This window comes from Equus asinus, chromosome 7 (assembly GCF_041296235.1).
Source record: "Equus asinus isolate D_3611 breed Donkey chromosome 7, EquAss-T2T_v2, whole genome shotgun sequence".
Lineage (NCBI taxonomy): Eukaryota > Metazoa > Chordata > Mammalia > Perissodactyla > Equidae > Equus > Equus asinus.
Genome location: NC_091796.1, coordinates 1,716,159 through 1,788,247, shown reverse-complemented (window position 1 = coordinate 1,788,247; position 72,089 = coordinate 1,716,159).

The following is a 72,089-nucleotide window of genomic DNA, read 5'->3' as shown; positions in this document are numbered from 1 at the left end:
AGGAAACAGCCACACGGCAGGTGTATTCTTCAGTTAATAAGCTTAAAGAAAATCATCAACTTCGTGTAAGCTACAGATTGTGTCTTCATTTTCTCCATAGCTTCAATTAGTGAACTAATTTAGGTGGGATAGTTGTGTGATTCTTGAATGAGTTAGGACATTGCTGCTCAGCGGATGGAGCAAAATATGGATCTGTGTCACACTGGGAAAAGACCTGTAGGACTTTGAGGAAGCTGGCCCCAGCACCCCTCTTTGTGTGTGTGACAGCTCTCGAAGCAACGCAACAGCTTCAGCAGTGTCTTCAAAGAGGTGACAGGGATCTCCTGCTCCCTGGCAGACCGCCACTTCTCTCGTGCTGGTCCCCCATCCCATCACTGCGATGGCTTGCCTCTGCTTCCCCCAGCCCTGGGGTCTCTCTCCCCCCAGCTCAGCCCCTCTCCTCACCACTCCCTACAGCCACACACATTCCTCCAGGTCTGCAATCAAACATGTCTGCATGTAATAATAGGGAGGAAGCCCCAGCCCGTCTGGCTCCCAGGGGTCAGAGGGATGTCACATGGGCCCTTATGTGGATGCCCTTTACTGGGCCTTGGACACTGGCCATTTAAACATGACCCATTTGAAATCATTCTCCAGTTACGTATCCCGTGTCAGGGTTCCTTGGCAGAGAAATTGCACACGATTTTCCAGGATGTGGTGTGGCAATTGCAGACACCGCTACACAGCGGCCCATGACAAGGAAGGAAGGGGGCATCCAGGAGACCCCGCACTAAGGCGGGATAAGTGTAACAATCTGGGACCCTTTCGCTTGCTCTCCTGTCCCAGGAGAGGGCAGGGCAGCCAACCAGGGGGGCGCTTCCGGGGGTCCCACGAGTGGGGCAGAGAGTCCTCGCAGTCCCCGGGAGCTGCAGCAGCAGAGAAAACACCTTAACTCAGCTCGGGAGAGGGGGGACCACCTTGAGAGTGCAGCTGGAATTGGAAGCTGTCTGCCTCAGCCGTTAGAAATATGCGGAGAAATTACTCGCGTTCCCTGTAGAGGCATCCAGCACCAGTCCCGGCCCAGCCTTTCAGCACGGTGATAATATGCTCCTCTCGGTTTTAATAGCCCCATGCTGGATTCAGGAGGTATTATGGATTGTACAGCAAGCATATTGTCATTAAATTAAATTTTCAGAACATTCCCCAGCTCATCACAAATACCACAGAGAGTAATCATAATCGGTTCTCAACACATGTGTAATTGCCTTCAGCTGGCGTTTTTTACAGTTGACATTGCTCAGCAGTGATAAGGTGATTGGCGATTTGAATACACAGCTTGTTCCATAGCTGCCGTAATTGAAATATGGTATGTGTGAATGGAAGATTACATTAAGACCTGGGATAATCACCTGACACGAGAGTAATTGAGTCGACAATCTGGCACCGGGTCTCTCAGGGAGGCTGAATGAAAGGAAGCCATTAGTAGATTACACCACTGCTGGCTGCTCCGCGCTGCGGTGCCAGGCTGGCATTCCAGAACCGCGGGCGCCGTGCCGGCGCTGTCGAGGGCACCATAAATGACAAGGAAGGGAAGGCGAAACAAAACAGTGCAAAAGAAAAGTGGAACTCGTCTCCTCCTCGGGGAGAGCAAGGCAGGTTCTAGAACAAATACACCGAGTCGTTTACAGAAGTCTTTATTCTGCATTCTCTCGCTGGTCTTGGATCTACTGAGCGAGCCTGGGATATAGAGAGGGTTAGAACGGGGGCTCTCTCGCTCTGTCTCACTCTGTCTCTGTGTGTCTGTCCTTCTCTCTCTGTCTCTCCCATCTGTCTCTGTCTCCTGGCCTCTGTCTCTCTGCATCCCTCTCTCTGTGTCTCCCTGTCTCTCTCCCTCTCTCCTCCTCCACGTCTGCCTCTTTCCTTCTGTCCTAGGGACACTGCTCACCGTCTGCCTCCCTTGGGAAGCCACACAGCTGCTGCTCAGCTTTACTTGGTACAGAGGTCACCTCAGGGAGACTAACTGGAAGAATCCAAAAAGCATTCTTGCTCTGGATTCCCCGGGAACCACCTCTCCCCGCCCACATACACACATCCCCAACATACAGGCAAACAAACACACACACACACAGTGACTCCTAGAAGGCGGGAGGCAAATGTCACTGCTCTCCAGGCCTGGGAGGCAAAACACCATGTTCTTGATGGACCCCCACTGGCCATGCTGTGCTCGACACCAACGCCTTCTGGTGGAAGCATCCTGCCCGCCGGATCCCCCAGTCCCGCTCGGCGTGCCGGAGTGTGGAACACCAGCCGGCGTGGTCCCCCTCCCAGCCGTCAAAGCACCCATCACTCATCCCGCATCCTGAACTTACTGAATTACCCAAAGACGTCTGAAAAGATAGAGCTTATTTATTGCTACATATTAAATTTAGATAAGAATGTTCATTTAAATATTATTGACAAACCATGGGCATGCAGAAACTCTAAGGAACTGTTTTATTTTTCGATTGAAAACAAAACCTGGACATTTGTTGTACAAAATCTTCTCCTAACCCTACATATAACTTTCTGAAATTGGAAATACCATTTTCTTTAAAAAGCTGAGTTTCACCACTTAAAAGTGCACTAAAACATAGGAATTGAAGAATGAGATTGGGTCAACTTCTCCCTGCCCTGTGGGACAAGGGAGCCAAAGACACGAAACAAGGGGCAGAGCCGGAAAAGGCGTCCCAACCCTCGGTGTTGTGCACATGGCGGCTCCCAAAGCGTTACTGTCTGGGAGGAAGACAAATCAGGCAGGAAAGAGCCTTGCTCTGACACGGGAAGTGGCTTGCTTTCCTGGGAAGGCTCCTGGAGAGACTGTGGGATGAATTCCTTTTCTAAACAAGGACCCCAGCATAGAGCACGGAGGGTAACGGACGCATGAGGATGATGGAGGCAGCCATCCCAGGGCCTCCGGAGGAATCCTGATCTATGGCTTGAGAAGGGCCAGGCTGTCTCCTCAAGGAGCAGGGCTGGGCACTCCCTGTCCCCTCTGCCCCACAGGGCTTCTCGTCCACACACAGAGTATAACTCTGAGAATATGAAGGTGTTGGCCATGCACTTATATTAATGTTTATGTAGTTTTTTATATCTCCCTTTGTCTCCTCTCACAGCTCTTGTTCTGCTCACCTGTGCCTGGTACATAAATTGTTTTGTGGAATTAATAAAAGGATGATAAGAGAGAAGTGGAAACATTGATCCTACAGAAATTCATAGAAAAATAAATTCGTATTTCCTTCCAGAACAGACATACTCTAAATCTTATGAATTCTAAATTGGTGGTAAAGGAAAATCAGTTTAAAGATTATCTATTGATTGCAGAGAACAATAGAAGCTAGTGTCTACTGAGCTCTAATGATGTGCTAGACACTGTTCCAAATACACCACTGAGACCAGCTGGTGAGTCTTGACCCCCCAGGAGGTGGGCATCGTGACAGCCCCCACGAACCGCTGAGTAAATTCAGCAGCAGAGCGCTCTGTAACCTCCCCAGAGCGTTCTGTGTGGGAACAGAGAGGCTTGATGGGAACCCAAAGACTGCACCTCTACAGGCCAGCTGTGTGCACCAGCAGTGGGCCCTTCCAGGACGGGGAAGAGAACCACATTTGTTAACCCCTACCATGGATTTTACCTTCACGGTTTCATTTACTCCTCACCAGAAACATGCAAGTCACATATTTTCATAAAACTTGTGTGGAAACTGAGACCAGAAAAGGACATTACCCAGCCCGGGGGGCAGAGCTGGTAGATGGTGCAGCTGGGAGTCTAAGCCAGGGTCCACCAGTTCTAGTTCCCACAACTGCGTGGGTGTCGGGACGAGGGCGAGGAGTGCCCTCTTAGTGACAGAGGGCAGCTTCAGAACGAGCCCTAGCCCCACGCCAGCCCTAAGCCCTTCCTAGGTGGAAGTTATGGCGCACTACTCTCTGAATAAGTTTCTTTCTGGAGGAAAGTGCGTTTAAACGCTGACTGCATACGTTCTATGGGACTGAATGCTAGTGGGTTCAAAACTCTACACTCACATAGGTTTTCATGATTTTGAAGACTTTTGTCTACCAAACCAACCAATTTATTAATTAAAATTCATACAGTTTCTCCCTCCTAGTAACCAAACCCATATAATTGCTAATGCTGTCTTCATATCAGCGAGAGATAAAGATTGCCATTGTTTTGAGTTTCATTTATTTGTTATCATTACATTTGAACACTACATACAACATTGTTTGTTATCATTACAATTGACAACCAAGATCTTAATATCTGAGGGGGCTCTCCAAGTCTACAGAAGCGAAGTTCCATGCCTTTTTTGAAAAATGTAAAGTATGACTTGCCTGCTTATCTGCATCGTCCTGAGGGACCCTCACAGGACGCAGGCCTCTGTCGGACCGCTGGGGCTCCGCGCCACGGCGTTTAGATCTGACCCATCACCGCATTGGTTCTGACTGGGGAAGCCCTGGCCAGTCAGAAGGATACCAGCAAGTCCATCTTCATGGAGCAGCACAGTTTCCTCAGGGAGCTGCAAAGATGCACAGACTAGGGCCCAGACGGAAGGAACTCCCGTCTAGAAAGATGACGCATGCACACACCTCCAAGAAGCACAGCATGTGAAAACGCCAGAGGTGACCTTGATACTGACACCTCAAATATTCATTCATTGTTTGCAGGATGTCAGTCTATCCAGAATCCATTTTTCCGGGCAGTGGGGCCAACGCCCCTCCAACGACAGAGTTCGCCAAGCTCAGCCCTGACTCCATCACTCCGGGGCTGGGTTCCTTGCTGTGTCAGGAGTTTCTCCATATCTCAGTTTCTTCTGCTGCAAAATGGGCATCTCCATAGCAACAGTCTTGCTGGGCTGCCAGGAGCACTGCATGAGGTACTGTATCTGAGGAGGGAAGCACAGAATCCAGCCTTGAGGACCTGCAGTGACATCCACTGTCACTGTGATTGTCAAATCATCCCCAGAACTAAGACAGTGCCATTTCTTTATGGGCTCAGAGAAGCCCGTTCCCCTCCCTTAGCTTTTCCAAAGACAAAGGCCAGTGTCTTTGCGGTGTCCCACCGTTACTTTGAGTTCACCCGCAGGTTAGCGGCTAACCAACGCCAGCCAAAGGTCCACAGGGGTCTGCTCCTTGGTGCATACCCCTCGGGCGGGCTCGGCAGTCAGGCCAGCGCTCTCCAAAGCCAGCTGCAGTTTGAGGTTTCTTTGCCTTCTTGGGTTAATGTCCTTCTTTCTGGCAGACCATGAACCCCACCTGGATTCAGGTCTGGATTCTTGTCACTGCTCCCTACTCACTCACCGCGTGATACACAATAAGTCCCGGAACCTCTAAGGCTGTTTCTTCAACTAAAGATTGGAGACGATCACACCTGCCTCATCTTCTTCCCACATTTGTGGTGATGATTTTAAAATATATATATTTAAATCTATATATACCAAAATATGTATGTATGTGGTTATATGAAAACCGTTTACTCTGGCATGACTACAAGACACTACTACTTGCATGATCACTTGTCACTACCAGACTTCGTGTGTGTGGTTATATGTTTGCCTTAGACCAGGAAACTGTGGAAAAGCACTAACCAGCACAAAATCATACTCAATAAAAGGAGCTACTTGTGTTGACAAACAGATGAAGGCCGAATCTGAGAGCTTCTTCGGCCCCACTGGACCCCCGCCTCAGATCAGTGTGAGCACCGTCCTGAGATGCTCTTGACCTTGGAGGAAGTGTGGAGAGCCCCCATCGACCCAAGCCAGCGGTATTGATGGGAAAAATCCCAGGGGAACTTAAAAAGCTATTTCTCCTCCTTGAATCAGAAGTCAACAGGGTTTTTCAGTAGCCTCTGTCAAGCTGAGGGGGGTAATATATCTGACTGTCCAAGCAGATTGAGAAACTCATTAACTCAGCCCTCACACCAACGATAAGTGTGGAAGACTCAGAATATGGACATCCCTGAACCAGAACTGAGGGCGCAAGAGAAACTAGTGGTGACCCCTGGATGTTTATTGTCCAATGCATGGAATACGACCCAAAACGAATCCTGCACCTACGCGGAAACATAAAAATAAGAGCTTAGGTTACACTTCTTTTCACAGAATTTTCTCCTCGATATATTACTCTCTTAAATGCATTCTTCAAAACTTGAAAGGCCCTAGTGCTTTTTTCTGAGAAGCTGACAGTCACAACTTTAGTTTGTTTGACCATAAAGTAGCAAAGTTTTACAACACACAAAAAATACAGTAGTACTGTATGACACTGTCAATATCATTTATGGCACAATTTTACACAAAGGAAGAAGTGTCATAAAAGAGAAACAACTCCTATCAACTGCCCTAAAATGACTTATGTCATAAATAAGTCAGATTTCTGAAAGGGAACCAATAAAGTCCTAGCAAATACAATTTTTCCCACTAAATAATCACCCTGACCTTTTCCTGTAACATCAACCCCTTAAAAAAAAAAAAAAGGAAACGCTGGTCTTGAAGAAACAGTAAAATGAGTCCGTTCTTGAAGGTGAATCGCTGTCTCTTTCTCAAAATGGACGGGAAAAGTTGGCGTAGACATGGACTGTGGTCGTGTTGTTAGAGACTTAGCGTGATGAAGACACCTTAGCTGACTGGTGATTTTTCATTCTTTTCCTAATTAGGTGGCCACCAGAATATTGAGGCAGCCACATTTTTATCTACTCTCCACCAGTGGATTTCCGGCCGTCACACCCTCACACTGCCAGGCTCCCATATTTACTTGCCCTCATTCACATACACAGACACATGTGCAGGCACTCACACACGCACACAGACACACGCACACACATGCATATGGCACACATGTAGCATCGGACCTCCGCTTTATGCTCAGCTATTGGGTGTCTGAGCAACCACTAAGCTGTGTTCTTCCTGAAACACTTGAGGTGTGTTAGCCAAATGGAATTTCATATTCATTCGGGCTCTGACTGCTCTCTGTGGTGTGTCTAGAACTCTGATGGCAAGTGTGGTGTCCACATGGATTCAGACATTAAAATGTGTGAAAAGTCATGCTTGCAGCTTCACCCTCAGATTTCCTAAATCAATATTTTAACCACTGCCAGCCAGGCAACATGTCTTTTCTGTAGTTACTACTGGAGGGTGAAATGCGGGTTTCCTATATTGAGATTGTGGTCATATATATTATATATGTATAATGTGAAGTATTTGAAATAATTGAAAACTCAATGACTATTAGAAAAACTGACAAGAACTTCCAGATTTAGTGACTAATGTATATTCCTTACAAGAGGAAAATCAAATCCCTCATTTCTTAATAAAGTACATGAATTCATAGAGTCAGCTTGTATTTAGAACTGGTCCAGGCAAGAATACTTCTTAAATATTTACAGTAAGCCACTAAACAAATAAAAATATAATGTATAACTAGGTTATATTGGAAAGATAATAATGAAAAAAGAAATAACAGGTAAGAAATTTTAATTTTAAAAATCTTGTGGACTATATTAATATCAGATGACAGACACTGATGTTAAAAAATGTCACTATTTAATGATAATGGAACACGTCACTAAGAAGATAGTATAATTCTAAAGTTTCAACTACCTGATAATAGCTGCAAATACATAAAGAAAACAGAATTCGAAGAAAACATTAAAAGATCTATAATCATGGTGGTATAATTTAACATTTTTTGTTGATAGCTGATAGGTGTCATAGACAGAAACAATGGTATGTATAGAGAAGGCAATACATTTATCAAACTGCGTACAACCTAGAGCGGTGCACTCAACAAGTGGAAAAATACACATTCTTCTTAGGCATACACAAAATATTTATAAACTTGATCATGTGCCAGACCAAAACGTAAACCTCCCTAACGACCACAGAACTAGGAGAATACACACCACATCCTATCAAACAGTCTAATAAACCAAAGATAACAAAACGTAGTGTCGTTTATCTGGAAATTTAAAAATGCTCTTCTAAATAATCTGTAAGTGAAAAAATCATGACGGGAATTAGAAAGCATTTAGAACGGAACGATAGTGGACAGACTATCAAAACTCTACCTACATAGCGCTTGCAGGGAGATCCAGAGCCCTGGGAGTTTGCACCCGCCAACTGAAGCCAAATGCCCAACGCACGTCATGAAAACACCATCACAAGAAAAAGAGTTCAAGCCAAAAAGCAGAAGGTAAGAAATAATACAGCAAAGAGTGGAAGTTAGTGGAGCAGAACAGAAATGAGGAGGGTCAAGAATGGTGAGCTCAGTTCTTTGGATCGTTAAACGGCCACTCCTCTGATACCATTAATCCAGGAAGAAAAGAAAGCACAGAAGCTCGCCAGGTATGAAGAGGGGACACACGCCTGACAGCAGGGATCCAATCCATTCCACAGGAACAAAATAAATGTCGTTTTGCCAATAAGTCTGAAAGTCTAGATGAAATAGACAGTATGCAAGAAAAATATGGCTTACCGTGCAGAGTTGAACCCAATTAGAAACTCTGACTAGATTTAAAATAATTAAAAAAATGGAATTTCTGATGAAAAAATTAGCACCAAAACAACGATGAAACCCAAAAACAAAACAAAAACACAACACACAAACAAACAAAAATCAGCCAGCAGCTCAGACAGTTTCACAGAAAATTTCCACCAAACATTCAAGATACAGATTATGCAGATCTATGTAATCCCTTTTAAAGAATGGAAAAAAGGGATGCTCCTGACTCGTTTAACCTGTTAATATAAGCTTTGTACTAAACTCAGACAGAAGCAGCATGCGAAAGGAGAACTATGCACCAATCTCAGGTATGGAGCGTAGACACCAACATCCGAATTAAAATACTAGCAAATCCAGCTTTGTGTTAAAAGTTACACTGGGACCAAGTTAGGTCCACTGCAGACATGCAAGAATGGCTTAATATTAAAGAATCTATTAATATAATTCACTGTTGTAACAGATTAAAGGAGAAAAAAATTTTTAATTGTCTATTGAGGTATAGGAAAAAAACATTCAATAAAATTTAACCTTTTATTAAATTAATTAATCATTAAGAAAATAAGACAACTTAGCAAAGTAAAAGACAATTTCTTAGTCTGATAAATGTCAACTACCTAATTCCTACAGCAAAGGATACGCTTAACTGTAAAACATTTCAAGCATTCCACTGAAAAGCAGGCACCAAATGAGCTCGTCCATTATTACCACCTCAATTCAACATGTGTTAGAGACAGAAATCTGTTGACTGAAGTAAGTAAAGCAAATAAAAGATTTATGGATTGGAAAGACTAAAAAATATATTATTTTTGAGGTGATAAGACATGTGGGGGTCAAGAGACGCTACAAATAAATCATTAGAAATAATAAGGCTGTTCAGCAACTGCTCTATACACCAACTATACAAAGTTAAAGAGAATAGCTTAAAAAACCTAATTTACAATAATATCCTAAACTATAAAGTAACTAGAATAAATCAAAGACAGGCTACGAAACAATTTTTTTAGTAAAATGTTATTCTGAACAAATGAAGACACAGATGATGTTTATTCACAGTACCACGTAACACGTACACACGAAAAGATGATCAACAGCGTCTACCACGGACCTGTCACGGCCCACGTGTTGCTCCAGTAACAGGGTTGCAGCTTCTAGCTCTCTGTCCTACAGACAGTCTCTCAGGTGTGCAACAGACATCTTGCAAAATTGTTCACCACAGCATTATTTGCGAGTAATCTTAGACAAAGAATAGAACGTAAATTTCTATCAAGAACAGAATGGAAAAATTCTGGTAGAAAAGTAATGAGTTCTTGATCTACATGTATCAATCTGGATAAATATTAAAAATTAAATGTAGAGTGAAAAGAGCAAGTTTGCAGAAAATGAGCGGACTTATCTACATTTATGAAAAAGCTTACAAACACACAAAACCTTATTACATCATTTATGGATATATGAATATGTAGTACAAATTATTTTTTTAAAGATTGGCACCTGAGCTAACAGCTGTTGTCAATCTTTTTTTTTCCCCCTGCTTTATCTCCCCAAATCCCTCCTGGTACATAGTTGTATATCTTAGTTGCAGGTCCTTGTAGCTGTGGCATGTGGGATGCTGCCTCAATGTGGCCTGATGAGCGGTGCCATGCGTCCGCACAGCAGAGCGCACGAACTTAACTGCCCGGCCACAGGGCCAGCCCCTGTAGTACAAAATTTAAATTGTGCTTGGGGTTAAGATTTCAATTTCAGGAAAGATTACCCTGAAAGGAAGGGAATAAAATTGGGAGAGGGAACACAGGGGGCGACAAACTTATCTGCTCTATTATTTTTAAATTAAAAAGAAAGGAGGAAAGAAATCATTCAAGAAAACATAGCAAAATATTAAGATTTGATAAAACTGGAGTTGGTTACATGTGTCATATTATTTACTATTCTCTTCTGCAAACTTGAACAGTTCTTAATAAGTGGAAGGAAGGGAGAAGGGAGGAAGGAAGGAAGGAAGGGGAGAAGGAGGGAAAGAAAGGAGGAGGGAAGGAAGGAGAGAAGAGGAGACTGGAGAGATATAGTCAAGAACTGGATGGCAGAGTAAACCTCATTTCACTGTTAACAAAGATTATTTCATATTTGCAGTTAACCCATTGGTGAAAGCCTCTATATGTTCCTAATTTGATTTGCATTTTCCTTTTTCTTAATTGTGTTCTTATTCCCCTCTTCTTCAGCTAAGCTGTTCTCACAGCAGGGATGGATCTGCAGCCTGAGTCTCTCCTATTCCAGTGGCAGCAGCCTGGGGGCCCTTTCCCTAGGACAGCCATCATGTGCGAAAGAGAAAGAAACGTACCCCTCACCGAGGCAGGTGCACCTCTGACCTGTGACAGTTGCTAGCCCAAATGCAGGTTACACGGCAGGCTCCGAACACACTCGTATTGCTTATCTCAACCAAGAGGTGTTTGCCAACCGACAAATCCTTGCAATAAATGACTGGGGGATAGTTCGCGGTTTTTCTATAACAATCAAGATCCTGAAAGAACATAAGAGAAACCTCTTCTCCCCCGATTCAGGGTACATATGGAGGCAGCTGAATGGGACGCTCAGTTTTCCTGCAGCCTGAGCACATATGAGTCAAATTAAAGGGCTTCATAAAATGCTGAGATCACAGAGGTTTCAAAAAGCCCCTTCTTTTTTCTTAAGCATAAAATTGACTTAAAGCAAACATGAAGAAAAAAATGCAATCATATAATAAAACAGTGCTTAAAATGACTCCTTTCTTGAAACATTTCTATACTTGCTTGCATGTGTGCCTCTGGTGTTATAAGTGCATGCAAACATTTAGTGCATTCACACTGAGTTCTAAACTCAAGGATATTCTTGTTACTTGACAAGTGATTTGCCTTAACTGTCAGCTTAAGTAGAGCTATTAATTTACACTAAATATTTAAAATGTATGCCATGGGGAGGGTTCAGAGAAACTGGATTGCTCATACATTGCAGGTGGGAATATAAAAGGATACACATATTCTGGAAAATAGTTTAGGACATTCCTGCGAAACCAAACATGCAACTACCATGACCCATTGCACTCTTAGGCATTTACCCCAGAAAAACAGAAACTTTGTTCACACAAATCCCAGTAAGCTGATGTTCATAGCAGCTCTGTTGGTAAGATCCAAAAGCTGGAACCAGCCCAGAATGGTAAACAAACTGTGGTCCATCCATACAGTGGAAAACTACTCAGCAATTAAAAGGAACCGACTGTCGATAGAACCACCGCCTGGATGGATCTCAAGGGAATTGTGTCGAGTGAAAAAAGCCACTCTCAAAAGTTGCCTATTACTGATTCCATTTATTCAACATTTTTGAAATAACAGAGCTATAGCAACAGAGAGCAGATTAGTGGTTAGCAGAGGTTGGGGATGGGAGAGGGAGGGTCGGTGTGGCTGTAAAGGGCAGCATGGGGCTGCCTTGTGGTGATGGACAGTTCTGAATCCTGATTGTGGCAGTGGTTACAGGAATCTGCACATACAATAAAAGGGCATGGAACTACACACACACACACAAATTAAAGCTTGTCAAAAGGGTGAAATCTGAGCAAGCCCTGTGGACTAGGCCAGTGTCAGCTCCCTGTTTTTGATGATGTTCCATCAAGGTAGCCTCAAGGCTGTACCATCGAGGAAGCCGGGTGAAGGGTGCATAGGACTCCGCCTTACAATTTTTTTTTTAAAACTTTCCATGAATCTACAGTTACTTCAAAGTAAAAAGTTAGAAAAACATAGGCCAAGATATTCACATACCTTCAAACTCTCCTCTTGTGAAATCAATCAATCTGCTCTTTCATGCACTAGAAGTTATACACCATGAAGTGGAAGAGGAGATTGGAAGGCGATACATGGGCACAAATCGCAGTCTCTCTTTGTCCTCGAAAAGGATATACCCTCTTAGAATGCCATTAACTCAGTTACAACATAGAATGTGACGGATGCCATGGGAGAACATCCAGCCTGGGAAAATCAAGGCCTCTCTGAGGCAAGGATATTGAAACTCGGTGTTCATTTATTCAACAGTATTCATTGTGCTTACTGTGTGTGGGGCGCTGGTCAGCCAGCGGGTCAGGGCTGAGGGTGGAGGCGCAGGCCCTGCCTGCGAGGGCGACGGGCACAGACAAGGAAATGGACAATTTAAGGGCTACTTCCTTGCAGATGGGCTGGTGCTGCACAGAGAGCAAAACCCGGTGGTGTTGAGAACATCGCAGCAGTGGTTGGGTGCTGGGCGGTCAGAAAGCACTGTCTGAGAAATTGAGGCTTGACCTTCACCCTGAAGCGGGGATCAGCTGGGAAAAGTTCACAGGGAAGACAGTTCAGGCCGAGGAAAAGGCAAATGCGAGCACAGAGAAAATGCGCCAAGTACAGGAAGGAGAGGAGAGAATGGGGTGGTCCAAGCCTGTGGAGCAGAGGCCAGCTCAGGGGAAATGCATCACGGTGGCCCGGAAACAAAGGGTGGGGGCCCAGGAGCAACAGCGAGGAGTGCAGGGTGGGTTCTAACTGCAGTCGGCAAGCGTGGAGGTTTCAGCTCTTAAGGAAGTTTCATGGGCAGAGATGAGCGGGAAAGAGCAGACAGAATGCACAGGCAGGGCCTGGAGCTGGCTGTCCCTGGTCCCAGAGGTCAGAGCGCGGACAGTGAGCAGAAACGCAGAGAAGGGGCATTTGTAAGGCAGGTGGGGCTCAAAAATCAGGTTCCAACAGTCCACACGCTTAACATAAAAGGATGCAAAAACGGGTTAAACTTTAGGTTGCATTCATTGAGCATTTTTTTCAGAATCTTTGAAAATTTTCATTCTGGAGGAAGCTGCTCAACTACCCCACTCTTCAGCTGGAGAAACTAGGGCATGAAGACTCTGTGCCATTCCAAGTCAGGCAATCTGGAACGAGGGCGAGACTTCCAGGGGAGCACAGAGTGGCACTGGCCCAGTCCTGGGATCGCAGGCACTGCTCTGTCTTCATATTCACTAACCATCTGGGCCTCAGTGCAACGTGTGACATGGACACTACTTCTCTCCTCATTTCTACAGATGAGGAAACTTAGACCCCAAGAAGTCTCTGCAGGTAGTGGAGTTGGGGTTCCAGTCCAGGAAGATCCAGGCGCTCAGCTGCAAGACTTCTCACACGGCAACAGTTATTTCCTTCCCTTTTCATGGAAATAAATACCCAGGATATATTTTGAGGAGCAAATTCTGTGAGTTGAGAGGGCCAAAATAATGGATTTATTTGATCAGCTTAACAAGTAGCCCAACTGAGTTAAAAATCAAACATTTTTTGGCACTGTGCAATCTAATAAAGAGAAAGGACTAAAGTGTTAGCTGGTTGTGATAGTGATGTCAACATCGCCTGGAACACACACAGAAAAGTGCTCACACAGAATTTATCCTCAGCACCATCTGGAAGGCCTCAGTGAGATTTATTTCTGAGTTATAAAAAGATACAAGGAGCATAATGGATCTTTGCCAAACTCAAAAAGATGAGCTTTGCTTTCATAGTCACTCTCCCGCTGGTGTCTTCCTCTGTCAGGACACATTCTTTATTCTGGTGGGACCTTCAAGCAGCATTCACCACACAGCCCTGGAAACAGCTGCTGGGGAAAGGCTCTTCCTGTTCACGAACAAGAACATTTCCTTTGAAAACTGCATCAACCAAGAGCCAACCCCCAACGTGGGTGCCCTCTACTCACCCGCAGCCACCCTCAAAGGGCAGCTGCTCCTCCTGGTTCCGTAAATACCACAATCTACAGATGTAGCTTCTCTGTCGAAAAGCCACATGATAATACTTACGTGTAACTCTGATTTTTATGGATCTGTCCACTTTCCGTTTCACTGTCATTTACATCTTACTGGGTGACTTTTAATCTGGAGGCAGCCAAAAAGTCAGAAATATCCTCTCATTCTGGAGACAACTGCAGCGACCGTGTGTAAGGTGGGTAAAACAGATGTATGACGCGCCAATGAAAATGGACAGATGCAAAGACTCTCTCTTCAATCATGTGTTAGGACTAGCAATCAAGTAAACATATAATAATAATAATACTTTATCAGCCAGGGAAACAAACCCTTCTATAGCTGTTTGAAAGACATGGATAATACATGAAGTTGTTTGCCATGGCAATAGAACGTCTGTAAGAGTAAAAGAGAGAAGAAGGAGATACTGGGGGCACCGGCCCGGTGGCTCAGCAGTTAAGTGCGCACGTTCTGCCTTGGGGGCCCAGGGTTCTCTGGTTCAGATCCCAGGTGCGGACATGGCACCACTTGTCAAGACATGCTGTGGTAGGTGTCCCACATATAAAGTGGAGGAAGATGGGCATGGATGTTAGCTCAGGGCCAGTCTTCCTCAGCAAAAAGAGGAGGATGGGTGGAAAATGTTAGCTCAGGGCTAATCTTCATCAAAAAAAAAAAAAGAAGAAGGAGATACTGGGAAAGCACAGAGAACGCTGATGCTTGGGAGCCCAAGGCTGGCGCTCCACATGGGGCTCCATGAGCATCTTCTGCTGGAGACACTGCCACATTCAGCTCTGTCCCCAGAAGAGCAGCAACTTCCATCCACTGGGCCGAGGAATAGTTGCCACCACTGGTACCCTCACTGTGGACTCTGGATTCCTGCTACCCCTGGGGGCCATGGCCACCACCAGCACCTGCCCACAGGTGGCAATGGTCAGGAAGCCCCTCTCCTCCTCCTGCCTTTTGATCTCCCGCAGTGCCTCCTATTGGCAGATCCTAACAAGAAGCCAACTGGCAAGAAGCAGGTGATGGCATTTGCTGACTGGGACACAGCAGTGGAGAGAATGCCCAAGGAGGGGATGGGTGGAGACACAACAGGAAATAGACTTACATTTGTCGAGCCCTCACTGTGTGCCCGCCACTGCTCTAAGTGCTGCACTCTAATGCACGCAGTCCTGGAGCAGCCCCGGGTGCTGCTGCCACTGTTATTGCCACTCTAAAGACGAGGACGTTCAGTCATCCACCAGCTTGCCCAACACCTTCCGTAGCTAGTGAGTGACCGTAGCAGAATTACAAGCTCTTGGAGCTGAAATCCATCACCAGCCACCTGAACTTAGAGGTTTGTCTCTATTTTTTCAATTAAAACATAATTATTCATCTGGCACCTAGATCTTGGCTTCTAATTGGTTACAATGAAAGGACCCAGGGCTCCTTGGAGAAATAACTGATTTTAGAGCTGGGGTAAGATGAGCCTGGAGTATCTTATAGTGCCACAAAGTGGAGAAATGCTTAAAAAACAATAATAAAACAAAACATTGCTGTAGGCTGGGGTGTATGTCAAAGGGACCTTGGAGCCAAGCGAAAGAGCTGGAACAATGTGAGCAACAAACAAATGAAGTATTGAATTATAGCCTAAAGTGCATAATAAGTATCCACGAGTCCATGCTGATATAAACAAATGATGGAATAAGTAAATGAACAGGGAGAACAGACAAATCTCCCAAGCAGAAGAATTCCAAATGATTTATGCAGATACTCTGCCCTCCAGGAGGCGGAGAATAATTTCCTTACTCCTTGAAAGTGGGCTGCACGTGACTTCCTTCCAATGAGTACAGTATGAAGGGGGGGAAGGATCAGAGTGACTTTACTGTGATGACACCTGACAAACATATGTCAGTCAGGTGATCAAGGTCAATGTCAGCAGTGAAGAGTCACACTGACAGTGCGCACCCTGGATGTGACGGGATGAGAAGGGCACCCCCAGACCCAGAACCCCAGTCTCATCACGAGAAAACCGTGAGACAAATCCCAACAGGAGGACACTACAAACTCGCTGGCCAGCCCTCCTCAAAACCTAGGAAGGTCTGAGTAACTGTCACAGCCAAGAGAAGACGGATGACACATGACGACTAAATGCCATGTGGGATTCTGCATGGGACCCTCGGACAGAAAAACAAGGTTTCAGGTAAAAAATAAGGAACTGTAACAAAAGTATGGACTGTAGATAATAAAAATGTGTTAACATTGGTTCACTAATCATAGCAGATGCGCCTCACTGATGCACAATGTTAATAACAGAGGAACTCTCTGTACTATCCTTGCAATTTTTCTGTAAATCTAAAAATATTCTGAAATAAAATGTTTATTTTTGGAAACTTAATTACCAAAATTCACCCTAAAGCAATTGATGCTCCACGGTGACTGGAATTTTTAATTAGTAATGGATACAGAGGTAAATTTACCACTTATTATTTAATCTAAAGAATACCTGCCTATGTGCTAAGAGATGGAGCACACAAACCTACCCACATCACTTAGACAAACCGTTAGGCTGTCTCCTGCGCGGGCCACCCATGTCCTGTGGGGGCTGCATTTCCTCCGTGAGACCGCCTTTGATGTGCCTGTTTGGCTCAGTGGTAGGACTGGGAAGGTGGCCCCCTGAGGAGCCCTTGAAGGTCCCTGCTCCCTTCCAAATAAGAGAGAGCACATCCTTGACTCAGCCCTGCCCCCACCCAGCCACGTCAGCATCCTCAAGTCCTCTCCATCATTATGGGATCATCTGATGAAAGGGCACAAGGAGGAAGAGTTTCAGGATGACAAACAGTCATCACTCTCTCAATAACACAGTCTCCGTCGAAATACTGCACAGACCGTTCAACGTGCCAGTGCTGACCGAGGGCCCTCTCTGCCACTCTGGTGGGAACTACGAGGTGCATGCAATGCAGTTTATGAAGCAGGATGGGCATCGATGTGTCAGCAACATGTCCTTTGGGTCCAATTGTTTTGAGTGAGTAAGATTGAGGCACATGAAGTTACTGCCAAAGCTTTTGAAACGTGGAAATTTACATTTAAAAAAAAAGTTTTAAGAAGGAGGGTGAGAGGGAAACAGAACAATGTAGCTGTTCTTTGCATGAGCCAATCGTCTGAAATGTGAAAATCAGGGAACATCTGAGCTGGATACTGTTTCTTATTAATGATCTTTTATTTTTATGATAACAAACAGTCTGTCAGATCTTCCTTCCTTTTTGAATTGATGGACTGTTTCAGTGTAACGTGGACATAACTGACCTCCTCCATCTTTTTCCTTGTGCTGAGCCGCAATATACGACCGATCCATATATTGTACGGTGACGGCCCAGTTACCCCATGTCACATCGAGTGAATTATTCATTATTACAGAACTGATGAAATGCAGAGCTCAGGTGGACTGCCCTCAACTTGAGAGGTTTTGTCAGGTGTTGGTTTTCAGCTGAGTATCTTGCTCTGAAGTTCCGATCAGCTCACCAAACACTGTGCCGTTTGCCCATCCTGGAATCGGATGTCATTACTCTGCCCCATGTGAGCTCTAATCCTTACCAGTAAATAAGATGAACTTACCTTCCCGAACATGAGCTTCATCATGTCCCCTTAAATAAGAAGAGACTAAAGGTCCCAAAATGCCCCAAAGTTATTCTCCAAAGACAATGTTGCCAATGACTTATCCTAGATCAATCACCATTGAAGGTCGCCTGTCCTATTCGGCAATATTTGCTCAGTAACTAATAAAGATCGGCCTGCAGTTATTTATATTAGGTTATCATCTCTCCAGGGTGAAGCTTAATCCATTTTGCAATGTTTTTCCCAACAAGACAACATGAGTTTCTCCGTCTGAAAATGAATTAAGTGCGCGGTTTCTAAATATGGGATCTGACATTGTTCTTGTTACAAAAAGCAATTTATTCCCCAAAAGGCTTACACTTCAAAGGTTATATAAAAAGGTTCAAATATCAATGCTATCCATTTTTCAATTACTGGGCTTCCTAACACCACTGGCTTTTGGACAGATAAGCAGTGGTATCAGTTTTCTCATTCAACATCTTATAGGTTTCCAATTCCACAGCACAGAGAAAGCAAATTTATTGTAATACATTTAGCTGCTTTGGAAACAGGAGTATCCAGTCTGTTTCCTCCAAGACTATAGAAGGTATCAAATAGCATCTTAAAGGGATATTTATGAAGTGCCTGATACTAATGACTGCAATTGTAGATATAGCTTCAAGCGTCCACCTATAAACAGTCTCATATAAAGAGGGTAAGGTGACTGGGGGAAACTATTTTCAACGTATGAAAATTAAGGATCCATGAAAACAATCCAAACATCTGAGAGACAATCTACAAGCACTTGTGTTTTCCTGAGAGGGAATAAAAAACCCTCTCGTCCTCTGTTGTGCCAGCAGATAAAAGGATATACTGTCATTCATATTTTCTTTCTGACAATTAAAAAGAAATCTTTGGATGATATGAGAAGGATTATATGTTAAAAAGAAATAACACCCTGATACTCAGAAAAAAGATATTATTTTGCTGCCAGCTGTAACGTGTCATAGAAGATTGTTCATGATTGTATACTAAATACAGAATGTTCTAATTTATATATTTGTGTTGCTGCTTCTCAGCAACAAAACAAAGCTCTTAAAACTAAAAGCAGCCACTTTCTCCCACTAGGAGAAGGGAAGTAGTACTTACATTATGGAGCCGTGGAAGCCAGAGTATTGCAAAGACTGCTGGAGAGTGAACAGACAGCATGGGAAGGCAAGCACACAGGGTCTGGTCTGCAGAGCAGCAGGTCTTCATTGGGGTCAGAGGTCCAGGGCCTGGGCGCTGGCCACGGCGAGTACCAGGTCTGAACTCACGGGAGAGGAAAGCTTCTCATCCAGCCCTGCAGGGAGCCCTGTGCCACCCGCCCAGTCACAGTGGACCTAGCAGGGTGCCTGACCCCGAGGGTGGACAGTATTTCATTTCACCAACCGCCCACGGGCAGGAGAGGCCCATCCTTCAGGAAGTTCCTATGTTAGTCACAGAGATCCAGGGATCAGTAGTAGCTACAGAAAGTGAACAAGCACAGACAGAGGAGAGACAAAGCAGGCATGAGGCAGCAGGAGCCAAAGCAGCTACGAGAGAGCCATGCTGAGGGACAGGCAGCAGTCATGGGGCAGCCGGCCACGCCACGAGGCAGAGAAGATGGAGCCATCCAGGCCTTCCCAGAGTGGCACTGGAGGGAAAGGCTCTGCAAGCAGATAGGTTTAACTAACACTCCTGGGCTTGGAAACAGAATCGGGGGCCCAGTGCAAAATGAAATGGGGTCTGTTGTTCCAAACTGCAAGAGTTTGAAGATGGTGACAGCAGACCATTAAACTAAGTGCACGCACCTGAACTTGCACTGCCTGCTCAGTCCCCCCACAAGAAAGTGAATCTAATTCTCTACCGCAACACAGCCCTTCAAAGGCTTGAAGGCACTTCTCATTCCCACTCTCTCTCCACACTCACTCTCCCTAAATCTTCTCTTCTCAAAACTGAGCATCTTTTTATTTTCCAGAACTATTCCTCACATGCCATTCACGCTTTCCAAACACATGCTCATCCCCATTTACCTCTTTTTTTGCCCTCTTCTTTCCCTGGAAAAGGATGTAATACTCATTTTCTGTAACTTCCGTTGCTAAGTCAACTACGTCAACCGGTGACCCCCGTCCAGGCACTCAGCTCATGGCTCTGCAGAGAAAAACGTTTGGGGAGACGTTGCTTAGTGGAATGCTTTAGCCGTTGACTTCAGAGCTAATTGCCACTTTCCTGCCTGTTAATGGTTGAATTGTGTCCCCCAAAAAGATACATTGAAGTCCTAACCCTCAAAACCTCAGAATGTGACTGTATTTGGAAATTGGGTCATTGCAGATGTAAATAGTTAAAATGAGGTCATAATGGAGTAGGGTGGTCCCCTAGTCCAACATGACTGGCGTCTGTATAAGAAGACAGAAACACACAGAGAGAAAGCCAACTGACGATAGAGGCAAAGGCTGGAGTCATGCAGCTGCAAACCAAGGGTCTCCAGAAACCACCGGAAGTTAGGAGGAGGCGAGAAAGAATTCCCTGTGGCTTTCAGAAGAAGCAGGGCCCTGCCAACACCTTGATTTTGGACTTCCGGCCTCCGGGCTGTGAGAGAATACCTTTCTGTTGTGCCAAGACTCCAGTTTGTGGTGCTTTGTTGTGGCACCGCAGAAATCTCACACACCACCCATCATTTCAACGGAGGTCGTTTACTACTGAGCTTATGTTCATCACCATTCATCATCCACTTATTCAGAAAACAGCAACTGAGTATGACTAAATGTTGAGATGTTGGGTGAGCCAGGACACATGAGAAGCAGGTTCTGCTTTCCTGCCCTAGAGGGATTAGCTCTCAGGGAAGCTGAAGTACACCCACAAATAAATGATTTCAGTGTAACAAGGATTCCTGAGTCAAGTTGATCCAACGAGGTGAAGACCTCATGCAGTGTCGACTGGACACAGTGCTCACACTGATGAGTGATCAGTTCTGAACACTGCCGCACAATTTTCATAATCTACTGCCAATTAAACTGTCAAAGACTACTGACTATACCTTCTTATTCAGTAACCTCCCTGCTATTGACTTCAATAAATCTCTCAGGAAACAAGCATTTATAAACATACTAAGTGCATGTTATTAACCGATTCTTTTCAAGCCCACGACATATTTATCAGTTTCTACATGCAATTGAATTTGAGGCATGATGAAGCAAGAATTACAAAATTACTGAAGAAAACATAAGGCTTCACTCCCAAAATTTGGAATAGTCGGGAATAACACTTCACTTACGTACTGATTCCACCTGAGCCGAAGCTGTGCTGGCTCCTGGAAGTCCACCTGTCATTAGTCTGTGTGCATTAAACCAGCCAACAGGTCTTGTATGTGGAGGCAAGCTCAAAATCTGACCTTTATTTCTCATATTTTGTTCAGGAAAGCATGCTATCCAATATCCACGGAGCACAGAGAGAACCCTCATGTGTTTCATGCATCCCTTCCTGACCTTTCAGCTTGGATGACCTCTCAGTCCTGATGGAAAATTTCATTAATGGGCATTTTTCTCCTGTGCTACATCGAGTCTCCAAAAACAACTCGCTTTTTATTGGGTATTTCCTGGGAACTCCAAAGAAATTAATGATGGAAAAAATGCAATAAACTTCAACTAACATTTTGAGGAAATAAAGGCAAATTTCTATTAGGGTAGTACTCAGACAGCAGTACCTATTTTCTGAGCTATACTCCATCTAGATGATGACATTTCTGGTGACAAAGATGACTAATATCTATACAATATTTAGTAAAGTCATACATTATTTAAGTGTTTTCATATATTAATTTATGAGTCTCACCCCTCTCTTACAGTCTAGAGACATTCTCATTTTATCCATGAGAAAACTAAAGCAATGGAAAGACTGGTTTTCAATATTTAATTAGTTAAACTGCAGTATCAGAGGGAATTATAAATAATTTCCTACACACCCTTTGTGTTATTTGAGAAACTGCTGAAGAACACGTACCACACGGATGAATTGCATGGACGTGTGTTGTGGGGGCAGCGTGCCCTTGGAGCTGGCTCATGGGGGACGGGCCTGGGCTGAAATCAACAGCTCATTCCATTACAGCAGAATCTTGCACATCCCTCACCTGAAGTCCCAGACATCGACCGTGGACTTGCACACAACCTCACCTACTTCTTCCTTAATAACAAGCAGCATGTAAATGTGGACACCTTTCACAGTGCTGCTGAGGGCCAAACTCCAGTGACTTGCAAGGAAGGTTTCCACAATCCCTCTTCACAGTCTTTTTCATGAGGTCAAGGCCTCTAGCCCATCCAGAGGTAATGTGAATTACTGTTTCAAAGCAATAAAAACAAAAAAAATATATAAACAGCTCTGTGACAGTCTGTGCTTTTTACTTAAAAGACAAAGAGTATGAAATAGTTTATGTGTATCAGCAAGTTTTACTTAAATCTGATAAATACATTGATCAATTTCTAAATGTGCATTTGCATGTTTTCAGGCTGCAAAAACAACGTTGCTTTGGGCCCATGTATCCTGAGAGAGAGTAAAGGAACAGACGGAATCCTCGCTCAGAAAGTCATCAACAAAGCCTTTTGAGCTTTAGTCCTGCCCACACTTAGATCTCAAACGGAAACCTCAAGTCTCAACCAGTATTTGCAACTTTATTTTAATTAATATCTGATATCACCGTCTCTCTATGAAAAAATTACAGTGTAACTCGCGTGATTTTTAAAAAACATTTGAAAAGAATATATTCTAATTGCCATTCTAGGTGTGGTGTAAAATTACATTATCGATGGTCATTATAATTTTAAATATTTTTTAAAATATTTGCACTTTGTTCTCTTTCTCAGTTAACATCCGTATAGCAGACAGAGACAAGAAGAGCATTTCATATAACGTTTGCCATAAACATCTTTGTTCTACGAATGTGTTTAGGAACACTAACATTCTAGTCTAAATTAGGTTTTTTCTCCCTTGCTCTGCTGGTAATTAGCTGCAGTCTGAGTTAACTATTAATAGTTTAGAAGTAAACCTGAATTTTAGGAACAACAACACATTATCAGACAGTAAAAACCTGATTCTTCTGTTTATTTTAAAGACTTATCAATGAATGGAAATGTCCCACTGTGTCAGACTATAGAACGACTGCGGTTTCCCAGCTGATGTTGCTTTATGCTGCACAGCGCTGTGTACCTGCGCTGCTGACTAACAGTGTTAATTTCTCCTAACCATACGGGGCACAGGAAAAGAACTTCCATGATGTCCCTGAGCCATCCGGCAGCAGTCTACATTCACATAAGTTGTTTTAACATTCCTCCCATTTAACTGCAGTACCGCTGCCTGAACATGGGAACTTACCGTGAAGCAAAAACAATTTATGCAGCAAGAAGAACCCTGGCCTCATTGTTATGTTAACAAGTCAGCCAGGATGTATTGTTGTTCTCATAGCACGCACTCTGAGGAATAGAGGAAATAGAATTAACGGAGCCTCGCACCTATAGCACTCGCACGGCGCCTGGCACCCGGGGCTCATCAAATCTCCTCCCTCCCACCCCATGCCCCCTCTTTGCCTATTGAGCATTTGCCAAGCATCGTACACCTTCCCACGTTTGATCTTCATGAAAACTCAGGCAATGATTAACCCCACTTCCCAGGCGTGGAAACTTGAACTCAGAGAGGTTAAGTGACTTTTCAGGGTCGCAGGATCGGTACCTGGTGCGATCAGGGGTGAATCCAGGTGGTTAGACCCAAACCCAGTGATTTTCACTCTACTGAACGGCACGTGCAGCCGCCCTCCTCTCCCCATTGTGTTACCTTCCTTTTCGCCTTCATTTAATCTTCCTTAATATAACGCAGAAATACATAAAATAGAGAAATAAAAAATAAGATTTCTGAGAGCTTAACCTTGGCAAGCAAGGCTGTGTAAAGGGTCAGACCCCAGAACCGAAAAGGTCTTGAGGTGTGTCCTTTCCATTTGTTCTGCAGGTGAGGGGGCACCCTGTGTCAGCCCTACCAGGCATCTCCACTCTGTGTCTGGCTCTGCTCTGTGCATGTTCCGTTAGCCTAATGCTGCCACCTGTCACCAAATGACACACCTGGTCTTTGCACTTAATCGGTAAAACAGAGCGAGCAGAACCTGCCCGGAAATTCTCAGAGAGGGATATGAAGAGCAAGTGGCAAGAGCTGTGAAAGAGACAATTGAAATACAGGACACAAGTGGCATCAGCATTGCTATTTTGAGACTTCTTGTGGACCTGCTTCTCGCGTGACACCTGCCTCCCTCCCAGGGGTGGGATCTCCAGGCTCAGGACAGCCAAGATGGTGGGAACCCACCCAGCCAGCCCTGCTCCTTGCTCTGTCTCATTGTCCTGCTTTTATCGAAACACAGTTATCACAGAGACCTCCACTCTGAGACAGCTGTGACAGCCTAAAACAAAAGTCTGCAGAAGATATCACGTTATTTTTTTTTTATTTAAAACAAATCTTTACTCTACTGAAATACCCTCCTGTAATATGACCATATAGAACAGTTTCTACAGCATACTTTATTAAAGTCATCTTACTAGTTATGACATTCAAAAATGACCCCTGGAACCTTAAGCACCCTAGTTTTTCCATAAAAGCCTCTTTTCCCTTAGCGCTGCCTTGTGGCCCCCTAAACTCAGACTAGAGGTGCGACCAGGTGACTTTTCCTAAGCTGCAGTGAAAGTGTGATGCCGGCAGGACGCCCCAACAACCAAACGAGGAGGGCACCATGCACTCTACAGGCTACTGGAGACACGTCCCTCAAAACAAGGTGGCTTGCCCTGCAGAGACGAGATGGCTGTTAGATCAGGGTTACACCGATGTCAAACGCAACCTTACCCTGACCGTCCGTTCACACTGACTCTGCAGAACCAACTAGCTTGCCTCAATCCAGCACATCTTAGAGATGCTCAATGTCTAAGCCGAGCTTGGATGAAAAGTTTATTACACTGCGCATTGCTGGAAAGGATTAACCCTTAATTACATGTATGTACTGTAGGAACAAAACACATCTTATAGAAAGACACGCAGACAAGGACTGGGTACGATTGCGTGGCTCTCCACCTGCAGCCAGTTCACAGCACAATGTGCCCCCCAGGGCCCCGTGAGCTCACATCTCAGCGGTCCTGTGGCTGAGGTGGCCCTCTGTGCCCCGTTAGGGGTGAAGGGCTGTGTGGACCCCAGAGCCTGGGAAGGGGGCACACGCTGGGGGGAAGGCTTCTCTGTCGATTCTTCTTTTACTCCCTGTGTGGAGGGGTTATTCACCACAATGCATGTGCTCATTTTATGAGTGAAATTCAATGAATTTTAGTAAATTTACAGAGGCATGCCATCACCCTCTCAACCTAATTTGAGGACATCCTCATCACCTCAAAAAGAGACTTTGTATGCATTTGCAGTCTCTCCCAGCCCTGCCCCCAGCCCCCTGGCACTGGGCCGCCCTTAAAAGTACAATGTCCCAACCACGCCGCAGACCCCTGAGTAGGGATGTGTGGGGCTGGGTCCTGACACGTGTGTTCTAACACTTCGTTAAGGAATTGGAGAGAGACCCAGGTGGGAGAACCACCCTGTTGGGGAGGAAGCTCTGAGTGGGCTCCAAGAGAGAGGAGCCAAGGAGAGGGAGGGGGTAAATAATTCATGGGTCATAGTTTAAGGAATCAGAAATACTTCAAATTACCCTGGGATCAGGATCCATGAGTCCAGGTCATATAACCAATTCATTTTTGCATTTGTCACAGTGATTTGCATAAAAATGATGCTTTTTAATGTAGAATAAACTTGGCTTTATAAAGATGTCAAATCTACAAAGATTCTTGCTGGAATCTATTTAGAAAACTCTTTGTTTTTCACATAAAGTTCCAAAGTTTATTAATTTAAATCTAAATTACAATGAAACACACCATAAACACTGTACCTCCCCAAACCAACACATTTCCTATTCTTATAAAAGCCAAATGAGTTCATCATAATTAATGCTATAGAACAAACCCTGCATAATAATAATTAACCACATATTGTTAAGTGCTATCAAAAATGCATGGCATTTAATTAGCTTGAAACAGCATTCTCTGTATATTACAAAACGAGCTAATGTTATTCTGGGGATGATCGTTCTTCAGCAGGAAGTACATTTGCTAACTGTCTTTTAATGTATTTATTAGTACTTCAATAATATTGAAGTAGTGCACTAGCAATTTAGTTTAAATATTCCATTTCAATTAAACATTTGACCTCTTTGATCTCTCTGGAATTCTCAAATTAGGCATTGGTTTGTAATTATGCCATTTGTGGGTACAGTATAATATAATAACTCTAGAGTTCTACTGTTTCAGTACCTAATGGAGATGTTGTGTGTAATGAAAGATTTCTAACGTATCGGCACCAATTCCCTCGAGAGTGGGGACCAGTCACAATGTCATTCAAGGTCATGAGAGAAGAATTTGGCAGTAGCCGATCCACAAGGCAAGAACTCAAACTCAGCAAACTTGTGTTCTTCTCCCAAGCCAGTCACCGACTTGCAATGTTTCCTTAGACAGGCTTTTCTCTCCTCTGAGTATTTTCTTTTCTATGAAATGGGATAATATTGATTGATTCATTTACCTCCCAAAGCTCCTATGAGACTATACTAGTCTAAAATTTATGTGTAAATGACTTTCTGCTAATTGGTGATAAGAGTAACTTTAGTAAAATGTAGGGTTATGACATAATCTTTTATGGGAAGAATTATCATGATCCTCATTTTTATTCTAAAAAGAAAATGAAACTTCGTATAGATTGCCGTGTTGGATTTGCATTTATATTGGTCTTTAAAAGTCATCATGGCAACTCCTACCTATAAATAAATAACATAGCTGTGTATTTAAGTACAATGCTTTGAATAAATAAGCACACAAGAAAGTCTGTTGAATGTCTGTTGAATAAAAATGGTAGTTCTTGATCATATGTTTTATTATCTTTTTCTAAAATATTATATTAGTTTTCCATTAATCATAATCTAAATCAGGTATGGGTGAGAATCCGGGTATAATCCAACTTGGGGCAAAATTCCTCCCCAACTGTGGGCCTGTGAAACTAGAAAACAAGTTATCTGCTCTCAAAATACAACGATACGATGGACATTGTAATGATTATATAGACGTTTTGGTTCAAAAGCGAGAAAATGAAGGGGAAAAAATGGAGTCACTGCTCCTAAGCAATTTCAAAGTGGGGAAACTCATCAGCTCTCAGGGTCTGGGATCAGTCCTCTATGGTTCATGGCTCTGCATTCTGAATCATTTTTTCTTTCCTCATGAAACATAGCACTTATTTTCTGCTTCATAGTTTTATGAGTCTGTTTCTTACCTGCTGAATTTTGGGGATCTGAGAGCCTACTTTCATTTTGTACTCTCTCTGTTCCTTTTGGACAAAGCTGGCAGTGTTTTTGCTAATGTAAAATTCTCAAGAAGCTTGTGGATCACCCATATATGTCACAGAGACTCACTCTCTTAGACAAGAGGCTCATCCAAGGATTTTCTCACATAACTCCATCTCTATTTTTGGCTTTAGCTGAGACAGCTGTGGGACAAAGCCTTAAGCTTTCTAGATGTTCTCTGGTTTGATTGAAGGGATCTCTATGAGCCTTCCCTGTGACTGACTCCTCTGCCTTTGACCATCCTGAGGTGTGAGTGAGAGACTACATGCAGCCACACCCTCAGCTTTCCCTCAGGAGCACACTTTGCTGTTGAGGAATCTCATCATTTTAGTGTATTTTGCAATTTGGATAGGCTGAGAATTTTCCAAATCATCAAGACTTAGTTCATTTTATTTAATAGTCCTTTCCTCAATTTATCTTCTTCTCCTTGCATTTTACTATAAGCAGCGAGGAGAAACCATGCTGCACCCTCAACACTTTGTTTGAAATCTCTTCAGCTAAATGCACAATTTCATAGTTCACAAGTTCCGCTTGCCACCTAACTGCAGGACACAATTCCACTAAGCTTTTGGCCCCTATATGACCAGGATTTCCCTTCCTCCATTTTGCAGTAACCTGCTGCTCACTTCCTTCTGAGCCCTCACAGACAGCAACCTCCAGTCTAGATTTCTGCAATCAATCTGTGGATCCTTCTTGGCCACAAGCTTAAAGTTCACGTTTCTACTAACAGCATTCCCAATGTGTTTAAGCTTCTTCCGTTTTGCTCCCAACATTCTTCCAGCCTGCCCCCACTGTCCAATTCCAAAGCCACGTCCACATTTTTAGGTATTTTTGCAACAGCACCCCAGTTTCAAGCAAAGGTCTTAAGTTACCCTCTAAGTAGTCTGGGGGATATGAGTTCCTCTGTATCTGTTTATCTAGCTATCCATCTATCTATCTATCTATCCATCTATCTATCTATATGTACATACATATATATATATCAATTGTGTATCTAGTCTTCTATTGGTTATGCATCTCTAGAATATATATATGAAATGTATTTAAAAGTATATTTTATATATTAACATATTACATATTGTATATTATACTTCATATGTATATGGAATATACATACATAAGGGTATATATATATATAAGGAATTGGCTTACATGATTGTGGGGGCCAGGCAATTCAGAATCTGTAGGGCAGGCCACCCAGCTGAAAACTCACAGAGGAGTCAACACCGCAGTCTTGAAAAGATTCCTTCTTCTCCAGAAAACCTCAGTCTTTGCCCTTAAGGAATTCAACTGATTGGGTGAGTCCCACCACATTATCAAGGGTAACCTCCTTTACTTAAAGTTCACTGATTGAAGATGCTGACCACATCTAGTAAATACCTTCAGAGGACCTTCTAGGTTAGCATTGGAGTGAAATAGCTAGGGACTATAGCCTTGCTGACTTGGCAGCCCTCCTTTTTCCACCTCTTTCTTCATTCCGATTCTTAATATAACTCTACCTTTCCAAACCTTCTTTACCCCATGTTCCAGCCTTCGTTATCATGCTCCCCAAGAGGGAAACTTAGAGGAAAAGATCTAAGAGACATACGACTTACGGGGTGACCAAAAGAGGATTCAATGATGAAACGTGGAGAATGAAGTAGAGATACTGAAAGGAAGGAATAACAGCAATGGGAACTGGAAACGAATATCTGACACAAAAGAGGGCAAACTAGAAAGAGTAGGGAAAGAAGAGAGAAGAGTTTTTTACTTAGTGTCATAAAAGACTACATCAATGTGAGTTTTTATTCTATAACTATGAGAAATGCGTTTTATTAAGTCAGTAATACTTGAGGATTAAAGAAAAATTAGAAAATTGTAGAAAAACAGAAACCTTAAAAAAATGTTTTCAGTCCCACAGCCCAAACACAACTGCTGTAGACATGCTGGTGTATGTCTTTTCGTGGATTCTTAACATGATTATAATATTACATACAACATGTCATGGGGTCTTGTCCTGACCACAGATGGGCTGAAGGCTGAGGGGGACAGGAGATGTGACCCACAAAGGGTGCCCTGAACAAAGGTTCAGTAGAAATCAAACCTTGAATTTTGATCTTTTCCTGGGCTAGCGATACGGTAAGATGCTCTCTCCTGATGCTGGGCAGCGGCAGCGAGCTGCAGCTCCCGGTCAGCCACACGGTTGTGAGGCTCAACAACCCATGTGCTTATAACGGAGGGGGACAGGAGATGTGACCCCACCTCTTCAGCAGTAGGATATTGGTTTTATGCTAGTTCTAAATGCAGATTATATGTCTCTTTGAAGAACATCATGGAAAGAATGATTGTACAACTTTCAGCTATTCCTAGAAACACTTGGAGAGAGACAGGAAGAGGCTAACAACAACTACATTCCAAATAAATGTTGGGCTCCTGAATTTACGTAAGACTGCACTACCTGATCCTTGTAGCTTTCTCTTCTGGGTCATCTTCACTGCTTTATCAATCAATCTGTGTGCTGTTAACCCAGCTCCTCCTTATTTTATTTATTCAAGTCTTTCTGCTCAAATATGCATTGGGGCTAACTTGCCCACCTCCATTGTGTACTTCTTTCAAAATTTCTTTGATATATTAAGCTCATGTATTGTATCAGCTCATATGATGTTGGTGCCCACTTGGGGGCCTCCACACCATGGATTGTTTCCAGTGCTCAGTTCTCAGAGACAAAAACAAGGTGAGCTGCCGACCCTTCACATGTGGCCACAGTCGGTCCTGGGCCACATCTGTCAATGATCCAGTTGGTTCTCAACCCCAGTCTTCTGCAAGATCAGAGTCCCCTTCTCTGCGGCTCTCCCCTCCTTCTTCCTACACGCCCATCACCCACTACACATTCCTCCAGCCTTCAAATCTCAGCCTTTTCTGTGGAGGCAGTGAAAGAAATCACGTGGGGTCCCGCTGTCCTCTGAAACCAGAGCTTCCCCCATCTGCTGCCCTGATTCAGCTGTGTTGTAAAACTCTGTTGTCTTCATCTTCTACTAGACTCTAAACTCCCTGAGGTGGTTTGGAACATGACTTAGCTCACATCAGGTGCTCAGTAAACACCCCTGAATAAATGACTCTAGGATAGAAACCTCAACACACCCTCGTCATCTGTCTCTGTGTTGGGAGCAGATTTAGTAACTCTGAGTTAGGAGGCAGCCATTGCTTTTGATCCTGTTGTTCTCTTTCCAACAGAGCCAGGGCTGGAGAGCGTGGAAGGGAGGCACACACCTCCAGCGCAGCATTTAAGGGAACATCAGAAATCTCAGCAAACTAAATAAAAATTTAATGCAATATTTTTTAATAACTAAAAATTAGTGTAAAATCCATCAACAAAATATGAAAAGGCATGATGAGGGGCTGGCATGTGGCCAAGTGGTTACTTTTGGGAGCTCCACTTCCAAGGCCCGGAGTTCTCTAGTTCAAATCCTACGTGCAGACCTACACACCACTCCTCAAGCCATGCTGTTGGGGCGTCCCACATAGTGGAACTAGAATGACCTACAACTAGGATATACGACCATGTACTGGGCTTTGGGGCAGAAAAAAAAAGAGGAAGATTGGCAACAGATATTAGCTAAGGACCAATCTTCCTCACCAAAAGAATACCTTTAAAAAAATAAAAAGGCATGATGTGTGTTACTGACTTTTTCTTTAGCCAATATAGCTCTGCAGGACTGTGCAACTGATCCTATCGTTATTTGTTGTCGTTAGTACCATCAAGCGGATTCCGACTCCTAGGACCCTGTGGACAGCAGAGCAGAAGGCTGCTGGTCTTTCTGCGCCGTCCTCTCACATTGCAGCACCATGTCAGACAAAGCGCTCCTGACATTCACAGGATCTTCAGGGTGAATTTTTTCAGAAGTGGGTGGCCAGGTCCTTCTTCCTAGTCTGTCCAGTCTGGAAGCTCCACTGACAGCTGTTCCCCATGGGGGATCCTGCTGGTGTTTGAAATCCTGGTGGCAGAGCTTTCAGCATGACAGCAACAGGCAGACACCACAGTCTGACAACCGACAGATGGGGGGTGTCGTTCCCTGACTGGAAACAAACACCAGCTGTGGTGGCGAGAACGTCGAGTCCTAACCACTAGACTACCGGTTCTGGCTCTATTTATAATGTCGATAGGTTTTATCATTGATTTTTTGCATAAGTTTTGATTTTTTTTAATTGCATCAAAATATTACTTATTTTTATGTCTGAATTTTTTGGAGCGCCCTTAGATCTTGTGCCTGAGGCAAGTCCTGCCATTGCCTCACCCTGGCCCCCACACGAGTCTCGAGATAATTCTTTGGCAATCAGGGGGCTTCTCAGCCTGACACAGGGAGAGGCTGTCCACTCAGTGACTGGTGTGGAACAGGGACCTTTGTGGGGGCGTCATTGTTGGTCCTGACATAGATGCTCTTTTACTTATATGTCTTTTTGGATATATCAGTGCACGATTGGGATAAAGATTATGTGAACCTCTGCTGATACTATCATATCACCCCAAATCCTTAATATATTCTTCACTCATACTGTATTTATTACATATTTGGTTAACTCACATTATTATAGAGAGGCGGAGAGTTCCGCATTACTATAGAGTATGTAAATCTGTGGATCTACAAATGAGAGAGTCGTTTTGCATTTATACATCATTATCATTCCAAAGTCCAAATAACATAATGCAATAAAACCCCCAGATGAATAAACTCTTTCCAAAGATGGCAAATGTCTTCAACATACTAAACTGTCTTGCCATGGAAAGATATTTGGTGAAACTTGCCAGGTTCTGCTGTTCTCTGAGACTAGAGCGGCCATCGGAGGTGCGACGCCCAAGTGCGGCGTAAAGAGCCAAGCCTAGATATTTAAGGACCGTGGTCAGAAAGGGGATATTAAAATTATGTGAAAAGGATATAAAAATGGGAGGCAAGGATGGATTAAAAGGCTGATGTGATTGTTTTAGAAAAAAATATAATTAGTACAAAAATTTAATATAAAAAATTTTCAACGAATATCAAATGAGTTCTTTCTTTCATCATTAGCGTATTACAAACTCTTTAATCAAAGGTGCAGGATATGTTAGCAACGCTTGAGCGTGGGTGGTGTTTCAGTTTGCCAGGCATTTGGAATAAAACTTTGTCAAACTCTCAAGGTGACTTGGGAACAGAGAGATTTTTCAAAGCTCTGGGATAGCCAGTTGTTCCTGGCTGGGCAGAGTTTTGCTGCCGATTTGGATGGTCAGCCCACCTCAGGAGTCAGGCTGTGCCCCAAGACGTCTGAGCGGCTGGGCAGAGTAACCTCTGCTGTTTGCAGGGGGCATTCTTTCATCAGCTGATGCAGAGACCCCGTACTTCTCCCTGTTGTCACTTCTTTTAAATTTGGTGGGGGCTCAAGTGTGGATGAAGCATTTCTACACGGTCCACTTGTAGCAGGTGCCTCACTTTGACAAGTGACCAGTTCCAGTGAAAGCTCCTCTTCAGATCTATTGCCTGGTCTCAGCTTCAATCCAAGTAGAGCAATTGTTGTGAATTAACTTTACACAGAGAGAGGTCTGGCCTTTGCCCTGGCTCCTGGCAGGTAACCCCTAAGCCCTTGGAATTTCCTGGGTATTGGGGGTCTTTGTGATTCATAGCCGCCCCAGGACCACACCTGGGTTTATGCTAATGAGGCGACCCACCTGGGGATGGTCATGCTAGAAAGACAAACTACAGGATTGGGAGTGCGGCTTTGGGCCAGCTGCCCCCCTCTAGCGAGGGAAAGGGCTGGAGATGGGATCACACAAGCAGAAAATAATTCAATCAGTCATGGCTACCTACTGAAAACCCAATAAAAACTCTGGCCAGCGGCTCGGGCCAGCTTCCTGGGTTGGCAACACTGAGCACATGGCCAGGCATGATGCTCGGAGGGTGACTGGTCCCTGAGGATGAGCAAACCTTCATGTGTGGGATCTGCCTACTCCCAGATCCTGCCCCATGCGTGCCTCCCTTTGGCTGGTCCTGATTTGCATCCTGTTGCTACAATGATGCTGTAATTGCATGAATACCTCAGGAAAACGGACGTATTCCTCAGCTCTGTGAGTCATTCTGGAGGGGTATCACACCTGAGGGAATCTATGGAAACCTCCAAATGTGTGGCCAGGTGGTCTGAGTGAGACAACACTGGGCACCCCAAACTTGAGCCTGTTGTCTGACGTGAGGGTCCTGGCGGTCTGGTGGACAGTGCCCTTGACCCCCACCGGGACACACCCAGGTGCAACTTGAAGCAGCATCTGCAGGAACCTATATGAGCAATGTCCATTAGCAAATTCACCAGGCGTCCCCTCAGATGGAGGTTCTAGAAGGGACCCCTTTAGAAACAACCCCGCTCCTTTTGGAAACCATGTTTGAGCAGCCCAAAAGGCTGCTTTGTTTTCTTAAAGAAAATTACCACGAATGCATGGTACTGTGAAATGTAGACTGGGTTTCTAATTGTTTCCTATTCTTATTGCTCCATCACACGATGCTTATGGTCCTATCAGCATAATTCTGTAACTTCTCAAAATATGAAATCTAGAATGCGTTTTAGAACTACTTTAGAATGTACCTGATCCATGAATATATATCTATTAACTTCACAAGCCCTCAAAATACGAAATGCATAATTTTGTCTGTTTTCTGTGAATTTTTATGCGATTTTCATTTGAAGGCTCTTTTATCCCCAGTACATGTGATCACTTGATCTCTACGAAAATGCTATGCATTGCAACAGGAAAGACAATGTTCTGATTGAGCCTGTTTTCCGCAGGAAGGTCCAGGGGTTCTCCCGTGGGTCTGGTGTGGAATTTCAGCCCTGCACCGGTCTTTGATTTGTTGTTGCATCCGGACATTGATTCCATTGTGAAGACCGTCAATTTCGTTTACTAAGAGTTTAGTTCCTGTGCTTCCTGAACAACTGATGCAACTGGAGCTTCAGGGCTTGCTTGACTTTCTCCATTTGATCTTGGCAGTGGCTTTTCTGCTGGTCCACCTACATCTGCACAATCTAAACCTAAACCTAAGTAAAATTGCTCATCACTTTTAGGTACTTTCTGGTTTCTCAGATCAAGTCATTTTTAATTGATTTTGACTGAATGTGTAAGAACCAGGTTTAATCTGCCAAGTGCCGGGCTGTCGCTCTGGAAGTTTGTGACAAGGAGCCCTCTGAGCCACCCACCTCCCGCCCAGCCCTTCCGCTGTACAGCCCCTGCCTCCACCGGGGCAGGAAGCACGTCTTCAACCACAGGTCGAGGTCACCGCTATGCAGTGAATTTGGCTCATGATGTTAAATCACTGATAATGTACAAAAATGTGCATAGGTTTAGTACAAAAAGGGAAACAAAAGTATCAATATAGTAGGATTATAATTACATAAACATGCCAAAAATCCACACTCAGAAACGACTAGAGGAATACACAGTAAGACGTGAATGGTTGGCATGTTTGAGTGGCAGAATAAGTCGTTTTCTCTACTTTGCAGAGCCTTAAATTCTCCCTAATAAAAATACTTTGTCATAGAGAATTTTTTAAAAGAACAAAACAAAACAAGCGCCATGCAGCTGTTGGCGGAGCAGTGTTACTCTCACATACAAAGAATCCTTGCTCCTTGAGAGCATGCAGTCTTGGCTCACCAGAAGCCAGTCCCAGCCACCCCGGTCTCCCCATCCAGGACAGCTCTCCCTGCTCCACGGAAAGCGCCCGTCCCCTTGGGAGAAGAAGGCTGACTGCAACCTCCCTCCAGGCTCGTCCGGTCACCACATCAACTCCCCAGGTCACTCCTCCCTTCCCTGCTCAGGAGGTAACTCTGGAAACACACATTTTGGTCTTGTTGCAAAGTGAGTGTGGCCAACATAGAGGAGAGGCTCCCCAGATGGACGCCCACTTTCAGATGCACTCCTGTACCCCTCCCACTGGCCCACACGACCCGACATCTGCTGGTCTAGGAGTTGCCCACCCCAGGCCACGTGGGGGCAGTTCTGCGGCTCTGCAGGACAATGAGATTTGGGGGACATCTCAGCATCTGCAGACATGGGTGGCCCCCAGGAGAAACATCCCCCAGAGGGGAGCCAAGGAAAAGTCAAAAGGGCAATGCTGGCCATCTACTGCCTTCTGTAATATTATTTTGAATATGAAATAGAAGCTTAATTTGAAAACTGGAGTCAGAATTCTAAAGCACAAACCTCTATCCTTCCAAATCTGGGTAATGTTTATTAAACTGCAGCATTAAGTAAAATTCAAAACTGCCTTTGTATAAGAAAGCCCTTGCTCCAAGCAGAGTTGCAGGAAAGTCAAAGTCCATCCACAGAGAAACAGCATGTTAGTGTTAGAAGGGACCTTTAAGAGCAGCGAAGTTGTGCATTTTCCATGAGAACCCTGTGTCTGCCATGGAGCGCTGTGTCCAAGGCCAGGAGACTGAAACCCAGGTCTCCTGACTCCCATGTTCCAGTGAGTGACATGACTGCTTCTGAAATCCCTCTCGTGCTGCAGCTCCTCTCTCCTCCGTCTCAGACCACCCTCCCCTGTCCGCCGCTCCTCTGCCTGTCCTAGGCCTCCATCTGCCAAGCCTTTCCTCTTCCTAATTCCTAGTTGTGATTCCTCCCTCTTTACTGGACTGGTCTCCTCCGCCTCTTCCACTGTCCTCGGGTCCACTCAGGGCTGCTTCACCATAAACGTGTTCCTGCGGCTCTTGCCACTTCCACCAGATTACTCTGTGCTTTGTTTGTTATGAACCACCAAATTCTCCAACGCTGTCTCTCCTGATGTCACTTCCTCATCACCAACTCACTGCTTAACCTTTAGAATTTGCTTTCCTTCTCATATTCTATAAAAACTACCTTCTAAAACGCCATTTCTGAATGCCAATTCTAACTGAATTTTCTCAGTTCACACCTGCCTTGTCCTTCTGCAATAGGCATCATGTCTAAGCAATGGCCCTTGAACTTTGACCTTTTCTGTGTCCTAAGTAGTCCCACACTCTCCCGTTTCTTCCTGTGCAGGATAGCTCTCCTCTTGCTCCTCACTGGGCCCTGTTTCTTTGCCTGATCTCTAAAGCTTTGCGTGCACTGATTCCCTCCTCTCTACACCCACCCTTGGTGATCCCAGCAACGCTGTTTCTATGATGTTTCCATCATTAATAAAACACCATTCACACTCAATGACCACTTACTGAATGCCAACAGGTGTGCTAAACACCTCACATACATTTTCTTACTTAATTCTCTCAAAGACACTCTGAGATAGGAGCTGTTTTTCACTCCATTTGGCAGATCAGGAAACTGAGGCTTTTGTTAGAATAGAAGTTGCCCAGTCAACACACAGCAGAATAAATATTCAAGTGAGGTTTCTCTGACTCCAGGAGACGTAAGCTAAGCTTTCACCCCAGCCCACGGAGGGACGCTCAGTCTCCATGTCCACCCACGGAGGCTTTCTCTACGTTTGTCCGTCTCGGTCTCCCCCTTAGAATCTTCATTTATTCATTCACACAGCTCCATTCCCCCAGAGAAGTTCCTTTCTCCTTTTATCTCTATCCTCAGGAATATTGTCTTTTTCTGCTTCTCAAAATTGTACATATCCTTTAAATTAGTTAAGCATTGTCTTCATAAAAACTCCCTGATGTTGAAATTGGAAAATAATGGTCTCACCACTGAATTCCTGCACTATTCTGTACCGCTTTCCAGCATGGCTCTCGGTTTATCGAATGTGCACTGTTGGTTTACAGTCCTCACCTTGCCCCCCAAGCAATAAACTGTTTTGAAGGCATGACTTGTCTGCTGTGTTTTTAATTCCTTGTGGCATCTAGCATGCAGAGGGCACTCACGATTTTTTAAGTGAATGACTCAAGACAATGAAAGTCAGAATTCTTCGTTCTTCTCCAAGCCCCTTTCTACTCTTGGAGAATCATATATAATTTAGTTTTATTACATTTTAAAGAGCATAAAATAAGCTTACACATAGATATAAACTAAACTAACCACACACACAGGATAATTATGAAGTCAATAAAGCATTCCGCAATCTCAGAAACACATGTCAATAACCCTGCAGAGGAGAAGCCGGCTCGTCACGCGAGCACAATCCAAGAGGCAGCTGATACGCCAGGCAAATGTGAGCAGGTTGTAATGTGATTTAGCTGTCTTAACCATGTTGAGTGATTACCTCCACAGATCAAGGAGTAGAATGGCGAAGAAAACAAAATGACTACTCTCGGGTTCGATTTCCATACATCTTCTGTGACGGTCGTGTGCTTCTGCGTGCGTTTTCTACAGCTCGCGATGAGCCAGTATGGCAGCAAATCTAGCCTGTAGCTCTACTGTTAACACATACAATGGATTTATGTTTCCTCAGCACATGCCCTTATTCGGAAACTATAAACTTCGATATCACAAACAATAGTGATGCTAAGAATAATCACAAAATTTGTATCAGAAATATCTTACCATGATGGAGAAGTGGAAAATGTATAAGCCTAGGAGTTTAAATACCAAGTCCCTAACCCAATAAAAGTTGTTCCATTCACCTTTCCACCTCCACATTAGGACAGTGCCTGGAATATGACAGGTCACACAAGTCTGAGCCATTAACATTAGTGAATTAAGGAAGAGGAGCTTTCTCTGGAGATGGCTTCAGTCAGATGGGTGAGCCTGTTGATGTGCGAGTCTGTGCAGCGAGCATGTCCATGGTGAGATGTGGGCGCCAGGACAACATCGCAGGAATCATAACAACATCAAATTTTAATTTCAGGGTTGGAAAAACATATTTTATAAGAAGCTGTGAGTAAACAGTTGGAGAATATGGTACAAATAAAGGAAATTAAAAGTTAAATGTTAAAATGATGTTATTTGAGGACCAATTTGCAACTGAATGCATTCAGTGAACCAAAAAGCAATATGGTTACTTTATTATTTTAATAAATCAAAGCACCAATTTGGACAGGGCATATGCACATTCAAAAGTGAGTAAGAGGTGGTTCTTTTCCTAGAATTTCTCTCAACACATTGGTAAAGAAAATAAAATTCTACCTAGCACGGTATCTGCACCATCACTGTAGTTCCCACTGCCAATTCTAGTAGGAAGTGTGCTGTATTGTATTTTGACAATTTTTGTTTCAATTTCTAACATGTAACTGAGTAGTATGTAATGAGTCTATATGGAGTGTTTTTAAAACATACTCTTGTCTAATCATCTAGTTTTTGTAAAAATTCAATAGCCATTAGAGCAGGCAAACTTGTGGTGAGACCAATATTCAAAATCTTTACTATGATCTTGAAGTCAAGCGATTGTGTACACAGACAAGGATGTAGCTGTTAGTTTGGCTTCATAATGGAATATCTAGCAAAATATAACTTTCGGTGGAGAATATTACACATACCTTAAGAAAAAATTTATCCAAATGGATACTTCATCTGTACTGCAAAATGTGAAAGGATTTTTCCTGTGAAAGGATTCATGTGAACACTGATTTTTTAAAGCTCAGATATGAGAAATTTAGGATAAAAGGAAAACCAGAAGAAAAGAACGGAAAAAAAGAAGAGAGGAGGAGAGGAAGGAAGGAAGGGAAGAAGAGGAAGAAAAAGGAAAGAATACTCACAGGATGAAACTTGTCCTGAGAGCTACCTGGAACCTTTGAATGCTTGATTTAGATTACCCAAGAGTTTTTAAAGACAGATCAGACAAACTGATTTCTTTTTTCTAAATAATACTAAGAAAAAGCAATTAAACTGATCAATGTTTCTTGTAGCATCTCTGAGACTGTCTAAACAACGCTGGAACAAAGGCCAGCTCTGAAGAGTTTGCCAATTCACAAGGCTGTCGTCTCGGAGATTCCTTTTCCATAGTGTTCTCTCATCATGTCAGTGTTCCAATCCTTGCCCCTTAATTTAGGAGCCATCATAAATATCAAAGTATGTTAAATGCAGAATAAGCAGCACGTTGTTTTAGGAAAGGATTTCTGTGTTTGAGAGTCTTAACTCAAGATTCAGATTCTGTTATCAAAATGGACTCTGGGCCACCATCTCCACCAAACAGTGTCCCAGAGAAGTGGGACTTCTACAGGTGACAAGTGGCCTGTTGGACGGACCTCCGCCTTAATGTGGTGCTTCCAGTGGAGGACATGCCCGCACTTGGCTCCTTCAGGATGACATTCTGTCCCCCTAAGACAGACCGTGTGTGTCATCCAGCTGGTGGAAGGAGTAGACAGGACGGTGCAGGGAGGACACTGAGCTCGACTGTCTGTCTCTGTCTTCTGGGACCCGTGTGACCTTCAGGATTGCACTGGGTTTTACATTCTCCTCACAGAAGATAGAACGGTGACAGAGTAGATTGCGACATGTTTGGGAAACGTGCTCTAAAGAAGCAGCCCACAATCAGGATGTCCTCAAAACACCACAAATATGATTCTCACTCTCCCAGAAAAATGTCAGCTGAGTGAAGAGTCATTGTTACATTGGAATGGTTATCACATAGTATTTGTTCATAGAAAGTAAAGCCATCCTTTCTCTTGACCTCCACCTTCATTTCCCGCACCCAATTCTGTCCGGTTTTGATTCCTTTTGGAAGATGTGGAGGATTGTAAATTCACAGGCACACCTAAAAACGTGCAGTTGTATTTATGCAGTTGGATGCTTTGCCATTCTAAGCAAAGAGATGCGGTAGCGGGAAGACCTTAAAACCATAAAAGAGACAATATCAGGAAAAGCTCATGACTTTTCCCGAACGGTGGCCCCTGCATGGTGGTGTTACCTGTACATGAAAAATCAAAGTTCATTTCAGGCCTTGTGACTCGCAAATGCCTTTACTCACCAGACCTCTCAAACTGACAAATTTGTAAGAACAGCTTGATGAAAACCATGCTAGCTCCTATTGCTGTACTGGAATTTTTTCCATCTTTTCATCAATAAAAATCTCAGTGCCACTGAGGCACATCTTTGGGAATACCTTCCATAGTTGCTTCAATATGATTTTCTAGAAGTGGAATTCTGGGTCAAATGTCATAAACCTGAGTTGTCCATTAGGGTGATCATTAGCCACATGGGTCATCTAAATCTAAATTAATTAAAATTAAATGATAGTGAACTTCAGTTCCCAGTAACACCAGGTGCATTTCGGTGCTGAAGGTTCTGTCACTGCTCTAGACTCCGTAGGTTTTCACACATATTGTCCTCCAGGGTGGCGTCTCATCAGGTGAGTTTGCCCTGCTGGAACACTGGGCAATGTCTGGAGGCATTTTTGATTGTCAAAACCAGGGCAGGGGCTGCTGCTGGCATGTAGGTGGGGCCAGGGGTGCTGCTTAGTGCACAGGACAGCCCCCAACTGCAAAAGATTATCCAACCCACAACGTTGACAGTGCCGAGGTTGGAAAACCCTGTCCTCAGAAGCCTCCACCAATGTGTAAAACCGTGATAGTGTTTTACCACTAAGATCTCTTGGGCTTTTCAAAACGTTATTCCTCTATTACCAGCATCCTTCTATTTCTACACATTATTCTATTCGCAGTTTACCATGAATCAATAATAATGGATGTTTGATTTTATTAGCTGCTATTTAGATGGTCACAGGGGTTTTCAATCCAAACTGTTGAAATGAAAATCACATTAATCAATCTCTTCATTTTGGAAAAACCCTGACATAAAATGTGAAATAAAAATGGATCCTGAAGTAAAATGGATCATAGTATATATTTGACCTAATATACTACAGGATTTTTATTTTCTGTTTAATTTTTGCAGTCCATGACTGAAGCTGGTCTAGGCATTCCTTTTGTGTGTGTGTTTTGTCAGATTTTGCAATCTGGGTTATGTCGGCTTTATAAAATGAATTAGGACAAAGATACTCATATTTTGTCTTCTCTGGAAAAAAGAGAAAGGGAAAGATGTGCTTCTTGAAAGTTTAAAATAGTTGCCTGTATAGATGTCCAGTAAAACATTCCAGGATGAAACATGTCACCTAGCCATCGCAGCCACAGGCCTGACATCGGTGCTGGGGCTGTGTCTCCGGACACCCAGGAGCGAGCACGTCCCATGGGCCACAGAGAGGAGCATCACCCCCACCTTCTCCGTTTTTGGTCAGTGAGAACACTGCTCATGAGGGAGAGAACTCCAGCAGTTTGACATCCTCTTCCTATTTCTTTTCTCTCTGGCCCTAATGTTAGGTTGCACATCCCCACCCTGCTTGGGTTGGTGAAACTTACCCCATGCACTGCTGACCCGCCAATGTATCCCCTGGCGGGTGGGAATCCACGCTCTCTCTTCAGCATGTGTCCTCTCATCAGTATTCAGATGGAAAGTTGCAATGGGCAGACCCATCACCCTTCTAGCCTGGAAGACGGCCTTTATTGCAGCCTAATTTGGTTCTCCTTCTTTGCGTTCTAATGCACTTCATTGCATTCTTTTTTTTCTATTATCTACATGGCAATTTTTATTCCTTTTTTCCTCATATTAGTCCCACATTATTGATTTCTTTTTCTTTGAACTCCAGTACTACTTATAGCCTTTACCACTCAGACAGTCACTGAAGTGAAAGGAATGTATAATCCAAACCCTTCATATTACAAACGAGGAAATTGATGGTTCAGAGTGGTTTGTTGTTTGCTTAAGAGAACAAAACCTGTCTAGCATCACTCACGCCTCTGACAATCCAGCTCACTGTTGCTTCTGAAAGGTGCAGTTTTCATGTTGGTACTTAAGCTCGTATTAGTTTTATCATTTTGTGATGTTCGATAATGATATATTCACATCCAGATGCAACGTTATAGCTTAAATATAATATATGCAGAAATACGTAGTTTCAATATAACATGTACGGTTCTGTGAAGTAGGCAGGCAGATATCTTAATGATAAGGAAAAAACAGCTCTGAGAGTTTACTGTGTCCAGAGTCAAACAATTCCACGTGAAGGAAGTGCTGTCACGCCCATGTCTCCTGCTCCCAATCCTCATTTCCAAGGTTTGGGCATGGCAGACAGCAACCCTGAAAGTCAGTCCGCATTCTGTCTATTCCGCTTTCTTCTATGATCCCCCAATGATGATATACATATGAAGCAATTTCTAAAAATACGTGAATGAGTAGTCAAGAGTCTTAATCTGAATTGACCTATTACTATTTTTTTTTAGGAAGATTAGCCCAGAGCTAACATTTGCTGCCAATTCTCCTCTTTTTGCTGAGGAAGATTGACCCTGAGTTATCATCCATGCCCATTTTCCTCCACTTAATATGTGGGACGCCTGCCACAGCATGGCTTGACAAGCAGTGCCATGTCCGCACCCAGGATCTGAACCACGACCCCCAGGCCACCAAAGTGGAATGTGCGAACTTAACCACTGCACCACCAGGCTGGCCCCGACGCCTGTTACTTTTGAAGGAAATTCTATATCTTTATTTTTCCCCATCCTTTTCTCCATCAGCATGCACTGTATTTCTCTGTTTTTGTGATTTTCAGTTCTGTTATTGGAAATACTCTAATGTACAGTGTCCAAATCACTTTTCAGCAACTACCTATGTTTCTATGGGGAAATGGTGGCACCAGAAGGTAACGATAAGAAAAAGGACAACTTGTTTAGTTTTCATAGATGACAAGTAATCACTACCAATGTCCAAGGCCTGAGGGTGGTCTTCCTTGTTATGTGGGAAAACAATTCAGGAGGCAACAGGAAAGGAGAGAGAGATCTCAGGTTAGAGAAGTATCGGGTCGGTGGGGGTGGACGGTCACGTGATGCTTCAGAACCTGTATTCCTCCAGCCACTGATGAAATGACATGGAGAAAGGGTATCCTCTAATCCAGACCATAGTCGATAGGGCATAAACATATGTTTATTGTTGTTTCAGGGGACTTTTCAGTGCCTTTAGGGGAAGAGATGGCTGTTACAACTTACTTTCTCAGTACAGTCAACTCAGTAGGATCTTGAAATGACTTATACCTATGCGAAATTAGACAATTGGACATGAATAAAAAGTCCAAGATTCCGTTCAGAGGTCCAAAATACGTATTTTTCATTATTTCTTGCATATTTTCTTTCCATGACTGGTCAAGCACACTCTAATGCATCTTCTTTGCCTCACATCCTTTGTCTCTCCTTAATGAACAAAGCAAGAGATCATAAGGCTTGAGGCAAACATTTGAGTTCCTTAGCAGGCACACATAAAAGTACGTACATAGTCTGGCCCATGAACCTCTTTCCAGCCGAATTCTGACCCCTATCCTGAACAGACATACTCAATTATACTCAGCTCTTGAATTCTAGTAACCTTTCTCCATGTTTAAGAGGGGGAAGGGTAAATGGAACTAAATGGAAGTAATGTTTCTACATTTCACTTGACATGAATTAGACTGTGAAAACTCACATGTATATATTATAACACCAGAGCAACAAGAAGAAAAACATACAAAGCAATACTAACAAAAACTTTAAATAAATCAAAATGAAATCCTTAAAATGGCCAATAACCCACAAAGAGAGGAAAAGAAGAATAAGTGACAGACAAAACACAAAATAATAAAGTGGTAGACTTAAGCCCTAACATATCAATTATTACTTTAAATGTAAATGGTCTAAACACACCAATTAAAATGAAGGGATTGGCAAATTAGGTTAAAAAAGTATATTCCAGCTATGTACATCTTCCAAAAAACTCACTTCAAATTCAGCATTACAAGCATGTTGAAAGTGAAAGGACAGAAAAGGAAGCATCACACAAACAATGACAACAACAACAAAAAAGCAGGAGTGGCTTTATTAATATCAAATAAAGTAGGCCTCGGAGTAAATAAAATTACTAGAGATAAAGAAAGACCTTACATAATGATAGAAGGATCTATCCACCAGAAAGACGCAATGGACACAGTGATCCTAAATGTATCCACAACAACCAACACAACCTCAAAAGACATGAAGCAGAAATGATAGACTTGAAATGGGAAGAGACAAATCCACTATTATTTTTGGGGACTTCAATACTCTCTGCCCCCCACAGGCAAGTAATAGAACTATTAGACACAAAATCAGCAAGGATATAGAAAAACAGAACAATACAGCATCAACAGGGTCTAATTGCATATATAGAACATTCAACAATAACTCAGTTTTTTTCAAGCACTCCTGGAAGATTCACCAAGATTGACCATACCCTGGGCCAAAATAAAACCTCAGTCAATATGAGAGATCCAAAACCATACTAAGTTCCCTGACCATAATGGAATCAAATTAAAAATCAATAACAGAAAGACAACAGGAAAATCTTAAACACTTGGAAATTAATCATATACTTCTAAATAATCAATGGATCTAAGACGATGTCACAAAGCAAGTAAAAAAAAACAGAACTAAATAAAGATAAAAATAAAGCATATCAAAATAGGTAGGATGCAGCTAAAGCAGTGCTGAAGGGGAAATTTATAGCACTATACATTACAGAAAGGAAAAGGAGGAAAGGTCTCAAATCAATAAGTTCCACCTCAAGAAACTAGGACAAAAGGTGAGTAAAATAAATTCCAAGCCAGCAGAAGTAAGGAAATAATAAAGACAAAAACAGAAACCAACAAATTTAAAATAGAAAAATAGTAAAGAAAACAAAACAAAATCTGATGATTTGAAAAAGTCAATAAAATTCATAAGCCTTTAAGAAGACTAATGAAAATACAAGAGAGAAAATGCAAATCACCAATATCAGGAATGAAACAGAGGATATCATTACAGATGCTGCACATATGAAAAGAACACTAAGGGCATATTACGAGCACTTAAGACTCATGACTTCAACAAAGTAGAAGAAACAGACTAATTCTGTGAAAACCACAAGCTGTCAAACTCATTCAAGATAAGACAGATAATCTGAATAATCTGATAAACATTGCATAAGTTGAATTCCTACTTTAAAACCTCCCCAAGAAGAATTATCTGGATGCAAGTAGCTTTATTGGAGAATGCTACCAAACATTTTAAAAAAATAACTAACAAGTTTATGCAATGGCTTCCAGAAATTAGAGGTGAAAAGAACCCTTCTCAACACATTTTATGAATACACTGATACCAATGCCCTGACACCAAAACCAGACAAAAAGACACAAAAAAAGAAAACTACAGATCCCTATCACTCATGAACTTAGATGCAACAATCCTCAACAAAATATCAGGAAATCAGATCCAACGATGTATAAAAAGAATTATATACCATGACCAAGTGAGATTGATTCCAGGTATTCAATATTGAAAATCAATCCATGTAATGCACCATTATCAACAGACTACAGAAAAATCATGTGATTAATCATATCAATTGAGGCAGGAAAAGCACTTGACAAAAATTCCCACTCATTCATGATAAAAATCTTCAGGAATTTTGGAATAGATGGGAACTAACTAAATTTAAAACTTATGAATTGTTTATTTCTGGAATTTTCCACTTAATATTGTCAGACAGCAATTGACCACAGGTAACTGGAACCATGGAAAGTGAAACTGCAGGTAAGGGGGGACTACTGTTAATACTTAGAGAAAAAGTTAGTAAGAGATGTACAGGATCGGTAAGCTAAAAATTCAATATGTTTATGAAATAAATCAAAGATCTGAATAAATGCAGAGATATATTTTCTTGGATTGGAAGACCTAACATAGTAAAGATGTTAATCTTCCGTAAATTGATCTGTATGTTTAATACAGTTTACGTTAAAATCTGAGCAAGGTTTTTACAAACATAGGTAAGCTTCTTCTAAAATTTGTGCGAAAAGACATAGGCCCTAGAAGAATGAAAATGATCTCTCTAAAGAAGCATAAAGAGCAGGAAATCGTTCAACTAGACATTCAGGCTTACTCTATAGCTAGAATAATTTGACCGTGTGATATTGGTTTTGGCATTGATATTGTGATATTGGGATACACACGTAGATCAATGAAATAGAATAGAGAGCAAAGAAACAGACCCACACGAATATGCCCAATTAATTATTGACAAAGGTGGAAAAGCAGTCAGTCTGATGGAAGAAGGACAGCCTTTCTAATGTACGACATTGGAGCAATTGAACATCCACAGCCAAAAACAAACCTCAACTCACACTTCACACCTTATACAAATATTAACTCAAAATGGATCATGAGGCTTAAATGTAAAACTATAATGAAATATAAAACTATATCCCAGTAGAGGGATGGAGAAGAGATCATGGTTGTGGGTTAGGTCTGGGGGTGGGGCTGCAGAGATGGAGATGGCTGTGGCTATACAAGGGTGTCAGGAGGCCCCGGGGTGGTAGATGCCCCGCATCTGGACCGTATCAGAGTCAGTATCCTGGCTTGAGATTGGGCTGTAGTTATGCTAGATGCTACCACTGGGGGAGCCAGGCAAAGGGCACTCGAGATCTTTCTGTGTTGTTTCTCACAACTGCCTGTGAATCTACAACGACCTCAAAATAAAAAGTTTAATTAAAAAAATTCTAATGAAAGACTCAACTTTGGGTCAATTCATCAAAGATTAATTTGTCTTAAATCAATTTGGTGAATAACAACCCATTGATAAACCAATTCGTAGGTCCAAACCCATCTCGGAAAGCCAGTTGGCAGAAGAACTTTTGCTGACTGACCAGTCTGACAAATGATCTATTCACCAAAGCTCCTGGCTGTTAAGAACTTACAAAATATACAGCATTTTGACTTTTACTGAAACTGCTAAACGGTATCTTGCATTTTATGCAAAATTATAGACTTCTAGTTTGAGTATTTCACAAGTGTAAAGAATTTTAGAAAATTTACAAAAAGTGTGGGTTAAACTCTCTTTCAAGGCATTTTAAATTCAGTCTGCTGCTTTTCTCTTTTTTTCCTTTCTTTTTTTTTTTTTTTTGAGGAAGATTACCTCTGAGCTAACATCTACCACCAATCCTCTTCTTTTTGCTGAGGAAGACTGGTCCTGAGCTAACATCCGTGCCCATCTGCCTCTACTTTATACGTGGGATGCCTACCACAGCATGGCTTTTGCCAAGCAGTGCCATGTCCGCACCCGGGATCCAAACCAGCCAACCCGGGGCCGCCAAAGCGGAATGTGTGCACTTAACCCCTGCACCACCAGGCTGGCACCTGCTGCTTTTCTTATCACTACCAATTCAGGAATTTATTTTTGGGGCTCAGGAGAGAAGAGGGTATTGAGATTTCTATCCAAGAATCCTGGGGATCTTTAAGCTTGCCTGCAGACTCCCAGCACACCTCAGCATGCACTTTCTTCCACTTTTTCTTCCCTCTGCCTGAAATGTGATTACCCCAAGTCTGTGGCCTGCTGCCACATATATTGAGGGCAGTGTTCAAAATAGTTCAGCCCAAGGCCCTACTGCCCACCCATTCTTAGCAAGGTAAACTGAGGCGGGGAAATCCCCACCCCATTTGCATACAAGCATTGATCAGGGAGAAGGGCTGGGCCTCCCAGAGGGAAGCCAGTGGGAGGACTGTCACAGAGCCAGGCCATACAGCAGGACAGCAGACGGGTTGAAAGTTCATGGTTCTTAATAGTGACCTCTTTCCGTCACTAATTCATTTCTGCTCCCTTGGAGGTTCAGTCCTGGGTTGTCAATTCTATTAATTACTGATAAAGCTAAAAATGCTAAGTAAATTATCATACACACACACATGCTTTAAATATTGTGTCCTTAGCAAAACCCAGACTGTGTGCCTCACCCGTGCGTGATGAGAGACATCGGGCACAGTGGCAGCATGGCGAGCGGGCCCTGAGCATGTTCTGAAATCAGCAAAGAACCCCCCGGGCTGCTCTCTCCGGGGCCCCAGGAAACCATGGTCTCATCCTTGGAGCAAGCCCTGCACCAAGGCCTGAGGTCTGTGACCGGCGCCACCTGGGCCACACTCCCCGCCTTTGCAGGAAGGCCAGAATCTGGTCTCAGGAATCCAGGGGCTCCTGGGGGATCTGGGTGGACAGGCCAGGCCAGTTTTGTGACTATCAAGGTGTCTATGTGCTTTTTCTGCTCCATGCGCAGGCCCCTGGGTGCACCACTTCCAGGCAGAGTGGTTCTGGTGCTCACTGGCACATACAGCATCAACGCCATGCTGCCAGCATCGGCTCCATAAGCTCTGGAGATACAGAGATGCCCAGGAGTGAGGATCCTTGACTCAGACAGCCTCACGCTTGGTTGGGAGAGCAGCATATTGGTGAGGAGGCACACCAGGTGGAAGGGGCCCGTCGGGAAGACTGACAGCAGTGGCAGTGACCTGAGGGAAGGCAGTGACCCCAGAGTCGGACACTATGGGTCAGGCCCCCGCACGGGGGCTTGCAGAGGGAGTTCACTGGGGAGAGTGAGAGAAAGTGAAGTTTAAAAAGCAGTGGGTCCAGACTGTGCAGACCTTGAATATTAGCTAGGGGCCTGCTCTGCAGCCCACAGGCCAGCACTTACAGACAGACCAGCTCCTGCCCAGGGCGCTCTGGCTGTGGATGCCAGGGAAACGCTGGGCTGCCTGGGTTTCTAAAATCCTCGAACAGTCTCGGTAAGCAAGCCCAGCTGACCACTGTGACAGGCCATAGCCACGCGGAAGTTTCTCATCAGGAAGATCAGCTGCTTTATGATTAATTAGATGCCTGGATGCAGGACCAGCTGACATGAAGATGTTCTGAAGGCAGAGACGTTGCAACAGCCCACGTGGAACATCGTGCAGCCTGAGCTGGGGGAACGGCAGTGGGTGTGTGACAGGGTGGGTGTATTCAAGAGGCATTAGAGGAACTCAGACAGCTTGTGAGCGGTAAGAAAAATCAGAGCAATGAAAATAACATTGGTAGTTAGAGTGTTTTGGAGAAGCATCAGAAGAAAAGGCACGGACAGAGAGGGTCAACGACAAACTCAAATTCTCTCAGTCGGGGCCCCATAGGAAGCAGACAGCAGCCTCGGAGTTAGGACGCTCAATGCAGAGAAGCCACAAAATAATGAGAAGTCTGGAGCTCCGAGGACTGGCTGCATTATCCCCCCCAGTCCATGGGGCAGGTGGGCGAGCAGAAGGAGCTGGGAATAGACCTGGAGTCAGAAGGAAAACGCTGTGAAGAAAGGTACGAGCATGCCCTGGGGCCACAGTAACAAGCACCACCAACCGGAGGGGTTAAACAAGAGACCTAGTCTCTCACAGTCAGAGGCCAGAAGTGCAGGATGGGGTGCCAATAGGGCCATGCTCCCTCTGAGGCTCCAGGGGAGGACCCTTCCCACCTCTTCCAGCCCCTTGGTGTTGGTGGCAGGCCCCGGCGTTCCTTGGTCTGTAGTCACATCTCTCCAGTCTCTGTCCGTGTCTTCACATGGCTTCTCCCCCTGTGTCTCTGACTCCACACGGACACCAGTCATTGGACGGGGACCACAGTCCAGTCTGACCTCATCCTAACTAATTACATTGCAAAGACCTTATTTCCAAATACAGTCAGATTCTGAGATTCCAGGTGGATGTGGATTTTGGCACAGGGCCACACAAGGGTTGGTCAAGGGAACAGCCAGCCCAGGCCACCAGGCCAGCAGGAACCTGGAGGGTCATCCCTGATGTTACCCAGCCTGCCTGCCAGTCTCCCGCCTGTGGGACCATCCGTAGAACCTCATCAGAAGCCACGTGGGACAGGGACCTGCAGAGGGGACAGCGTGGCCAGCACACCACATGGGAGGAGAAGGGGCCAGGCCTGTGACCTGGGGCCCTCCATCCCTCGGGTGTTCAGTCAGTATCCCCATGGTGAGCCTGGCTCCAAATCTCTCAGCAAATGCTGCCGATGCTCCATGGAGGCACCTGCTGACTTACACTTCCTGTCTTCGGTCTCCGGGTCACTGTTTGTGGCGTGAGATGAGCGAGCTGTTTTGGGTCATCTCCTGCCTCCTCCAGAGCAGCATTTGCAGCTTAGACAGTTCACAGGGGGAGGTTTAACCGGTCTGCCTTCCAAGGGTGCCAACCTGCAGGGTGACCCGGCTCTCAGAGGGGGGCCTTCCCTCCTCCCAGGGAGACTTCCTGAGCTCTGAGAAGAGATCTGCGCTTCTCATCCAGACTGAGAGGTCTTTAAGGGCTCCACATCCCCCGCCATTGCCCCCTACTCCTCCACCCCTAGCTCGGGCATCCTCCCGCTAAGCCGGCAGTTTGCCTCAGTGGAGAGCGCTGCACCCCCAGGCTCGGCGCCAGGCTCCCATCCCGACTTCGAACCCACACCAATCCGAAGGGTCAGCAGGGCACAGGACGCAGGCGGGGAGGCCACACTCTGCCCTCAGGGGCCTCGGCTGGCCAGGCCACAGCCACGGCGAGGGCTTCTCGTGTTTGTCTTCTCGTCTTAGCAGAAATGAACCTGGATTTGCGTTTTGAATTGAGTTGTGGCAGCACATGAGCACGTACTGTTCTGTTGGAAACAAGATGAGAAGATGACTTTCCTAACACTGCAGAAGGAATCTGAACCGTCTGTGGATGACTCAATGGGAATTTCTTTAAAGAACAAGGAAAGGGCAGAAAACACCATTTTCACTTTCCGTGTCCTCTGGGTGTTCCTTCGACATATTTCTTTAATGGTTTTTGTTCTTCTTTCTTCAAAGACAGTTCAGTTTAACAGAAATGTTCTACAATTGCTGAGTGTATAATATTGTTTATAAGAGGGAATTAGAAAGAACTGATGTACACCAATAAAAATGGCATCTTAGGGATTTTTTTTTTAATTCTCAAAGAAGAAATAATAACAAAGTAATGTCTTTGTTACGGGGGTAGGTGGGAGAAGAGGAGGAAGCAAGTCAAAATAAAGAAAATAGAAGTCGGATAGCAACCAAATGTGCTAAAGTGTGTTTTCACCCCTGTTAGAGAGGTGAGGTGACGGGGTTTCCGTCTATGAAACCAAATGTTTACAAATATTCAAGCCCATAAATTTGAAGGGAAACTGAATACAGAAAATTCTTGTTAATGCAGTACATTTTCTGGTAATTTTATAGTCCAATTTTCAGTGATTCCCCACAGAACGAATGCAGTTCAAAGGCAATTTTATAAAGTACTTTGCAGATAACTATTATCTGCTAATTATTAGAAATTGCATGTTGTTGTTAATTGCATAAATAAATTGTTTTATCTGAAAGCCATTAAAAAAAGGTTTGGTGTTTGAAGCATATATGGTTTTGATGTTCCTGTATAAAAACGTTTAACTGTTTAACTCTAAAATAATGACATGCTGCTTTTCAGACAATTTCTTAGACTAATGGACTATGGGGAGGGCGGGGGAGGAGTCCCTACACATGTATTCTACTTTATTTCCCTGACAAACTTGCACTGGTTAGAAACCTACGTGGAGAGAGAGATTGCAAATATTTACCAAATATGTCAGAACGATAGCCACATCATGCTATATTTCTTTTTTAAATCCTTAAAAGGGATTTATGTAAACAGTTCCTTATTTTCTAAAATAGTTCTATTTTTTAAATGTTCCATTTCATTAATATGTTTCACTCATAATTAACCATAAGAGAAATATGTTTGTAGAAACAGTTATCTTTGCTTTTCTATGAAATAATTCGGAAAAAGAATTTAATAGAATGTACTAGTAGAATTGAGAGAAGGTGGCTGGGCATTTTCATTTGCCTCCAAAGTGAGAGGGTGCTTGGAAGGCAGCTGAACTCACCGGAGCAGACGACAATTCAACATTTGCATTTTTAGGAGAAAAGTGTGGGTATGGAAGTCGGATGGTGCTCTGGGTGAGGAGAGGAGGGTCATGCCGTCCACTTGCTGGGAGATGGCCCGTGAGGCCTCCAAGAGGCCTGGTCGTGGCCCCACCCCCGCCTGCCCAGTGCCCAGCGCACGAGATTCCTCCTATGGCTTAAGGAAGAGGGAAGGAGACAGCACAGGCCTGGCCGGAGTGGCCTTGTAGGTGCCAGGCCAGACGATGAGGTGGCCTTCATCCATGAATTGTGAGAAAGCCCCGAGGCACGGTCCTCATCTGACCCGGCATCAGGCCCCTCCTCTTTCACGCATCCTGTAGCACAGAACTTGGCGCAGCACAGGGAAGAAACAGCAACTCCAAGGAGTAAGAGACGGAGGGTGTGCAGAGCTCTTGGCTGGAGAAGGGTGGACGGGGGAACAGGAGCAGGTGCCCAGAGGACGAGGCCTCCCTCAGAGAGGAGCTGTGTCTGGGGCTCTGTTACAAACGACACCCTTGAAGCACGTCAGAAATTTGGTGCAATCAACAGAAACAGCATGCAGGAAGGAGAAGGCAGTGTGGCATTCCACTTGCTGCGCCCTGTGGAAACAGTAAGGGAGCGGCCTGGGAGCCGTGTAGATGGCCACAGAGCCTACAAGCGACCAGCTCCTTCTGTCATGTCTGAGAGCCTGTTTCAGGCTGCACACACACTCGACAGAACACTGAGCAGCCTCAGAGTTGAGCGCGACCCTAAAGCCTGATGAGCTCTAGAGCAAGGAAGGGTGTGGATGGCTGACTTGTAATCCTTCAGAATACACAGATGTTCAGAGGATGTCCCCCTCGCACAATGATGAGAAGGTCTCAAGAATTAGGAAGACCTTTTTACCCGTTTTATCTGTCTGTGTCTGTTCCAGTTTGCTGGGACTGCAGTAACAAAGTGCTACAGACCAGGCAGCTTAAACAACAGAAATTCATCACCTCGTATTCTGGAGGCCAGAAGTCCGAGATCCAGGTGGCCGCAAGGCTGGTTTCCCCTGAGGCCTCTCGCGTTGGCTTGTAGATGACCCTCTTCTCCCTGTGTCCTCACACGGTCATCCCTCTGTGTGTGTCTGTATGCAAATCTCCTCTTCCTAAAAGGACACAGTCATATTGGATTGGGGCCACCCTAATGACCTCATTTTATCTTACCTCCATAAAGGCTCTGTCTCCAAATGCAGTCACATCCTGGGGGACTGGGGGTTAGGACCTGAGCATATGAATTTGAGGGGAGGAGGACATAATTCAGCCCAAAACAGCAACCGTAAATATTTTAGGCAAGAATAGCTCATATTCATCAATATTAACTCATTCTTTCCACAGATATTTCATTCTACTGGGTGTTAGATTTTGGGGTGTCAGCACGAAGATGTGGGCTGAAGCCATTGGCATTAATAAAGTTGCCCTTGAGAACGTGTGCAGGACTGTGCGTGCCATGACAATAGGGTGAGTTACACTGGCCTCAGTTACACTTGAGGCTATGCCACGTGTCACGTGTCACATAGCAAGGAAGGAAATGGGTCTTGAAGACAAGACAAGAGGACCAAACCTTTACATGGGACTGACCATAGGAGCACCAGAGAAAGAGGAGCCAGTGCTTGCGTGGGTATTCATGTTCATGTTAATATTTTCCATCAACAGCAAAAAAAATTACCAGTGTCATCACAGACCGAGCTAATTGTAGGTCTTCAGAATTGTGGGGTTAATGCAAAACCAGAACGAGGAGAGAACATCAGGACTTTCAGATGAGGTGGGCAGGGTGAGGGGAGCTGGCCGTGTGCCTGTGGAGTGTGAGAGGGAGGAGCTCTTGGCCTCTGTCCATTAACGATGTCTAGACGGCCCCTTGGAAGGACATCCTGGTGGTGGCTGAATACAATGTTGCAGCCTCTCCTATTTGGGCTAAGTTGTTAGCTTTTGGCAAGTGGAGCCTATAGTTATCAGAACTCACTCTCTCTTTCTACATCGGCGTGTTTTGTTCTGATCTTGTTCTCAAACATCACACTTCCATGTGCCTCAGAGGCACAAGGCATAAAATGTTGAAGGAGCCAATGAAATGGAGTAGGTGAGTCCTTCACTGCTGCTGTGCACAGCAGAGGAGACGGGAAGACCAGGCCGACTCTGAGGGTCTGCAGAGGAGGGTGTGGAATCTGTCCACTCTGGGCAAGGTCTCGAGGCAAATTTAGTTGCCTTACTAAGGGAGTGTGCTTCTGGTATCTGTGGGTGAGGCCTGGATGCTGCTACGCACCCTGTGTTGCAGAGGGCAGCCCCCACAGCAGTCCAAGTGTCGATAGTGCCGAGGTTGAGAAACAGAACTCTAGCGTTGTCTAGGTGAGGAAACCGTGCTTGTGAAGGGAAGGTTTCACACGGCTGCAACCTGAATCTCCTGGCTCCCAGCTCTGCTCCATGATGTGGAACAGCCTACTCTATCTGCTGTTTAAGAAAAGATCAGGGCCAGCCCCAGTGGCCTAGTGGTTAAGTTCAGCACCCTCCTCTGCAGTGTCCTGGGTTCAGTTCCTGGGTGCAGACCTAGACCACTCATCTGTCAGTAGCCATGCTGTGGCAGAGGCTCACAAACAAAAAGAGGAGGATGGGCAGTGTATGTTAGCTCAGGGCAAATCTTCCCAAGCAAAAAAGAAAAGTGTGCATACATATATATATACACTTTTGTGTATATATATATATATATACATACACAAGTGTGTGTGTATATATATCCAGATATATATATGTGTGTGTGTATATATATATATATCTCAGATCATTTCAGTGCACTTGTAATACACATGTGACAACACATCAGTGCTCTCTCCTTCTGGAAACTCTCTCTTCCCTTGGATTCCTCGAACACCCACTCTTCTTGTTCTCTTCCAACTTTTCTGACTGTTTTGTCTTTTTTCCAGGTCCTGCTTCCTCTACTTCCCCTTAAATATCCATCTCTACAAAGTCATGACCAGCCTCTCTTTTAATCTCAGGTCACATTCTCCATGGAGGACCTCGCCCACCCCTGGATTTAGCTAACATTTGTGGTAGGAAAACATTGTAAACTGTCAACCAGAGTTTTCCTTGTAATTTGGCTTTTTTCCACCTTTGGGAAATGAGTCTAGTTGGCATTAATTCCTTTACCTAAAGATGCACAAAAGAAAGCAGAGGGAAAATTATTCTTCTTCCTCAAAAGTCTGGCCTGATGGTAGCTTGGAGGAGGGAGGGATAGAAGCTTTATGGGGCACATGGGACAGGACGGCAAAGGAGGGCTCTGCCTCCTTTCCTAGGTAGCCAGGGAGGGGTTGAGAAGATCTGACAGGAGAAAAGGGAGCCCAGCCAAGGCAGGCAAAGCCAGGCCTGCTTCCCCAGCCCCAGCAGCAGAGGGGCCTCCTGAACCCGTGAGGTGTGCACACGTCATTGATAGGGAACCAGGACTAACATATCTCATTTTCAGGAATGAAGGCAGCTCAGCAGAGCCGTCCACAAACCAGTCATCACAGCCCAGGTGGAACCTGTCTGTGGGAGAGAGAAGTGTGCACTGCAGACATCGGCGGCACTGCTGACACCCAAGTTCCCACTGTGTTTCCTGCTTCACTGTGGACACCAGCCCAGGACTCAGAATAACTCTGGTGGAAAGGCACGCTGGTTCACAGTTACTAAAACTGTGTTCCAGCATCCCAGCAGGACAAAGGCCCTGGATTAATTTGACGGGATTACGAGCTTTCATCTGTAGACTGGCTGTGACTCCTGACGTGCTCTCCCTCTTGTCATCCTCCCCTCTTCACACATCCTGGGCCTCACTTGCTCCTCTTCACCAGCGTTTCACTGATGCACAGCAGAAGAGAGGAAAGGGGCAGTGCCTGAAGGCATCAGACCCTCGACTCCAATTCCCACATCTGATAATTAGTTATGAGACCTAAGCCAGTCACCTGACCCCTCTGAGATGCCATTTTTCTCCTCTTTATATAAGTATAGTGACACCTCCCTTGAAGAATCATTTTGAACATGATATATGTGGGAATCTCAGCTCAGTGCCTCGAGCATTATAGGTGCCCCATATAGTGTGAACTATCATATGTGAATTATCATAGTGTGATCCATCATAGTGTGAACTATCCTGGAGTGCAATATCATAGTGTGAACTATCATAGTGTGATCCATCATAGAGTGAACTATCTTAGAGTGCAGTATCATAGTATGAACTGCTACAATGCGATCTATCCCAGTGTGATCTATCATAGTGTGAACTCTCCTAGTGTGAGCTATCATAATATGAATTCCAATTTTGTGATCCACCATAGCGTGAACTATCCTAGTGTGAAGTATGATAGTGTGAACTCCTACAGTGTGATCTACCTTAATGTGATCTATCATGGTGTGAACCCTTCTAGTATGAGCTGTCCTAATGTGAACTATCATAACGTGACTCATCATAATGTGAACTACCCTACAGTAACCATTGCAGTGTGATCTATCCTAGTGTGAGCTATTATAGTGTGAATTATCCTAGTGTGGACTACCCTAGTGTGGTCCAACATAGTGTGAACTATCCCAGAGTGAACCATCATAGTGTGATCTATCATAGTCTGATCCAATATAGTGTGAACCATCATAGTGTGATCTATATAGTGTGAACAATCCTAATGTAACTACCCTATAGGGAACCATCATAGTGTGATCTATCATGACACTACTGCCATAGCATTATCTATCATGGCATAATCTATTATAGTGCGATCTACCATAGAGTGGTTTATCATAGGGTGAACTACCATAGTGTGATCTATCATAATATGATCTATCATAATGTGACCCATCCTAGGGTGAAAGTTTATAGCATGAAATTCCATAGTGATCTATCACAGTGTGATCTACAATCACAGTGTGAACTATCATGGTGTGAACTATTTTAGTGTGATCTCTCCTACTGTGATCCACTCTAGTGTGTTCTTTTATAGAGTTAATTACCATAGTGTGATCTATCATGGTATAATCTATCACAGTGTGAACTATCATAGTTTGGACTATTATAGTGTAAACTCTCAGAGTGTGAACTATTATAGTGTGATCTGTCCTAGTATGAACCATCCTAGTCTGATCGGTCATAGGGTGAGCTATCACAGAGTAAACTATCATGGTGTGAACTATTATAGTGTGATCTTTCACAATGTGAACTATTCTCTTGCGGTCTATCATAGTGTAAACTATTATAATGTGAACTATCATAATGTGAACTGCATAGTGTGATCTATCATAGTGTGAGTGATTATAGTGTGAATGATCATAATGTGAACTACTACTTTTATTCAAAAGTCTACAGAACTCTCAAAATTAATGTGTTTAAAACTCTACTGATTATGTTCTCTCTTCTGCATTCCACTCCTTCTCTGATCTACTTGTCTACCCATTATCTTTATCCCAATTAACGTCACCAACATTTTCTATCCAGTCACCAAAGCCAAAGCTATGCAGTCATCCTGTATTTCCCTTTCTGTACCACCTCCCTTATCCCAACATTCATGGAATCTTGGTGATTCAATACATCCCTTTATGTTGCTTTGAAATACAGTCTCCCCAGTCCAACACATTATCACTGCCTTCTTATCATTACTTCCTTGGGGACTAAGACAATGGTCCTACAATTATTTTCCTCCTTCTAGCCTTGCCTTCCCTGGATTCAAATTCCTGCTTCAGATTCCTCCCTATCTCCTTCCTGAAACAGATGGGAATGCATTCCTTTGTACATCACAAAAGCCACCCATACATTGAACTCCCCCTTTCTCTAACCTCATCTCTTGTCACATCTTTGCTGAACACTCAGTTGGTGCCCTATGTGGTAAACTGTGCACTTGGGTTTTCCTGGGTACACTTTGAGGTTCTCACATGTGTTGCTTTTTTCCAGACCCCTCCTCTTCTCTGATCTCTCACCTCTCTTTTCAGGCTAAGCCCACATTTTGCCTCCTCTGTGAGCCTTCTGTTCACCCACTTGTCTAACCCAGAAGAAGTACTTAGTACATACTTGTTGAATGAATGCAAAACAGTAAATAAATAAATGGATGATTTGAGTGTTTCCTTTTGTTTTGCAGTGTATCTCCTTAGATGAGGGAGCACTGCTCCCCTGGGAACATTTTGACGGGTCTGGTAACATTCTCTGAACAAAAAAGATTAGAAGCCACTTCTCAGGATAGCCATAACCCTGCGTGATAATATCATTTTATCATCAAACATACTTGAAATTTGACTTTCAAACAAAAAACAACTTTCCAAAATATGAAGATTTGTAATAGTTGTTATACAAAGTTTTCAACATAATCTAAAAATGTATGAAATATCATGAAAAAATATTAGGGATCATCCTGATGCTAAAGAATGATGCAAAACTTACTCTTTGAAAATGTAAAACTAAAATATAAATTATGAAAAACGGACTATTGCTACACACCTATCCTGTGTGCTGTCTGGACTTATCACTGCTTAGATGAAAGATTGTAGGCTACAAGAAATTACTTAAAAACAATTTTAAAGATGAGATTTTATCTGTTGTGACATTGGGAAAATATAATTATTGACTATGTCTTGTCTATTCTTTATCTGAAGCTCTCTTATTTGAGTTTCTTTTTTTTTAGGATTTGTCTGAAAGTTGTTACCAGTTTTATCAAGTGCTGTGACACAATCTTTACTCGCTATCTACTTTCTTTTAATATGACTGTGGTTTGCTATTTCTGGTCTGAAATTTTTGCACCTTTCTCCTGGCTAGTAAAACAGATCCCTACGCAACTTTAATTATTTAGGAAAAGGAAAGGAAAAAAAAAAGAAAATCAGCACTTCATAACATCAGGACAATTTTATCAAATAACACGAGCAAACATTTCACTTTTCTTAACTTCTTCTTTGCTCGCAGTTTCTGGTCACTGGTGTAAAAGATACTTATTAAATATCACTGTGTACCATCACTGTGCCAGAATAGAGAAGTGAATGAGCAAGATACCAGCCTGACCACATACTTCCTAAATCCTGGTGCCTAGAATTGAGTAAAAGGATCGCAGTATTTTTCTTAGTCCTGATTTAGAGAATGCTTACTAAACTTTGAGCTCAAATTTGCTCTGCCTATCGCTGCAACAGTTGATCACAGTCTTGCTCCCCATTTCTGTATTATGTTGTGGGATGTCACATGTCCCAGGACCCCCGTCTTGCAGCACATTGTAGGGATTTACAGACAAAGTCTCAGCTGTTCCCCAAGGCTCCACAACTCCCAGGTGAGTGCCCGACGGCAGTTCCCAGCCTCCCTTGAAGGTCATGCGGATGTGGAACACCAGGGCAGCCTTCATGGACGGTCCACGCCAGGCTCATGAATCCTCCCAGGTCAGCCTCCATTCGATTCCCGTCTGCTGGTCTGGCGGGAGAGAGCTCCGGGCCCCCCAGCAGGCGCCTCAGGACGGAAGGGGACTCGTCCTCAAGGATCAGGTGGACGGGATGGATGGGTTACTCCTCAACCCAGAGACCACTGGCCTTGAGCGGAACGCCGGGCTGCTTCATTCCACGGACAGCCCAAGCAGATGGATAAAAGGCATCCCAGAATGAGCACCCAAGTTGCAGCTGAAAATGTACCAGAGGAAGAATGAGTTCTCTCCATGGAAGTACAGTCCCTGGGGGTATTTTTGATCTGCCGACGTGAACAAGTATAATTTCATACTGAGAGAAAAACTCTCCTGCTGAGTTCAGAGGGAACTTGGCTTGAAAAAAGCTCAATGGCAAGGCAATTGCCTGTGTTAAGCTTTTGCCTAAAGAAAATTCAGAGAGCTTTGCTTGATATGAGTATTTTTCTGAGCAAGAAACAAACTGCAAACAGGGAGACCTCAAACCGGAAGTGGTGAGAGCTCGGCTCTTGGCTCACTGCTGTTATAAAGCAGGAGTGAAAGGCCACGTGGTCTCTGGGTGCGACGGGCTACTGCAAACTGGCAGTTTGTAGGGTGGTCGCCTGGGTAAGCGTGCTGTTCGCAGCTGGTTGGCTGGGAGCTCCAAGGCCACACTGACACGGAGAAAGCTTACATTTTGTTCAAGGTCAGAGTCGGCATTTTGGGGCAATCAGGGCAGTCTAGGTTTGAGTTATATAACCGAGGGTTTGGTCTAGGGTTATATCCAAACTATGGCCTCCATTTTAGTTTTTCTTTAATGGTTTACATTATCTCCAACAATAAATCTTTTACTTGTTGTTTCTCTCTGTCAGTCTGTCACTTCCTTCTCTACCTCATGAGCCTGTTGACTCATGATTTCTCTTATCTCCTGGCTTCTGCTTGTGTCTTCTTGGGTCACTGGATTCTTTTCCATCACTGACTATATTCCCCTCTTTGTGTTTCGGGATCTCACCCCACAAGGTTGTTCTGATGAGGTTGGATATCAGTAGCCACTGCAGGGACCTCTGTTGGACAGTCTCTGTCACTGGCGAGCATAGGAATCACAGTCTTGACCCCACGATCTGATTTTTTTTTTTTTAAGATTGGCACCTGAGCTAACATCTCTTCCAATGTTCTTCGTTTTTTTTCCTCCTTCTTCTTCTCTCCAAAGACCCCCCAGTACATGGTTGTATATTCTAGTTGTAGGTCCTTTTGGTTGTGCTATGTGGGACACCACCTCAACATGGCTTGATGCGTGGTACTAGGTCCATGCCCAGAATCCGAACTGGCAAAAACCCGGGGCGCTGAAGCAGAGCACGCGAACTTAACCACTCGGCCATGGGGGCCCTCAGGATCTGATTTTTATTCTAATTATTTAGGATTAGAGTGACAAGTCACCTGGTAAAAACATGACCAACAGTGTTGAAGGAAACGCAATTGGCTGATCTGCTCACCAACGGGCCATGAGCATCTGAAGCGTGCAGCATGGAGAGCACAGCACAGGTCTGCCCCGTTCTCGTGAGGATGCTGGGGACCAATCCAGACTCTGAATGAAAAACAACTGAGAGATTTACAAAGCAGAGATATGTTCTGAGCACAGTGATGGCATTCATCTTCTCTGTTCAGTGACTGGGTTAGAAGAGAAACAGGGAAGATATTTCTATTTGCATTGTTGGTGTATTCGTTTGCTGGGTCTTCCATAACAAAGTACCACAAATTGAGTGGCTTAAAAAATAAAACAGAAATCTCTCATCTCACAGCTCTGGAGGGTGGAAGTCCAAGATCAGGTAGGCTCCTTTTGAGGCTGTGAGGGAAGACGCTGCTCCATGGGTCTCCCCTGCTTTCCGGTGGTTGCCGGCAATCTTCAGCGCTCCGCAGCTTCTAGAAGCATCACCCTGATCTCTGTCTTCATCTTCACATGATATCCTCCCTGTGTGCATGTCTGTCTCTGTGCCCAAATCCCCCTCTCTACAAATACACCAGTCATATGGGATTAGTGTCCACCCTGCTCCAGTGTGACCTCATCTTTACTAACTACACCTGCAATGATCCTGTTCCCAAATAAGCCACATTCTGAAGTACTGGGTGTTAGAACTTCAGCGTATGAACCTGGGGCAGCCTCAGTTCAGCCCAAAACAATTGGATAGGAAAGGTTGATACAGACTGAGACAAAACAAGACACAACTGAACAAGCTGGAACATACTCAGTGATTATCTAAGGCTTCCTTGGCTGATATAGGAAATATACAGGTTTCCTTGTCGATCTCTACTAGATATAGATGTAAATCAGCTTATTGGAACTAACACAGCATCATCAACCAATTTATTTCCGAGAACAGATCCATATAGTTGCTGCGTAAACCCACATGAGCACGAACCACAACAAAGGAATCTGTGCAAAGACATGAGAGGCGCCATCACCCCCCCAAGGGCCCGCGGAACCCTCCCCAGGTGTTCACGCTCACTGGACCCAATCCTCACCCATCTCCTGGCCTCCCTCCCGCCATTTCCAGGCACTGCATTGGGGTTTCCCTCTTAGACATCGTTTCTAATGCCTTTTGGACACATTTTTATGAGTATGCTCATTCCTTATTTCATATGTGTTCTTCTTCAAGCTGAATCACTCCGTTTGTGGAAAAGGTTTCTTTCTAAGCAGAATGAATGGCAACTTGTGGGCCAGAGAGCCGTTGGTGACTGTCAGTCAACTCCAACCTTGCATGTCCGGTAAGTGGTACCTGCATTTCCTTCTTAGCTATGGAGTTTCCAGTATCTCAGTAAGACTCAGTCAGGAGGTGAACTTCCATTCAGCTCAGGGTTGCACACTGGCTCCCGTGTATTGCTCTGTCTGTGTAAGAAAAAAACTGCCAACAACCCACACCCTACCCGTGAGACAAAGAAAAATAAAGAATAACAGAGAATGTGGGCAAAGTAGGGTCACACTGGTCACCACGACTACTAATGAACTTGGGGCTTTTAAGGAATGCTTTCTTGGCTACTGGAATGCTTTTTTCTTTTTAATAATTTGTTTATTTGGTTGTTTGGTTGGTTTTCATTTTTGTTTGGTTTGGTCTGGTTTGGGTTTTGAGGTTTTTTAGTTATTCAAACACAAAATGTAAAAACAATTATCTCTTGGTGTGCCCTAAGTGAAGGTAGATTTCATTACAGAACAGAGTGGATATTTTCACTTACAGAGAAGTTACAAGAATACCATCTCCAGCCCGGGCTGCTGGCCTGATAGACGCTGCGCGGGAGACCCAGGTCTCAGACCGCTCATCTCTCTCCCAGCGGGTTTTTAGGTTGCTCTTTTCAGATGGGGCTACTGGATTTGTTGTCTGCAATCAGCAGACAGCAGTGCCGGATGCAGTGATTGGTCGCATGGTGACAGCATTTCTTCCACAGCCTTCCAAGGATTTCCAGGCAAATCTCGTCACTGGAGGGCATCCTCGTCTCTGCAGACCCTTGGCAGTGGGAAAGGGAACCTGTGCAATCTGAGCCAACTTTACTCCAGGAGATGGGGAACGTGGTCGACATCGTCTCTCCTCCGATGTCAGGACACAGTGTGGGGCTTGGTCAGTCAGGTCTCAGTAGACTGTGAGTGGCAAGGACCCCAAGTGAGCCATGGACAATGCCGATCGGGAAATAAGTGGACCATAAAAGCAGTCTCGACAGGCCACGATTTAATGTGAGGTCGATAGGTCCAGGTGGGATGAAAAATCAAGCAACTCAAGTCAGTGAGAAGTCAGAGAGCCGCGCTTCTGGGCGCCTGACCGTGATGGATCGTCATGCCCCAGACCCTTTCTTTGTTCTCTGCTCTTCCCAAGTCTGTGTGGCAAGGTGGACAGAGGGACTGGCACATCACTGCCCAAGAGTGGGCCTTGCCCACCCCTCTGCACCTTCTAGAGAGCATTGCTGACCATACCCCTCGCTCTGCTGTCCGGGCCTCGATCAGCCCCACCATGGTGCTGGCAGCTCCTCAGGACAGTATCACTCCATGCTACCCAGCAAACCCCGTTAGTGAATGCCAGAAGCCTTCCTGGAACAATTGACAGTATTTTTATCTAATCCTGGACCCTCGCGGAAAACCATAAGCTATTTCACAATGGAGACCTCACATTCAGAGAGGCCGGCTCAATGACTCTGCAGGGTGTGCGACCCCCCATTTTAATAGCCTGTGTGCCTTTCTGTCTTTTTATATAGTTCAGTCTTTTCAAGGAGTCCCTGACAAGACGCCCTGGCTCGCCTTAGCACTAGGATCAGTCCGTTTTCAGTGTGACAACGCGAGCAGGCCCTTGAACTCCAACTCAGTCGTGGGACCCACGCCACCATCCCGCATGATGCCCAGGCCTAGTTTGTCTCTCCCTCCTGCTTTACACACTTCCTTCATCTCTCCTGATCTAAAGCACTGTTCCTGCTCCTTTCATGGTGCACCTGTGTCTCGCTTACTATTATAATTGATCAGCAAGGAGGGCAGTGTGCAAGCTACATGCTGTGCCACCGCGGCACCCACCCATTCACTCTTCTCACGGAGGTGCAGCCAGTGACAAGGAGCCATGAGAGTTCAAAAGGTCACCCTGTTGTGAAGATGCTGCCAGGTCCAAGGCCAGCACGTTCCCTTTCTGAGGGCTCACCTCCTGTCCCAGGTGGGAGGAACCCGCGATAGTTTTCCCCATGAGATGATCAGGCAGTCCACCACATCGAGAAAGTCTGCTAGGGAATTTTGAGAACAAAGGCTAAGGGCACGCTAGGTGCTGGCCCCTCCTCCCACACCTGCCTCCAGCTGAGCCACGTGAATGCCTTGGGGACGTTTTAGAGCCCACACCTTGAAAACTCCAACTACCTTATTCTCATGAACTGTTCACTCGCGTTGATCCAAATTTCTTCACACTGACAACTACTTTTCACAGAGTATGTTACGATGGCAGAAACACTCTCGTATGACACAAGGGCCATTTTGGTTCCTGCCCCAGCCGTGTCAGCCAGGCAGGGCAGCCACCCACCCCACTCCACCGGTGGAACGTTTGCGGACATCTGACCACCCGCTCTTCTGCCCTCCAGATTCTCAACACCGTCAGTGCCAAGCTGGATTGAAAATGCATCTTGGACTCACAGACAAACGGTTATGTACTCAGGACCCTGCTGGGGTGAATTGGGTCTAGACAGTCAGCCCCAGGCGAGCCGAGGCGGAGAGGCATCTGGAGAGCCCATGAGTTTGGGCCACAGGCACAGCTCGCTTTTCCCTAACTCGCCTGCTGATGGAGTGCGGCCCTCCAAGGCAGGAGCAGGAAAGGCGGGTGGGGTGGGGGCAGCTCTACTCCAGAGACAGCAGAAGCTCCTACTTGATGGTGGAGAAGGGGCCCAGCAGGGCTTCCTCTGAACTGCATTAAACACAAGACACTGCAGGTACAAGGGGAGCAGCCTGGGACTCACACTCAGGTCTCTCAACTCCTAATATTCCTGCTCACTCGACTACACCATCCCGTTTCTCGTAGGGTCCTGGAGGGGTCTGATTTCCATTAACATGCTTTCCTGCGAGGTTGGTAATTTCTATGAGCACTCCCCATTGGAGGCATCGGCCAAGCCTAAACTTTCTTGTTTTATGAGATCTGTTGAGATCACATCTCAAGGGGGTATGTTTGAAGGTGTCAGTCAAATTGATGAAAGAAAGGACAAATTCATTAATTAATTCACTCCTGAGCCGAGTTCTCGCATTCCAACCTTAAGCTTAGAGTGGATTTTTATGGTTGAATTATAAATCCCTCACAAGTGGGGTTTCGTATAGACAAGCTGTCAGAGGTTTAAATGCCACAGCATTCATGGGTGCTGGGGGGCTGTCGTAAAAAGGGCGTCGACACGTTGCCTCTTGGGCGAACTTAGATTTAGACCTTTGGCAGATATTCCAAATGATTATAATTTTAATTACCAGACTATACAGTGCTACCTCCAGCCCCATATGTCTCCATATCAACTGGTTCCTTTAAAGCACCCCAGTGAGATGGAGCCGCTTCCAATCTGACATAACAGCGTGTAATTTAATTGTACAGAATGCTCTCTCCTCGGGTAGAGGGAATGGGTGCAGCCTGGAGAACAGGATTCCATTTTCACATTTTCACGACCCAGCACAGAGGGAGCCCAGCCTCCATCCCCCATGCTCTGCACCAAGCCAGGCCCAGACGCATCAGCCCACGTGGCCGAGAGGGCAGGAGTGGCCATGGCCCACCCACGGTGAGGGGGTGGTGCCTCTCAGAAGAACAGGGCCTGTCCCAGAGCGCAGCCGCGTGGGCTCCCATCCATGCCTGCCATGGGCCCGTCCCCTGAGGGGCTGCATATCCATGGCCTGGCTGCCCCACAGGCCTCCACAAGGGCTGCTGACCCTGCAGGGAGCACAGTAAGGCATCTTTGCCGTCTTTTTATAACATCTTTGCTTTTGCCTCAATAAAATGGAACAATAGGCCGTCTGATAAAAGACCAGCACCACCACCCAAATGGTTTCTTGATGAAAATCTGTTAGCCGGCCGCTACGCCCACCCTGGTCCTGCCCTGCGTGCCGTGGAGTCAGGCAGAGCCCCTTCTTCTCACAGCTTACATCTCCCCGGGAGTCCAACTGGCCCTGGGCCCACGGGGGCCACTCCTGCATTGCTCACTCTGCAGCTTCTCCCTCCTACATCTTAACTCTGTGAAGGGCCCATCCATCTTCTCACAAGATGAGATGAATCTCCAGAATCACCTGCACCTGGACAAACAAGACAGCTGCGAGTTAGGGCTCAGTGAAATACAAACAGACAAACCCAGGGCTGGGTGTGCATGGACAGCAGGCGGCAAAACACCGACGTGGTCACTCTCCATTGGGTTAGGACTTGCGTAAGGATGGAAAGACCATATGACTCTGCTTCCCTCTGTCACAGATTGTCCTTTTGCCTAAGGAAACCCCCAAAATCTTTGACTGCCAAGAAATTCAGATCTTTTATATACATGGAGGGCCTTAAGAAAGTATCGCGAGATCGAATTTACATTTAGGAGTCCAGGCTATTATTTTTCTGGAGAAGAATCTTTGTCATTGTGAGTTTCACTCTAGAGATCCATGGAAGCTAAAATAACGCACCAAAGCTATGGCTAATACATATGAAGCATTTACTGGGCTCCAGGTATGATGTTAAGGAATTCAAATGCTTGACCTTATGTAACCCTCAGAGGGAAGGGTCTATAATCATACTGACCCTACAGGTGAAGGCAGAAAGTTTCAGAAATCCATTCAAGTCCCCAAAACTAATAAGGGCAGATCTTAACGGCTGCTATCCTAGCATTAGATTGCAGCTGAGGAGCTCACCTGAATTCATTAACAAGCCTGTTGAGGCCCACATATGGCATATCAAGTCAATTTGGGGGAATAAAAGGGGTTTGTGCATGTTTTTCTGACCAGTGATGAGCTCTGGGTCAGGGGTCACTGGTGAGAGTGAGTGACCCACTGAGGTCCAGACAGATGGGCAATGTCATGAACTTCCACCCGAAGAAAAGGGCTCAGGATGGAGTGGGAGATGGATGAGGAGAACGCTCAGCTGAACAGCAGCACCCGGAGCATCAGGTCCTCATCCTGGACCTGTAAACATGACCTTCTATGGAAAAGAGGTCTTTGTGGATTTGAAGAAGCTAAGAGTCTTCAGAAGGGGAGGTCATCTTGGATTACCTGGTGGGTTCTACGCCCTTGGATGTACCCTTGTGGGAGAGGCAGAGGGAAGTTAGACAGAAGAGGGAAGAGTCCCCCTTAACCCCCCCACCCCTGGAGCACAGATGTAGTGATCCGAGCGCCATCAGGGGTCGCCAGCCACCGCCAGCGCTGAAGACACCGCAAAGCCCGTTCTCCCCCAGAGACTCGGAGGAAGCAAGACCCCAGGGCACCTGGAGTTCAGCCCAGGGAAACCGACAGAGACTCGCGGCCTTCTGGACTGTAGGACAACACCCTGAGCTGTTGTAAGCCGCCGCATTCGTGGTATTTTGCTACAGTGGTTACAGGAGACAAATACCAAGGTTGCAGCCCAGCCGGAAGGTTGTAAGGGAAAGGATCAGGTCTGGAGAGGCGGAGCATGGTCTCCCAGTGTTAGCTGAGCCGCCTGCAGTGTCAGAACACCTCCCGTTTGGAGGGGCTCTGACAGGGAGCGCACGGCGGCTCCAGAGGAGCTTAGAGGTCTAGCAGAGATTATGAGATAGGAAGTCTCCTCATTAGGACCTAAGGATGACATGTGATCTCACCTCTCACTGGGGACTTCGGTTTCCCAGAGGATCCTCTATTCCCATCGGAGAGGCCCCACGGGTCAGGGAAGCCCACCGCTGTCTCATCCTCATCCTTAGAGCCGTCTTCACTACCCTCCTCACCAGGCTCCAGGTAGCCAAACCCTGTAATCTCACACTGGAAAAGCCCAGAGATTCTCTCTCCAGCAGTGTGGGGATGGCATCCCAGCATCCTTTTAGACATTCTCAAGGTGATTCTGAAGGTCAGCCAAGGTGGAGAACCACCTGCCAATGAGGAGGCGTGACCCTGGAACCCAGCAATGGGACGAGGCTGGCACGTCTCAGCAGAGTCCAGCGTCTCGCTCGGCGTCTTGTCTTCTGGCCGACTGCTCACATCAAGAGCCTCGTTTCCTCCTCGTGTGAAGTTCTGCAGACAGACCTCCCGTCTTTCGCCTCACGTGCTCAGAGCCCCACGTGCCACGCCGGGGTGCTGTGTCCTAAGATGCGGCAGAAGGAGGAAAACCTCCTATGGACTAGGTGCTCTTTTCCCTCAGGAAAGTGGCCCCAAAGAGGAAAACATGCAGTTTCCCAGACGTCTCACCTCTGTCCCAGGTTCCAGCTGGCGTCTGCCGGGAAGCATCGCCTGCCACAAATGCAGCTGTGGGTGGAAATCCTGGACACCAGTACTGAGCATCCTGACGCGGGCCTGGGCGTCGGTCAAAGGAAGGGCCGTTGTACCTTCAACGTTAGGGAGAGAGAAACCAAAGACCTGTGGTCAGACAGCAGCTCGCGCCAAGGCCAGAACCCCATCGTGCAAAATCTTATTCCATCTGATGTGATGATGAAATCCACAGAGAGAGGCATCTGGAAGAGAGAACGGAATCCTACAAGCGTGTGTCCATTAAATTCCACAGCCCTGGCTGGGTGCTTACTCCACACCAGGCTGTTGAGGTACTGTGGCCGTGAGGCTCTGGGCATGAAGACAGCACCCCACACTTGACCATTTAGTCCTGAGAATGGTCTGGAGAGAGAATATGACAAACCCTGAAATAAATCCCCAAACAGAGGGTGATAAATACGGAAAGCCAGAGAAGAATAGAGAAAAGAGACATTTATTTTCTCTTCCTGCCGGCCTCCACTGCAAACAAAGGCCCTGCATTACCGCCAGCTCGGCACACTTTGCAAGAAACGCAGATGAGCAGACTCGCGTCCCCGCCTTGTTGACCTCAGGGTCCTTGTGGGTTTCCTCCGCTGTGATCGGGCTGCATCCCGATTCTCTCCTCATCATCTGCAGTTCTCGTGCTTCCTGATGCTAACTGTGCCCGCCTCACCTCTGGGCTCCACTCACTCCTCATCTGAAGCTCTTGTTTTCCATTGACTTAGAACTTGCTTTGCAGCCTCTGATGAGCAGTGAGCAAGGCTCTGTGCTTTGGCCAACAGGGAACTTGCTTGCTGAAGCCGACTGCTACCATCGCAGGCCATCTGCCATGGGCCGTCTCTCTAGGAGCTGAAAGGAGAGCACTTTCACAGAGTTTAGTGAACATTCCTTCTTGCACACATGAAGCAGCTGGTCTTACTGAGGCCTCACCTACTGGTTCCTCTCTCCCTGCCAGTGCACGGGCTCCAATGGGGCACTGGGGTCCCATTCACACCCCCGCTGTGCAGCCCTGCTCTCCCCTGTGAGCCGTCCCCTCTCTTCTTCCAGAAAAGGATACAGTGTGGCAGCACATCTGCTGTCTCTGCATCCGGTGGTCCTCGCTCCCAGCCCTGTCTGACTCAGGCAGGCTCCCATCATCCTGGACTTCAGATGATGCCCGGGTGGCCACAAGAAACTCGTAACAGCCACGTGCTGTGAAGAAGCACTTGGGACTGACTTGAGCTTGTCTTTTTGATAAGAAGGAGCTGTGGTTTCTTCTGGGTTTTCTCTCAACCGGCAAAGAAATGTGGCTGCAAGTGCATTGAGTGCAGGCAGGAGAGCTGGCCTCTGCAGCACAGATGGAGACCCTGCCTTTGGGGCCTGAGGCCTCCAGGCTCCGCCCTTGGGCCTTCCTCCAGCCCCGGGTCCCTCCTGGCTGGCACTGGGGCTCTACTTCCTGACGTGTGCCATCCTCTTCCTGGCCTCTGGGCCTCCGTCTGAGACCTCTCCTCTGCCTATAACACCCTTCCTCGCTCCCTACATACAGGCTGACTCTCTCATCTTTAAAGGTTCCAAGAAGGTTCCTAGACACACCCAGTTGGAATGGTCCCTCCACCTCTAGGTTCCCAAAGACGCCCTGTGGCCAACTCCAGCATGGCCACTTGCACGTTGCATTCGGATCACCTGGTAATAATTCTCTGTTCCCATCAGCCTTCGAATTCAGGCTGTGGCTTCTTCGTCCCTGTTAGACTAGAACTGAGCACAGTGCCCGGGGGAGCAGGAGCTCAGGAGCTCGGTTCGGACACATTGAACTAAATTCCGAGGTGGGTCACCTCACCCATTCGGTACCCAGTTTTAATCTCCTCTGTAAATGAGGAGATTGATGACATGAAATTAGAGTTCCTTTTAAGGCCTGGAGAGTGGGAGTCAGAGGCAGCCCCCCCACCCCGTGTTGCATAATGAAACTTTGATGATGCCGCTCTAGCGGGATAACGTATTGACCCCCAGGAAAGCTGGATGTGCGCACATCGCCTTTCTGTCATCGCACGGGATAATCTTTACCTCTCATTAAAAAAGGCCAATAGCACCCCGTGTCACAATGATTATCAGCAACCTCTTCTGACAGGAGAATGATCCGGCACCCTGGAACTAGAGATTAAAAGAAGGCAGGGGGTGGAGAGGCTGGAAAAGTGGCTTCAAGTTAAACTAAGGGAACAGGTTTGCAGCAACCACTGCCTGTCGGTAAATTAATTCCCTCACCCCATTCGAAGGCCAAGTGGGTACGGAGGGTCTGGTCCTCAAGCTTCTGGCGGGCTGGGGAGAGGAGCTGCGGGCAGGCAGCAGAGTGGCCACAGGCATCGCTTTTCCTCTGGCCTCTGCTTGAGGGTCCCAGGATGGAGATGGGGGGGCCTTGCCTTCCGACCTGAGTGACAGTCGCTTCTGTCCTTTTGCCCTTTCTCCCTTCCAAGACCACGAGGTCATCGTGGTGAAAGCTCTATATATTGGACATCACTGTGAAATAGCTAGTTTGCCACCATGGTCGGGGGGGAGTCTCTGTCCTCCTCTCCCCAGACCCCGAGCCCCCGCCACCCCCAACCTCAGCCGTGGACACCGCGTGGGGCACTGGCTCCTCGTCACGTGCCATCAGCGGAGGGTGTAGTTTTATGTTGCTTTGAGTGTTGGGTATTTTTGTGTGCATTCTTTCTTTTCATTTCTTTATTTTCCCAAATGAAATGTAACGCAAACCAAGACAAATGCAAGAATCCACAGGGTGGAGTTCTTCCCTCCTTCAATTTCCCGGTTTCCAGAATGAGGCCATGTAAGCTTGCTGTTATCAGGACGTACCAGGAACAGTCGGTGTGCATCTCCATGGCCCCCAGTAAGTGACAATGCTCTAAAGAGGGCCACCTGCGCCCCTCACTGATGGTCCCCGGGACACTTCGTGGCATTGCTTTCCCGGTTCTCCCACTGGTGAAGGAGAGTGTGGGGGCAGGAGGGCGGGAGCCCGAGGAGGAGCGGTGTCGTCCAGGTTCCCACTCCCTCTTCGGAGCCTGCTGCCTACTTTCCGCGTGCAGGTGGCCGTGCCCAGTGGCCTCGTCCCAGCGCTCAGCCCTCAAGTGACTGAGTCTTGTCACATCCCCAGCTTGCTTTCTTTTCCTTCAGCTTTCCTGTGACCCCCAGCTCATAATATTCCACACACTGAGTGTCAGCCCAGCAGGAACAAAGAGTCCTTTCTACTCAGCAGAAATTGCCAAAGTCTCCAGGATCAGAATTTACAGCAGCTCGCTCTTAAAATGCTTGACATTTCCACACAATTTCTTAGATATACTTGGTGGGCAAAGTGCGTCATCTCTGTTTGAATTTATCGCACAGAATAAGCCATTTTCTCCACTTTAATGTCATCCCCTCGGTAACCAGGAGGTCGGGGGTAACAACACAAAACCAGCAAATTTGTCCGTAGAATGTGCGAAGCCGGCATAAATTCATCTTGTCCTAACGCCTGGCCCCCTTCCATCGGTGATCTCTCATATGCATATGAGAATTTCCAGGGATTGCTTTCTCACACATTTCACTCCCCATGGACCAACGTGAGACAGGCTGGTCCCTCGGCCCCCAGCAAAGCCACTTGGCTCCTCTCCCTCTTTCTTTTTAAAGCGCAACAAGTAAACTCCGCTTCTCAAATCATCTTCCATTGGAAACCCCAAGCAATGCTTCCTATAATTATGTCCACACAGAAGAAGCATAACTGTTTGTTCCGAGAAAAGACAAGATCAATTTCTTAAAATTGAGTCACCGGGGTTTTGCCTTGCACAGGCTGTCTGCGAGAATCCATGAGTTGTTTCCTGGGCACAGAACCTCCGTCTTCTCATGGTCCCCTCTACAGAGTCCTTGTATCTGCGCCAGGCTCTGGC